Source organism: Equus quagga, chromosome 3 (assembly GCF_021613505.1).
Source record: "Equus quagga isolate Etosha38 chromosome 3, UCLA_HA_Equagga_1.0, whole genome shotgun sequence".
Taxonomy (NCBI): domain Eukaryota; kingdom Metazoa; phylum Chordata; class Mammalia; order Perissodactyla; family Equidae; genus Equus; species Equus quagga.
In genome coordinates this window covers 147188116-147260204 of record NC_060269.1, presented here as the reverse complement: position 1 = coordinate 147260204, position 72089 = coordinate 147188116, and the positions used below count along the sequence as shown (strand labels likewise).

At 43.7% G+C, this 72089-nt stretch overlaps 1 protein-coding gene across 4 annotated transcripts; it reads right to left on the bottom strand.

The window, feature by feature from the left end:
- Positions 1–31420: 31420 nt before the first annotated feature.
- Positions 31421–61107, bottom strand: HS3ST1 (heparan sulfate-glucosamine 3-sulfotransferase 1). 4 transcript variants are annotated; one of them, XM_046657444.1, is made up of 2 exons: positions 60679–61107; positions 31421–32779 (listed from the first exon to the last, which is right to left on the bottom strand). In XM_046657444.1, the coding sequence occupies exon 2, from the start codon at positions 32668–32670 to the stop codon at positions 31735–31737; it is 936 nt and encodes a 311-aa protein (XP_046513400.1). In that variant the 5' UTR covers positions 32671–32779; positions 60679–61107; the 3' UTR covers positions 31421–31734. The 4 variants fall into 4 exon arrangements, with proteins under 4 accessions (XP_046513400.1, XP_046513399.1, XP_046513402.1 ...); XM_046657443.1 differs by lacking the exon at positions 60679–61107 and adding an exon at positions 59941–60280; XM_046657446.1 differs by lacking the exon at positions 60679–61107 and adding an exon at positions 59828–59851.
- Between the last annotated feature and the right edge of the window lie 10982 nt (positions 61108–72089).

Genomic DNA, 72089 nt, shown 5'->3' with positions numbered 1-72089 from the left:
TTAGAGAAGGGAATCCAGGTCTTCCACCCGGAAGAACCGAGGTGTTCACTAACTCCTTCCTCCAAGGAGTTTCACTGTGAATCGGGCACTGCCGGCTGCTTGGATACTGAATGCAGCAGCTATCTTCCTTGCCTCACTCTGCTTAGAGTCCAACGAGGGGACAGAGGAGGAGACAAGCCCCAGGAGAGGCTATCATGGATGTCTATCAAATGGGGGGCTGTGATGGGTAATGTCAAAGACTGCTGGGACTTCCTGTAAAGTAGATGTCAAAATGGAGATAGCATTGGGGAGCTGGGGATAGGATCCACGTACCTTTGGATGGAGGAATGAGGGAGACTGAAGAAGTAGAGGCAGGCAGTCCAGGAAACCCTTTAGGAAAGGTTTAGTTGCAAAGAAGTGTAATAGGAGGGGGCAGGAGATCATGGGATCTTTTGTTAAAACAAGAGGAAATGAGCCTGTGTAAATGCTAAAGAGAAGGAGAAGGAGACTGGAGTCAGTGGTTGGCTAAGGTGATGGCTGGTAGAGCAGGGCCCATGCGCAGGAGCTTCCTTCTTGACCTCCTGCAACTCCCTGGGGAGGGGCTGTTAAGAGCATCTCCCCTCCCCTCGCGGTCCTGTGCTCCATCCTCAGCAGCCAACATCCTTTGGAACTAAAAGGCTTCTCAGTGTGTGTAAGGTGTGATACAGCAGTCTGGCCACCACACTTTCCTTCTCACCTCTAATCTGCCTGACAATGATGAATCGGCTCTTGAAACCATGAGCGGCTGTCAGCCGAGGTGACAACCGTGGCAGGGGAGACCTGTGTGCTGACCACGAACCCTGTGTGTGGCTCTGGCTGGAAACTGGGCTTCCCAGTTTTGGACCAATTCTCCTTTTATTCCCCGTCTTGCACCTGCCTTCTTTGTTCTCATGCATTTGCAGAACTCTATGTCTGAGAGCATTCTGCTGAAGCGAAAGCGGGGGATTCCAATGCAATTCTTGTTGCAACATCAGGCAAAGTAGGGCAGAGCTTTGGAGCCAAAAATAAACAGTTTGAATCTTGGTTGCCCTCATTTGAGACAGAGGGACCTGAGGTCCGTGTTTCCCAAAGTATATGCTTAATGCCTCTGTGGATACACATGGCAATTTTATGACACATGGATGATGACATTTTAATTGAGCTGAAATTCTCGTAACACACAGTTAATCATAATAAAGTGAACAATTCAGTAGAATTTAGTATATTCATAATGTTGCACAACCATCATCTGTCTCTAGTTTCAAAATTGCTTCATCATCCCATAAAAACACTTGTACCCATCAAATAATCATTCCTCATTCACCTCATCACCTGGTAAACTCTAATCTGTTTTCTGTCTTCACGGATTTGCCTATTCTGGATATTTCATATAAAGGGAATCATACACTAAATGACCTATTGTGTCGGCTTCTTTTCCTTAGAATAATGTTTCGAGGTCCACTCAAGTTGTAAGATCTATTAGTACTTCATTCCTTTTTAGGTTTAATAGCATTTCCTTTTATACATACACCACATTTTATTTATTCACTCATCCATCGATGGACATTGGAGTTGTTTCCATTTTGGGGCTACAATGAATAATGCTGCTCTGAACATTCATACCCAAGTTTCTGTATGGATACATGTTTTCTTTCTTTTGAGTATATACCTAAGTGTGGAATTGCTAGGCAATGATTTCAATTTTTAATAATTACATGTTTTACTTTGTTGTGTATTATACATACACATGCATACATATATAGTATATATACATATTATAGCAAGCCCTTGATTTCATATATGTTGTTTCTCAAGGCAACTCTAAGTAAAATGAAAATCAACTGAAAGAAAATATTGAGGACCTGGTACCTGGCTGAGTGGTTAAAGTTTTCCATACTCCACTTCAGCAGTCTGGGTTCACGGGTTTTGATCCCAGGCCCATACCAACTCCATTCACCAGCCATGCTGTGGCAGTGTCCCACATACAAAAAAATAGAGGAAGATTGGCACAGATGTTAGCTTGGGGCTAATCTTCCTCAAGGTAAAAAAGAGGAGGATTGGCAATGCATGTTAGCTCAGGGCAAATCTTCTTCAGCAAAAGAAAGAAAGAAAGAAAGAAAGAAAGAATTTTTAAAGAAAATAAAATATTGACTACAAAAGAAGTATAAATTGAGTACAAAAGAAGTGGTGGGTACATGTAGCCCAGACTGTGCAGGTGATACTGGAATGACTTGGGACACACTTATGCAGGCAAAAAGCTTAACTGAAGATACTCAGTCACTTCATTTGTAAAATAGAAAATGATAACCATCTCACAGATTTTTATAAGGTTGACGTTAGATGATAAATGGGAAACTTAGATGTTCTCCAGTCTTCTCAGCTTATGGACACAGATGGAATCCATAAGCATTGTCGACCTAACTTCCCAGCATAATCCTATGACCTCAGGCCCCTTCAAAGTGCACCCTGCATGCCAGAATTATTTCTGAGAATTTTGTGAGCAGCCTCCAAGGGGTTTAAAAATGAGCTGATGACATCCAGGATCAAGGTAGCCCATGCACACGCCTCTTAGTGTGTTGCTATGGCAACCATCCTTGCTGTTCTTTCAGGTTAGCACTGACCTGCTAGGGTGTCATCTTCAAGGGCGTCTCAAACCTACAAAATCCTTGGATGCCCCGACGGGTTGGTGCAGACTTCAGGACCCAGGATGCTTCCAAAGAAGAGCCCCTTTAACTCTTGCTTGAGATTCTTCCATTCCTAATTTCGACCCACAGGCTGTGACTATGGCTATGGCTACTACTCCCCCAGTGCACGTTTCTCCTGCTCATATTTCAGTCAAGAAAAGGAACATGCCCACTGTGAGCAAATAGATGCCTATAGCCCAACCAACTCAGCCCTTTTTAGACAGAGCCAGCCAAACCTGAGTTCCCCATAAGGTCAACTAGAGTCATACTGGCACATGGTAGGTGCTTATCAAAAATTGTTCACTTCCCTAATTAGGATTTGAAACACAGGTGCCCTGACAATGCCCCCATGCAACAACAGGCATGTTCTACTGTGGCATGGTGACATCTGCTTGGCCTAATAACCATACTTAGCAATTGGGTAGTCACAAAGCACTTTTTCATAGATCATCAGAAATTCTCACATACCTCCTGGGAGGTAAGTAGTATTTGCTTCCTCTCACAGATGAGTCAACTGAGACTAAAGAAAGGCCAAGGTCAAGTGACTTTCCCGGCGACAGAGCTAGTGACTGGTAATGACAAACGTTATAAGCTGAATTGTGTTCCTCTCCCCCCAAATTCTTATGTCGAAGTACTAACTCCTAGCACCTCAGAACGTGACTGTATTTGGAGATAGCGTCTTTACAAAGGTAATTACATTAAAGTTAGGCCATTAGAGGGGCTCTGTCCCAACGTGATTGGTGTCCTTACAAGAAAATAAAATTTGGAGACAGGTATGCACACAGGGATAGCACCATGTGAAGACGAAGGTGGAGATTAGATCTTCTATAAGCCAATGAACACCAAAGATTACCAGCAAAGCACCAGAAGCTGGGAGTGAGGCATAGAACGCATTCTTTCTCACAGTCCTCGGCAGGGAGCAATTCTGCTGACACCTTGATCTTGGACTTCTGATCTCCAGAACTGTGGACAATAAATTTCTGTTATTTAAGCCACGCCTTTTGTAGTACTCTGTTATGATGCCCTAGTGAACTAATACAGCAGGTTCAATGTCAGGTCTGTCTTGAAGCCCAGTCCTCACCATCCACCTACAAGAGGCTGAGAATCAAGATGGATACACACACACACATACAATCTTTAAATTACCAAGAAATTTCAGAATCTAAAGCTCATGTACAACTTTCAAAGGACTACTATTTAGGTCAGCATGTAGCATCTGCTAAGTTTTACTTTACTCACAGTTCTAACCAGGTTGATGATATATTTTCCAATCAGTTAGGGAAGAGATTAAAGGGAAGAGAAACTAATATGTTTATGATTTACGGTTACAAAAGTCCATTTCTATTTAACAAAACTGCTCTGATTTCTAATGTTTATTCCAACACGCACAGTCTCTCCACCAACATAATCTGCCTCTAAGAAGAAACTGGTGTTCCAAAAGTATAGTAGCCCATAGAAATCATGGGCAAGGTCTTGGGTACCTAAAGCCCTTAGGGTGCTGCTGAATTTCAATGCTGCATAATGCTACACATGAGGATCCCCCAAGATATCATGAACATGAAAGCAATTGTCCAAGTCTCCCGTGTTAGAACATTAGAAAATGTGCTTTATTGCTATGAAAAAACCCATCAAGAATATTATAATCCTGGGGCCAGCTTGGTGGCACAGTGGTTAAGTTCACATGTTCCGCTTCAGTGGCCCAGGGTTTGCCAGTTCAGATCCCAGGTGCAGACCTACACACTGCTTGTCAAGCCATGCTGTAGCAGGCGTCCCACATATAAAGTAGAGGAAGATGGGCACAGATGTTAGCTCAGGGCCAGTCTTCCTCAGAAAAAAAAGAGGAGGATTGGCAGCAGATGTTAGCTCAGGGCTGATCTTCCTCAAAAAAAAGAAATAGATAAAAAATTTAAAAAAAAAAGAATATTATAATCCTAAACATAAAAGCTTAAATGAGACAAGTTTTATCAATTCCAAAAATTTTAGTCACTCTAACAAATGTATTTTCCTGAGATTCAGGAAGGTAAGTGTTAACGTACCCTACCACATTCTCTCCTACAATGTTCCTTAGGCATAGCCACCTGGAGAACAAGGTCAGAGAGCATAAGTTGTGATTGAAACAGGGTTCCAGGAGAATCTCTTGTTCCAAGGTCTCCAAGGGTTGATTCCTTCTGTTGGCAAGGAGGAAAGTATCTGTCACAGGCCTGTCTCTTTGACTGGCAGATGACTGTTGTTTTGGGGTTAATTGTGTCCACCCCAAAATTCATATGTTGAAATTCTAACCCCTTATTACCTTATTACCCACTCAGAATGTGACCTAATTTGGAGATAAGGTCTTTACAGAGGTAGCTAAGTTAAAATGAGCATGGGCCCTAATCCAACATGGCTGAAAGAGCAGAAGAGGGCACAGACACAAACACAGGGAAGACCACGTGAAGACGCAGGGAAAACATGGCCTTCTACAAGTCAAGGAGAGAGGCCTCAAGAGAAATCAACCCTGCTGACATTCTGATCCCAGGCTTCCAGCCTCCAGAACTGTGAGAAATAAATTGCGGCTGTTTAAGCCACGCGGTCTGCGGTACTTCGTTACGGCGGCCCTAGCAAACGAGTTTGGCATCTTCTCCCTTTGCCTCCTCAGACGGTCTTCCCTTTATATCTGTCTGTCTCTGTGTCAAAAATTTCTCCTTGTAAGAGGACACCAGTCGTATTGTTTTGGAGCCACCCTAATGACTTCACTTTAATCTGGTTACCTCGGTAAACATCCTCTCTCTAAATAAGGTCATATTCTGAGGGACTGGGCATTAGAACTTTAACATGTGAATTTGGGGGGTTACACTTCAACCCATAACAGTTGTTATTTCAGCATCAAACACTGTTGAAGTATTCTTTTTTCCAAGCTACTCAAAGGGGCCAGTACAAATCATAAGAAATAGCGTTTCATTATCCTCATCTATGAGGAACTGAGGAGAGTGAGCGTGTGGTAGACATCTAGCCCTGAGTTTCAGTATCCACAAGCACCTTTACTTTCCTTAAATGCTTGAATTGTTTCCCTTCAAGAAAATGGCCCTGACTGATCCTAGGCAGTGTTAAGGAAGAAGGTTCTTAGGTTCCCCTTAGCTTTAACTTAGAGTGATTCCCCTGTGATAAAGCCGTGTTCATATGAACGCTTTGCTGAGGGGCTATTTCCAGTATTCTTGCTCTGGAGATGAGGACAGTAAAGTTGCTAAGAACAGGGTCACAGGCAGCAGGTTTGGGCAGCAAGTTTGTGAACTTAGTCACATGGCTGCTGGAAGGATTTGGTTTTCCAGTTTGGCTAACATCCTTCACTTGTGGCTCTTACCAGTGTTAACGAGGCTGCTCGGAGGAAGAGAAGGAAGCCCAGTCTGCAGAATCAGCCTTGGTTAGCTCCCTGCTCTGAGGTTTTGCGGCATGTAACCCAGCTGGAACCACTGAAGTGGGTGAACGAGTCTCACCCCACAAGGATTCCTATGAAAATTAAATAAGATATGTTCATAGGCATTTAGTAAATGTTAAAAGCAAGCAAAAAACAAAAAACGTTGTGCCCTTTCTCTTGTATAGTTTACATACGGGTCTTCACTGAAGATTCAGTACATCATTAGGGTAGTTAAAAAGGAAAGGAAAAGACACTAGCTACACTTCCCTTCCCTCCACATTCAGTGTTGCTGTATTAATAGTCTTTAGAGAGGAAAGATCAGTATATTAGGCCATTCATTCTTAATGTAGAGAAAGCCGATTAATCTGTTAACGGATGATTGTACTCAGTGGTTAATAAATTTTATAACTTGGTTAAATTCTGTACCTGTTCAATGAGGTTTTATTGTATGTGTATTCACTTAGCACAGATATTCATTTGGTGAATTGTGCCTTACAAATCTTTATTTAGCAAGATTTCACTGTCCACATTTCAACGTATTTAGCATCCCTCCATGAATTTTGACATCCTAGGGAAAGCATAAGAGCAGAAGGAGTGGTGCCTGCTCTGTGCCACGAGCCTCCAAAGAAAAGTGAGGGCTCGACTCAGAACAATGGCCTGAACAAAACAGAACAAAACAGTGCTGGTGAGTGACTTTGTAAGCTGACAGCCACAGGAGGGAAAGAGGGAGCAGCAGGCGGGCACAGGGGTGGGGTTCTTACAAGAGCAGACCCCAAATACTAACGTTTCAAAAGCTTTATCTATATGTACTCCGTTTTGCATGCATTTTGATAAAAATTATCAACACTGCACGGGGATTTTATTAAACACCTAACATGAATTAGCCCATGTAACTTTTATAACACCCTGAATGATTTTGTGATCCCCTTTTATATATGAGAAAAGTAAGTTACAGATAAAATAAATTTCCAAAGTCACTAAGAAGTGGAGAGGCCCAGCATGGCCCAGAGAAATCCAATCCAGTATGTTGGTCATAATGCTTTGTACAAGAATGAGGACAGCCTTGGAGCACAGTAGATAGACTTGAATTCAGTAACATGGAAGGAGATGAAAAATAATAATAGTGATAGGTTACATTTATCGAGGGCTTAGTATGTGTCAGGCACTTTACATGTAATATCTGGTTAGTCTTCCAAGTAAGCCACTGAAATAGGTATTATCATTCTCATTTTACAGACGAGGAAACTGAGGCATGGAGAAGTTAAGTAACTTTCCTAAGTTCAAAGAGCTAACAAGTGATGGAGCCAGAATTCCGAGATCACTACCACTCTGCTAGCCTCCACCGGAGTCAGGAACTAAGGCAGAAATAGCTCAGACACAGGGACAAGCCGTGTTCTGAAAGGACTTCCTGGGGTCCATTCAGGAGCTGAGATGTCAGAAAGACAAAGGGAGGAGCCTAAAATAAATATTTGATTTTCTTTTTAGTTTATTTTTAAGCGACACATGTGGAAAGGAAGTCTAAAATGGCATACTACAGTATGTAGAAAAGCCATTAGCACAAACTCATGGTTCATGAAAGCCACCAGTTATAACAAAAGAACAGAGCCTTGTACCCCAGCCATGAGCCCATCTCACTGTGACGCGCTCACCCACTCAGGGGCTAAAAAACCCCCTGGAGCTTAGTATTATGAAGGAATCATGGCGCATAACATGCATATACATATGCTTGTCAACATCAGGCTTCTCATCCAGAGAGACACATTACAAAGAGAGCTAGAAGACAAAAATTAAAATAAAGATTTTTAGAAATGATGACATACTCAATGAAACTCTTAAAAGATAATTCAATAAGGTACATTGTTCTTCAGAGAATAGTATAATTCTTCCAGAACTTAGAGTAACAGGAAACAGTACCTGCTGTATGTATTTCACAATGCAGGTAATAACTAAGGGACAATCCAGTGGGACTTTCCAGGTGTTCTAGTGTCTTCCAAAGGAGACCTTTAAAAACCAGATAAGCAAGGAAATACCGTAAAAAAAGTATTGCACGTGATACTAAGATTTGATTTCTCAACAAAATCTATATCTGATGGAGAGAATTAATAATTCTTTTTACTTAAAACAAACAAACAAAAAAACAAGCAAAAAGAATCAATACTTCTAACAGTGTCTACTAATGATGTCAATCATGAGTGGAACTTCCAAGTTCTAATGGGCCAGCCTAGACTTTCTCAGAAATAAAACAGCGGGAATTCTCTACTAGACGTTCCTGGAAACCCTGAAGAGATTTGAACATTCAATTTGGAAAAAGAAGATATGGTGTGGGTACCAAATTAATGAAAACATCAGGCTCGCACACACAGGATTTCAATGACCATTTGTTTAGCTGCTTCTGCATGTCAGCAAGGAGGCACTTTATGTTTGTAATTTCATTTAATCCTCACAAGAAGTCTCTGAAAGAGAACATCATTCTTCTTCTCCAGTTGCAGAAAACAAACACAGAGAAGTTAAGGAAACAGCCTAAGGTAACACAGTTCATTAGCAGCAGAGCCAAATTTCTTACCAGTGTTACTCTAAAGGGCATTCTATTCTAAAAGTCATTCATTCGTTCATTCTGTAGCACACTGCTTCTCATTTTCAATTTTTAAAATGGCTTAAAAATGTTTTTTTTAACATTTCAAGATGTATTCAAATAAAGAAAGATGAGGAATAGGGGGAAACAGAGTACACGTCATTGAAGATCAGACTGTTGTAAGAAAGAATGACCTTGTTGACTCATTTTTTTCCTCAGGAAAAAGAGCTTCCGACATAGATTGTGATAATAACTCAGGGACTAGTTAGGACTTGCTTAACAAGTTCATTAGAAATTCTGGGAATGAGATAATCAAGCTAGGAAATTAAAATGTCTCCTCTTGGTTCATGGGAACACATGGAGAAATCTCAAGTCTAGGCAGAGCTTCCGGATGGAATGTCCTGAGTCTGTCCATCGGAAATCTCATGACAGGGGAGGAATAGAAAAGGCTATGATCGCCAGTAAGAATATTTTGTACACTTTTGGGCTACAGATTTATGAGGAACTGATTCAAATAAATCAAAAAATGAGTCCAAAGAGAGGTGAGATGTATAATTTAAATATGACTTTATGTATTAAATGCCATCCGAGGCCCTTAAATGTCAACTATCTTAGTCCTCCAAGTGACCTATGAGTCAGGACTGGATATTCCTCTTTTCCCATCAGATTAAACAAAGCCTCATGGCAGTCAGTGTGTCTGAGTTTCCACAGCTGGGAGATGTTGGAACCTGTGTACACTCACATCTGTCTAACTTGCCTCAGGAGAGTGAGAGTGAGGGGCTTCTGAGCCTTAAGCCACCACCAGGAATGAAAAAAAGTAAGCAGAGATGTTTTACTGGAGTGAAGATGCCTCAGATAGGATGCAACAGAAATCTGACTTCAAGTCCGGCAAAATAGAGAAAAGCAGAAATGTATTGGTTCAATGAGAATAGAAGATGTTCCAAAGAAGTGTTCCTAGGCCAGTTAGGCTGATCAGTAACTCAAGAGGCTGTGTACATAAGGAGTAAGCAGGTAGAGCCTTGAGTCCGATGGCCCGAGTTGGAGCCCCAGCTTTGCTACATTTTACTCTGTGAACTTGGGCAAACACCGGAAATTCCCGATGGTACCTGCATTAGTCTGGGTCCACAGAATATCAGATGCTAAAATAGGATTAACCATGTTAGAAGAAATTCGTCGGGGGAGTGTGTTAATACCAGCTTGGGCTGCCCTAACAAAATACCATAGACTGGGCAGCTTCAAAAACAGAAATTTATTTTCTTACAGTTCTGGAGGCTGGGGAGTCTAAGATCAAGGTGCCAGGCAATTAGGTTCCTGGTGGGGGTCCGCTTCCTGGTTCTCAAATGGCCACCTTCTCACTGTGTCCTCACCTAGCAAAGAGAGAAAAAGAAAGAGAGAGATTGGCCTACAGTCCTATTGGATTGGGGATTCACACTATGACCTAATTAAATCTTAATTACCTCCTAAAGATCCTCTGTCTAGATACAGTCACATTGGGGCTAGTTAGAGCTTCAGTCTATGAATTTAACGGTGGCCAAATTCAGTCCATCACAGGGCGGGAGAAGGTATGGAGAGCCTTCAGAACTCTATGTGGATATGATGTCTGTGACAGAAGAAAAGGGAGGAAGAAGACTTGAATAAGAAGGATCTTTGACTGCAGCATGGTTTCAAGAAAGGTTTAGCCTGGGTAACAGAGGTTCTTGAGCCAGTCACCATTAGAAGAGTTCTGCATCTCAACGGAATGGGAGTGGAGTGCCCTGCCATTCTCAACTACTGGGCTGGGAGTCGCCCATGGGAAGTGTGGTTTTGGCCAACACGGTAATAGACACAAGGAGGCAGCAGTTAGAACAATTAGCAGATTGTGCTTGCTACAGCAAGAGATCTGAGCAGTACATTTCCCTGGCTGCTTCCGTGCAAAGACAAGACCAGGATACTAATAATAGTGCATAGTTCAAAAGGCTCTTGGCAGGATTAAATAAGTTAATATAAAGTGCATGGCTCAGTGCCTGGCACACAGTAAACATTAATATATGTTAGCCCTTGTTGAAATGTGCTTCTCATACACCCCGGCCTTTGGGTGACAAATGTAAATTGCTCTGATTACATATTCATCCCAGGTTGTGCTTGCTGATCTGCTGCACCCATCCTTCAATTAAATATACCATTGGTTTTACTGCTTTGTAAAAACCTTCCAAAGACAATCAGTGTGGATGCTAGAAAAGATTATTGCTCTATAAAAGGGATAAAGAGTTCAATTTTCCTGACTTGAGCCTGGCGACCATAATACGCAATTGCAGTTGTGTTGGTTATTTATGTATTTCTAGTTCAGTTGAGGTATCTTAGAATTAAAAATTCTCAGAATTAAATGGAAAATTTTAAGCCATCTGGTACAAACACCATGCTTTGCTTGGATTTTTCCAAAGAAATGATCCTTCAGCCTCTCTTTGCCAACAGCAACGATGAAAAACATACTGTTTTATAAGGTTGGCGCTTCCTTTTTTGGACTGTGCTCAGGTTGTCCTCTGTCTGACTCTAGATCTACTCTCCATAGATTGACTTATTTATTTTACTATTTCTTTGGGTTCTGCCCTAAGGGTCGTGTAGGACAAATGGGTCTCTAATTAAAGTCATTGCTCCTCTTAAGCCAGTGGATGCCAGTAACTGTCTTATCCTGTTCTTCTTATTAGTCCAGATTATCACCTTATCCTTTGTGGTACCCCTACAGGCCACCCATATCTTTGTAGTTATTTCCATTGATAAGCCCATCTCAAGTTATCCCAATTCGAGTTTGTCATCTGTCTCTCATCGGTACCCTGACTGCCACAGACGTTTCTAACTAACAGAAAGGTCTTCCTTATTAAGGTACTGGACCCCTTGATTCATCCCTTGGAGTCGGATAGAAAGGGTCCTACCTGTCTTTCCAATGGCTCTTCAAGTTCATAAGGCAGAACTTAATAGAAACCTAAAAATCTGGACACTGCCACTTTCAAGGCTGAGGCTATTCTGACAAAAATTGTGAGAAGTATTTTATGAAAAATCAAATTCAAAAGCTAAGTGTTTTCCCTAAACATCCTGCTGAGCTCAATAATCCTTTGTACACCTTCCATTCAAAAAACGTCCGTCTTTAAATAGTCTACTTAGATTTCCAGTCCTCACCACCTCCTAGGAAAACACACTCCCTATGTGCATTCCTTTGTGAGGCTGGATGCTCTCTTTGAATGTGTTGAATAAAGTATTATAGCCTTTAATTTGTCCTCGATTGGCTGTGCTCAAGCTTCCCCTGAAGACGAACTGTACGTCTTTAATGTTGTCATATTTTCATTGAAGAAACCAGTTAAAAATTCACAGGGGGGAGCAAGGGAGGAAACAGAAGAAAGACAGAAGTCTACAACCTCACCACACAAACCATTCAGTTAACAGTTTTCTGAGTAATTTGAAATAGTCTTAGTGTACAGAAAAGTATTTTTACATATTGTAATCATATAACATTTTTATCCAGCATTTTCCAATTAACATTATAAGCATTTTCCCATATTTTAGTGTAGCTTTCTGAAAAAAATCCTACATAAAGAGTGCGTAACACATCATCGCATGTCTGCTCCATAAGTCACTAAACCACATCCTGTCATCTGATATGCAGGTTGTTCCTATTTGATTTGTTTATAAGTTTTGACTGTTATGAATAATGTTGCAACGACTATCTGTGGAGGAGAGACTTTCCATTGCTGTCCTTTGCTTTTACTTTCCTCGCTTATGTTTCACTCTCAGAATGAACCCTAGGTACCAAAGCATTTAAACAATCATCCACCTCTAGTTCCACGAAATGTGTAAGAATTTCTGAATAACCATATCTTGGCTACCAAGATGTTGTCATCAATGCAAACCCTGTGAATGCTCCAATTCCACCACTTTCTGGCTTTGTCTGTGGTCTTGGCTTACACCAAATCGGTTACACAAGTGATTACTGACCAGAGGCTTTGAATATTCACAGTTAGAGAGTGTTTTCCCAAGACCAGGATTTGTTCCAGACCTTAGGCCAGATGGGCTGATGTTTGTAAAATATTGAAGCAAGATCTCTCATTTTATAGATTTTTATAATGAATAAATTTTTTATTTTATATATATAAAACATAGCATATATATATCTTGATAGGTTAGTTACTTTCAATATTACTTTAAAATATCATAATTACAATGTCATAAGTCTTGGCTTCATGTATTGTTATTTCCTTAAAAAAGATTTATTACAGCAGAATTAGTCAGCAAAAGACTCTACTCATGGTCAAGGACCTTGATGCATATTGTTCAATTGCTTTCTGGAATGTTTTTACCATTTGAACTTGAGATTGTGGGAGCATATCCTAATCTATCGATAGATCCTTATCGGTGTTAACCATTGCATGTATATGAATTATATGTATATTTAACTATTTAATAATTTGGTAGGTGAAATAGTCATTCACTTTTATTACAATTAATTTAAACTTGTTCCTAGAGTATCTGAGCAATCACCTATATTTTTGCTCAGTAATTATCTTGCCTTTTGGGAGTGTACATTTTCCCTCCTACACCTAGAGCTATGAGTCTTGATGAAAAGTCTCCTTACTCTACTCATACATTTCTTAAATTGGCCACACGGCCCCTCAGTTTCCCACTTTTCAAAATGAAGAGAACAAATAGCGTGGGAGCCACAGGAGAGCGTCCAGCTTGCAGCTGGTTGATGGTCATCAATGCAAGTCTGCTAATGCTCCAGCTCCACCCTGTCTGGCGTTGTCTGTGGTCTTGGCTAATGCTGAATCAGTCACACAAACGGCTACTGACCCAGAGGTTTGGGGTATCAAGTTTTGAAGTGCAGCCCACTGTGTCAGACATGTAGATGGGTCTGATCCTTGCAAAACATTCAAGCAAAATCTAACATATATCAATAAGGGTCCCCAAAAGTCCCTATGAAAAGTGGGCCTGTATGTTCTGAAAGGCATGTGCATCTAGAGACAGCATGAGATGCAGAAAGGAGAAAGATTTTCCTCTTAAAACCTCTGTTAAAAGTCATTTAGGACTGTTGAGAAAAGACAGTCAATGCAAAACGTCTTTCACACTATTCAGCATTTGCTCCGTGCTGAGGAAAGGGTAATGCATGTATTAGCTCAAGCATTGCCACTGAATAGCTGTATGACCACAAGTAAGTAACTCAACCTCTCTGAGCTTCGGTTGCTTTATCTATTGAATTAAGATGCTGGATGAGATGATGTCAGAGAGCTCTGTGATTCAATGAAGTCGAAATATCCGATCCACAACTCCAGGAATGCAATTTAGACTAGAGGGGTAGGGAGCTATCCAAGCTGCATGACTTGTTCATCTGGGCCACATGATGGAGAGCAAGAGATGATGCTGGAGAGGGAAGACACTGCACCTTCTGTCTGGGTTCATATGCCCAGTTCTGCCACCCACAAGAATTAGCCACAGAGAAATGGTACTGGGACAAAACCTATTCTCTTTCTTTGCCAGGCTTTTTGCTCTGTGCCAGATAAAAAAATCAGGAATGTGTGCAGAGCACAGCTGAGCAGAAGTGATAGGCCTGAGTGTGGCATTTAGAAGACAGCAGAAACATCAGACCCGTGGCCCTTGGCATGTATTGTCCTGTAACAGCTTTCTCCCACCTCAGGGCTTCGAACTGGCTCCTCTCCCTGCTAAGAACCCTCCTCGCCACCCTGCCTATCTCATGGCTCATACCTCAGCTCACCTCTTAGTCCACTCCAGATGTCATCACTGTCATTAAAAACCTTATCTGGAGGCGCCCCACCCCGTCATGATCACTTCATGCTGGGTTACTGTCCTCAAAGCAGTCATTACCCATGAACTGTGTGTGTGTGTGTGTGCTCATTTCATTTTCCATCTCCCCCAACTGAATTCAAGCTCCAAGACATCAGGAACACCTTTCTCATTCGTCATTGTGTGCCGATGTCTGCCATATAGGGGTAACTGTAGAAATACTTATCAAATGAATAAACGAATGAATTGATGAATGAGCCCTGCAGAAACAGGGCACAGGGCAGGAGGATTCCACATAGGGGAGGAAGCCATGAGTGACCCAGACAGTGGCCTATGAAGCGGGGGAGGTAAATAAGAGTGGTATGCGGGGAGGAATATTTTATCACTGACACTGTTCAGCATTACCAGTTCATGGTACTAATACAAAGCAGACCTACTTTTAATTGCTTCCATTACTGAAGTTAAATCCAAGAGGTGGTGTACCAGCTGGCCTCCGAAAGGCACGTAGACCACTGCTGGGAAGCAAGAGGTGGACAACGTTTTGAGCAAGGCATAGAGACATGAAAACGGATGGCCTGTTTGGGCACTGTTGTGTGGCACTGTTGTGGCTTGAAATGTGGCCAAATATGTAGAGGAGTAGAGAAAGAGGACAGGAAGGTAAAGTTGGACCAAACTTGCAGAAGGCCTTCAATTCCACATTCAAAAACAAAAAGCCAATATGCCGGCCTTCAGTGGGCAACCATCAGGGCATGTGAGTGGGGAGCGCCTCCCCTCTGACGATCACAGCCAACAGCCAACATAGATAAACTGAACTCTATGCAAATGTGCAAATGCCAGCCAGCTATGGAAGCAGTGCTCCCAACGTCTACCTGCTTCCTGCATTGATGTTCCCATCCCTTTGCTTGCTGCCATTTATCTAAACTCAAAAACCCATTCATGTTTATTAATGACTTTCTATAGTACATCGCAAGTGTGACATTTTAAAAACTTGACGTGATTTGAATTATGAGATTGCCAAGGAAACAAAAATTCCTCCATATTTGAAACTCTTTCAAGTCTACCAGCCCCCAGGGCTTCAGAACAAGATCTTGAGGGTTTTCAAACTCCAAGCATTTTTCATAGGAAGAAGAACCAGGCATGAAGTATTTCAAACATTACTTGTTGTTGCTTTGTACGCTATGAATATATCAAGGCCTTTGGCAGGAAGGCCTATTATCTCTAGTGTAGTGAGAGTAAAATACATATGTGATATGATTATGCATATATTAAAAGGATGCACATGCAGGCACAGGGACCAGGGCGGAGCAAAATGGAAGACAGACTCGGTGCTGTGTGATGGGGAGAGCAACAGCTGTAGCGCGGGACAGTCCTGGGCTGAACTCCAGCCTCAGTCTCCTCACCTCTAAGGAATCACTGTCAAGGTTCAAGGAGACAGAATACACCAAAAACGTTACCGCAGTGTCCAGGCAGGGTCACATTTACATTTAATCCAAAGCGATAGTGCATCAAATCCTCCTGGCTTCATTGCAAGGTCTCAGTTCCTCTCATCAGCGTCTTCCAATTCTTTCTTCAATTCCCAAAAGGAGTATATCATGTGCTCACAATTATCAACTCATTGTCTCTACCCTTGGGTTGTTTGTCTGCTTAAGCTTGGGTTTTGTCATACAACCTAAGGTTTCTGCAATAGCAACACCCCTAGACCCTAAAGGCTTTATACTCCAAAATTTGTCTCTAGCTAACACAAAATCCGCTGAGAATCCAGGTGACTTCAGCACACTTGTTCCCCATGCTACTTGCTCCTGCTGTCCCCATGGCTGGGATGTGAACACTGGCCCTTCTCCCATTTGGAGCTACTTTCTCACTGGACCCCAAAGGAGTCTTGCTCCACTCAGTGTTCCAGAAAATTGCTCATGAAATCAGCTCCTTCCATGTCTCCACTCCTGCATGCAAGTCTTCAAAAACAAACTGTCAAAACCATCTCTGAAGATAAAAACGACGACAAGCAAATATATAGCAACAGAGATTGGAGGGATTATTACAAGAGGGGAAGTGGAGTGGGAGGAGGAAGAAAGGGGTGATTAGGCACACATGTGTGGTGATGGATTATAAATAGTCTTTGGGTGGTGAACATGATGTAATCTACACAGAATGTGTAATATATCATGATGTACATCTGAAAGTTACATAATTTTATAATCCAATGTTACTACAATAAAAAGAAAAATCAAAATTAAAAAATAAATAAATAAAACGAAAAAAAATCTCTGTTTCTACAATGTTAAAGTGTCATGTGCAGAACATTCTAAATTGATTTCCTCTCGCCAGTCCCTTGCCACGCCCCAACTCTAGACCAAGACGACACTGACTTAGCTACTCCCATCACCCAAACAACAGACCACTGTAACACGTGAAACGGAAAATGCGTTTGCATTTCCAAATAACTGCTGAACCCCTGTTCCTAAACCATCAGGATGGAGACGGTGACTTTTCAAGAAATGAGATTTGTCAATAGATGGCTCTCAGTACAGAGGAAAAACGGCTGCAAAGGACTCCTCAAGTTTCTTTGTCTAAGAGCATAACAAAATAATTACAGCTTTTTTTTGTTGTTGAGGAAGATTCACCCTGAGCTAACATCTATTGCCAGTCTTCTTCTATTTTGTATGTCAGCCACTGACATAGTGTGGCCACTGACGAGTGGTATAGGTCTGCACCCGAGAACTGAACCTGGGCCGCCAAAGCAGAGTGCGCCAAAATTAACCACTAGGCCACAGGGCTGGCCCTGGTTATAGCTTTTAAGAGACTATTTTCCTGGATTCTACCCGGGACAATTTCAAAAATTTAAGGTACTAACTTCATCCAGAGCATGTTGTTACTTACTTAAAATCTTTGTAAATTTAAATAGAAAAGAAAAAAAATAAAGGAGGAAGATTTTTTTCTTTTGAGGAAGATTAGCCCTGAGCTAACATCTGCCACCAATCCTCCTCTTTTTTGCTGAGGAAGACTGGCCCTGAGCTAACATCCATGCCCATCCTCCTCTATTTTATATGTGGGATGCCTGCCACAGCATCGTTTGACAGGCAGAGGGTAGATCCACACCCAGGATTCAAACCGGCAAACTCCAGGCTGCCAAAGCAGAACATGCAAACTTAACTGTTGTGCCACGGGGCCTGCCCCGAGAGGAAGATCTTGATGGGGATTCTCTCTCCCAAATTTGAACTAGAGAATCCAGCCTCCCCTTTGTATCAAGGTTTTGTGGTGAGAGCACAGCGTTTGTTTGAGCTCCTGGCCACTGGCCGGAGAGCTGGCACTCTGGAAATGGTTCGGGGGAGAGCAGTGAATGGGAGGGAGGATCCCAGCTGGGAGGAGACTCTTGGCTCTCCACTGAGGACTGTGTAGAAATCCTTCACAAGAGGCTATTGATAAATCCCTCCAGGATGGTAAACAACTTCCAGGGTACAATTGCTGGCCAAGGATGAAATACCGATGTGAGCAAAACTTCAACTGAATGCCCTATTTTATTACTCTCTTTCTTCTTCCTCTCCCTCTCTCTCCCTCCTCCTCCTCCTCCTTCTCCTCCTTCTTTCTTGAACCCTCAGTTGATTTGTTTTTTCAGGTATCTAAACCCTGCATGTTTAGAAATCTCAGTATCTATTTACACGGAGTGTGTGGTGGTGCCCACACCGTAGAGAGAATGTGCATGTAACTGAAGGCTTTGCCAATCCTTCACTATTTCTTCCAGTCACTAATCAGTATGTTTGTGCTGTTCTCAACAGATACAGTGGAAGGGGATGGAGCTGGTGGTCAAATGGACCTGGATTAGAATTCTGACTCTGCTCCGGTCTGGCTGTGTGTCCTTGAAGAAGGTGTTTGATGTCTGCGAGTCTCACTTTCAACAGCTGATCAGAGGGACACAGCCCAGACCACAGGGAGTCCCGAGGGTGAAATATGAGATGCATTCCATCACCCAGTTCTCTCTCTCTTTCAGGGATCTTCAAAGTTTGCCCTCCTTTTCTCTCTAGTGTTGATTTCTATGTACCAGACAAAAAGATGATTCATTCATTCACTAAGGATTGACAGTGTGGGCCAGGCACTGTTCTAGGCTCTGAGGACTCAGGAATGAAGAGAAGACACAAAGCCCCTACCTTCATGGAGATGGAATTCTAGTGGCGAAGGTCGACAAGCCAACACCAGCAGAAGAGCTTCCTTATGGAAGAAACTTTGTCTTTTTATTCGCTGTTGCATCCCCAGTCGCATGAGCAGTGCCTGGCTGATGGTAGCTGCTTAGTTAATATCCATAGAATGATTCAAAGAATTACACTGGGCACAAACAAACTGAAATAAGTGAGGAAAATTTTAAAAAAGTATTTAACCCTCAAGTAAATATATACCTTCTCCAGTCATGATCAGTTCTGTGAAAAAAAAAAAAGGGTAAAAAAAATACTAAGTTACAGGTAGTTACAGCATAGGGGAAGCCTTTGTTAGGGAGGTGATGTTTGAGTGGAGCTCTGAGTTAAAATGAGGTAGCAAGCGTGGTGAATATTTATTAATCACATAATCATGCAAGCACAGTTCTTAGGGTCTTCCATGTGTTAAATTATTCAGCTATCACATAACCCAGTGGGGAGGTGCCATTATCATTGCCATCTTAGTGATGATGATATGAGGCTGGGAGTTAAGTAACTTGTCTGTAGTCACACAGAGAAAGAAGAGAGGTTGAGATTTGAGCCCCCAGCCTGACTCTGGGCCATGCATTCAATCATTGTGGACGCCACCTCAATTCCACCACGTGGGGATACATTCTCAAGCCTTGGACCTCTGAGATCCAAATTTCAGAATAAAAGTTCAATCATCCCGTGTGTTTCAGAATAACCTGTGACACTTAAAAAGAAATCCAGGTTCCCAAGGCCCAGCCCCACCCCTGTGAATCAAAATCTACCAAAAGTGGAGTCTAGTTAGTTATGCTTTTTAAAAAGCTACCCTAGTGACTTGTATATGTAACTATCATTAAGAACACTGATGGTGGGGATTGGAATCTGAGAAAACCTTATGTATGCAAGAATCTACTGAAGAATGGTGGCTGTGGCCAATGGTGGGATGGAGGCAAACTCAGGATCATCCTTCAAGATTCAGGTCAAATGTTCTCTATCCCATGATGCCTTCTCTAATCCAGGAGGCCACCATGCTCCCTTTGTACCTCCTTTCTCTGTTTACCACTCTGTCTGGGCTTGCGGGTTGAACTCAGTCTCCAGTCACATCTCTGTCTCCTCCAGTGGGCCATGGACTCCTCCAAGACAGGGACTGTGTCTGAGCCACTTGTCTCCATTTTGCATACATCAGAGGCCTTGTGCAATGTATTGAAAGAATGTGCCGGAGGATGTAAACTAGGATTTCGGGGTGCAGACTGAAAGACAAACTATGAGAAGGGAAGACAGGACAGGATGGTCTGGGGAGGAAAGAAACTGAGTAAAGACAAGCTTGCCTTTACTGGCCCCATCTCTCAAACTACCCCAGGGCTGAGGGTCATAAAGAAGCCCCCTGCTAGGAGAATTCTGAGTCCTTAAAACCATGAATTCCATCCTCACTACATGCATTTGTAAAACAGCTACACTCCCTTCTAGAGGTCCCTGGTGTGGCTACAGGGCTTCCTTGAAGGGACTCCATTGATCTTCCTTTTATCTTGTGTCCTAAACCCCAGGCTATTCTGGATCTTGGGGCATATCAGAGTTCTCAGTAGAGTCCTGTGGGAAGCTGAATAACCCCAAAGGTATCCATGCCCTAATCCTCAGAATCTGTGAATGTGTTGCCTTACATGGCAAAGGGACTTCGCTGATGTGATTAAGGTAAGAATCTTGAGATGGGGAGATTATTCTGGGTTATCTAGGTGGGCCCGACGTAATCACAAGGGCCCTTATAAGAGAGAAGCAGAGGTCAGAGTCTGAAAAAAGGTGAAATGATGTAGGACTGACTGCTCACCAAGGAATGAGAGTGGCCTCTAGAAGCTAGAAAAGACAATGAAAAGGACTCTCCTCTAGAAGCTCCAGAAGGAACAGGTCCTTGCCAACACTGATTTTAGCTCACTGAGACTGATTTTGGACTTTGGAGTTCCAGAACTGTAAGATAATAAATTCTGTTGTCTTAAGGCATTAAGTTTATGGAAATGTGTTCCAGTGGCACAGCGAACAAACACAAGGGCCTTGATGGAGCTTCGTGTTGACAGAAGCCCACGCACAGGTGAGAAACCCATTCAGATACAAGGCAGACACTCTGGGTCCTCATTATTATAAAAAGGAACCAAAGATGGCCTGTGTGTATTAGTGCTTAGGCTGTTTTCTTCTTCATGGCAGGTGAGATCCCTTAGCTCAAAGGCCGCTGGCCCCAAACTCAAATTTTTACACATAGTTATTTTAAACGTAGACAAACCAAGCAGGTGTTTAGCCATTTGGAGATTGGCTGCTCTGTGTACCCCAGTTAACCTCAGCCCTTTGGAGTTCTCTGACCCAGAGGCTCCCAGCCATGCTGCTGAGCGACATCTCTGAGATATGTAAGCTCCTTTTGGATCCCCCTGTCCCCAGGTGCTCCCCTGCCCACCTCCCCTTCTGGATGGTAGTCCCCTCACCCTAAGCCTCTGGATAGTCTCATGCTGTGTGGACCTCCCCTCCCATGCTACCCTGTCCAAGCGCCAGCCAGTAAAGCTCATTGTGTGTTTTTGTCTCTTGTAGTCATGTCTTTTTCCTTGATTAGCCCCAACTTCCTCCAACTCCCTAACTTACATGCCTGTTTTAGGAGAAATGCCCCCTTGTCAAGGACTTCTTTTAAACTACTGAACTATTGTAGGAATCAAACTAAACTCTAAGGTGTCCAGTTGTCCCTATATAAGACTACACATATTTGTAGGATTAACTCTATGTACGAAGTTGAACACAGAGTAGTTCTTATTTCAGTTATAGAAATTTTTTTCACTTGATGTCTAACAGGAAGTTGGTATATGAGACATAGCGACACCTACTCGATCAGTTAGCCTATATGCCTGATGTATACAGACAAAACAAAAATATGATATTTTAAGGTACCCCTCCATTAATTTATTCTTTGGGTTACTTTTCATAGAGACTAAGTATGTCATCTGATTTGCTTACTAAGGAGCTCATCTTTTTAGCATTTAATTCAAACAGTTTGGTTAGCTGAGCTCAATCTGTGATGGGGAATTTTTGTCAAACAGAACTGACCGGGCCATGGGTTGACTTCACCCTAGAAAGATCTGACTGCTGATGAGTTTACTCTGAGGTTGTGGTGCTGCACATTTCACAGGGGGATTGGGAATAAAATGATTTAGAGAGGCAATACTGTACTCCTCAGGGTGGGAGAAACTGAAAACTGTGTACAGTGGCTTACATTCTAACTGTAAACGATTGATTTGGTTTGAAATGAAGTCATAAGTTAGGCACATGAAAAGTGGGTGCAATTAGGTCTGCTTCACATTAAGTATCATGCTTATTTCCCATCCATAAACTGATAAATAATGCAGCAATTGAAAACTGCAGAAGTTACGCAATGACAACGCATAGAGTTAGCACTTTCATGGAAATCCTTCTGCATATACTGCAAATGAATCAAGAACATGGGTGACTTGCTTTCAATTAAATATTACGTTAAGATAGAACCTGTGGTTGGACTTTTGTCCTTTTTTGGGGTATATATATATATATGTAGAGAGAGAGAGGGTATATATATATTTTTTATGATAAAAATAGATAAAATTTGACATTTAACCATTTTTAACTGTATAATTAGGAACATTAATTACATTCAAAATGTTGTGTATCTGTCACCACTGTCTATTGCCAAAACTTTGTCAGTACTCAAGCAGAAACTTGTACTTATTAACAATAACTCTTCCTTGTCCCCTCCCCATGCAGCCTTAAAAACCTCTAATTTACTTTTTGTCTCTATGAATTGGCCCATTCTAGTTATTCCATAAAATTGGAGTCATATAGTATTTGTCCTTTTGTGTCTGGTTTATTTCAGTTAGCATAATGTTTCAAAGTGCATCCATGTTGTAGCATGTGCCAAAACTTTATTCCTTTTCATGGCTGGATACTGCTTCATTGTATGGATGGATCGCATTTGTTTATTAAGTCATCTTTGATGGATGCTTGAGTTGCTTCTACTTTCTGATGATCGTGAACAAGACTGGATTTTAATAAACAGATGGGCATGACTAAAACATCCCTTGAACTTTTAAACTCTTTTAAATTTCTTTAGCAAAGTTGCTATACCTCCCAAGAGAAAAAAATATTAAGTAGGACATTGTAGAGAGGAGAGAAACTGAGTTTTAAAGGCGTAATTTGGTAAAAATGAGAGAAATGGCAGCTAATCGAAAAATAGCCTATTTATGTCCTTGAAAAACAGTTAGGAGATCTTCTCTGTCAAAGGTAAATTTCCAAACTATTTAGTGGAAAAAATTTTCTTTTCAAATTACCTTTAGTCTGCATCTGTCACGTATGGAGAAGAAAGAAAGAGAAACCAATGAACATTTTCTTCTTCATTATTTGAACATTTTGGGAAAATGCAAAGACCTTTATTATCCAGATAATTATCTCAAAACTTGTGTTTGTTGATAGCTTGGATTTATATGGACGTATATGTTCAGAGGCATAAAAAACATCTCACTGACTTCGGATGTGTTGGCCTTGAAGTCCACAAGGGGCAGTGATCACTGAAGGCTATTCTCTTACCAATAGTGAGTCCTGTAATCACAGGATGGGTGGGTCCACAGAGTGTCTTCAAAGAACAGCCAATGCACATGTACTGAATGCCTACTATGTGCCTGGCTGTGCTCACAGCCTTTAGGATGCACAGCAATTCCTTAAATAAAATCTTACTCCCATTTAGCATACGAGCAAACTAACCCTCTGAAATGGTTAATCAAATTTGTCCAGTGTTACCCATGTTTTAAGCGGTAACGTCAAAATTTAAAACCCAGTTTTCTTACTGGGAAGCAGATAAACAGATAAATAGAGAAAAAATGTAAATCACAGCTGAATTGGATACTTGAAGTGCAAATCAGACCCAGGTACAGTCTTTAATTGTGTGGAAAATGTAAATTGCTACTAAAGATAGAAATTCCAAATTAAAGGAAGTGGAAATGGAATCTGCCATGCATTCTTTTTTGAATTCTGTACACAGCTTTCAATATGCAGTGTTAAATGTCTCAGCGACATTCTTTCACGTTTGACAAATTATCTAAGAGGTCCTGCAGGTCTGCCAGGGTTTGTGCCTACAAAATCAAAGTTTTCCCAACTGTCTCCAGTCCATAGTTTGTCCTAAGTGTATCTTTTTCTCATATAGTTTGGATGTGCTATAACAAAATACAGTGGAACAACATGGTGTACATGCCTGCATTCTACTTATGGGACAAGTGATTTATGCAAAATCACTTATTCGCCATCACAATTGATCAAAAGATTGGACTGAAAAATAGTCAAATGCCTTAGGTCAAAATAGTTGAAATTACATAGCAGGCTCAAGAACTTATAATTTACCTTACATTAGAATAATGGACTCTAAGGTTCATGAAAGCTTATACCTATATTAATCTCCCTTTTAAGTATGACCAAAGAGCCAACAGGTAGGTATTCTCTCCACTTTATTGTCAAAGAACAACCAAGTATGGTAGCTAGTCTCCAGAGAGGTCCCCCCGCAGTGAACTGTGCCTCCTTTTATTTAGCTCCTGTGTAGTCCTTTCCCACAGTGAATCTGGGCTGGCCCTGTTGAAACAATAGAACGTGGGAGTAGTTTCACTATGTAATGCTTGCAACTTATGCTTTCGTCTTTTGGAACACTTACTCTGGGGAGAGCTAGCTACCGTTTAAAAAGTCCCACCATGCTGGCTCAGTAGCGTTCTGGTTAAGTTCCCGTGCTCTGCTTCAGCCACCTGGGGTTCGCAGGTTTGGATCCTGGGCATGGACCTAGCACCTCTTGTCAAGTCACACTGTGGCGGCATGCCACACAAAACAGAGGAAGACTGGCTCAGATGTTAGCGCAGGTGCCAATCTTCTTTTTTTCTTCCTTCTTCTTCTTCTCCTGAAAGCCGCCCAGTACATAGTTGTACATTCTTATTCTAGTTGTAGGTCCTTCTAGTTCTGCTCTGTGGGACACCACCCCAGCATGGCCAGAGGAGTGGTGCTAGGCCCGCACCCAGGATCTGAACCAGTGAAACCCTGAGCTGCTGAAGCAGAGCACGTGAACTTAACCACTCGGTCATGGGGCTGGTCCTCATGTAATTTATTTTTAATACACACACACACAATCATGTAAATATCTCATCAAATTTACAAGTTCTGTCCACATTCAAAGGGAAGCGATTGCACAGGGTGTATACATCAAGGGCTGGGAATCTTGGGCGGTCATTTATGAGTTCTGCCTACCATGGTCTTCTTGCTCTTTGTCTTAAGTTTCTGATCTCTAGTTGTGACTTCTTTGTGCTCTAGGTCTTTCCATGGGCAGATATGTTGGAGAAGAGGTTCTCTTTTGCACTGAAAGGCAGTATAGCCCAGAGGTTAAGTATGCTAGTCATGAAGACAGACTGCCCAGGGAACAAATCTGGCTCTACCGTTTACTAGACATGTGACGTTGGGCAAATTACTTAATTTCTCTGTGCCTTGGATTCCCCATCCATACAATGAAGTTAATAGTCATACCTGTCTTACAGGTTGATGTGGAGATTAAATGAGATAATATACACCTTGCTTTTAGTAAATACTCAGCTATCATCCCATTGCCCTCTATAGAGCGTGACATTAGTTATGAGAGCTGAGTGACTTTTCAATATTAGAAGAGTATTTACAGAATTATAATCTCTTGTATTTGTACATTGTCCACTTGCCACGTATTACCCGTAGAATCTCTGTGAAGAAGGCATCATTTATCCTTTTTTACAGAAAGATGCCAGAAGTTCAGAGAAGTTAAGGAAACTGCCCAAGGTCACATAGCTATGAAAAAGGCTGAGCCAAACCTCTAAGTCCACGTCTTCAGAATCCAAGGCCAGTGCTCTTTCCAATGTGCCAACGTTAGAAGTTGGTATGAGACTTGCTCTCCATGACACCCTGCGGTAGGACTCATCCATGAGAGGAATCTAGGGGAATAGAGGTTAGGTACAGGAACTGTGAATTTTAATAGCCAGTTTGGAGATGTAATGGGCTGGCTTGGAGAATCCTGGATTCTCCATTGGTGCAATACTTGGGAAGAGGTTGAATAGTATGGCATAGTGAAAAGAGTTTGGGCATTAGAATGATTCATTTAGTTAATAAATATTTGTAACCCCCGTGTTAAGCATTGTTCTAGTTGCTGGGGATATGATGGTAAGCAAAAACATGGAGCTTGGATTGGTAATTTCTCCAGGGACTCGTAAGGATTAAGTAAGACAGGGCATTGTGAAGCACTAGCAATGCTTGGCCCAGAGGCGTTCCCAGGAGGCCAGCCAGATCACGAGGCTGGGATATGGTGGAGGGGGTCTTCACATCAGACTGACAACAGGACTAGAGTTATGATTCAATCCACAAACAAGTACTTTCTATCTACCATGTGCAGGCACTGTGCTAGGTGCCAGCGGTTGCAATCAAGAGGCAGAAACATTCACATACTAGCTCTAAATGAAATACTTGTCAAACAACAGAGATACAATACCCTAACTTAAGTAAGATGGAGTGATGCCTTCATGTTTGTGGGAACCACAAGAGTTTCATGAAGGTGGAGTTTAAGTTTGGTATTGATTCACTAATACTATTTTGATTGTCTGATAAGCCAAATAGGAGACTACTACTTGGTAACAATTGTATTTACTATTATATTCTGCACTTTTATGTATCAGCCAATAAAACAGACTCATTCCCTGCTGTCTCCTGTTTAATTAGAAGAATTATAATAACACTGTGGGTTGGTCATATTATCTACACGAACTACAGAGAGAATAAGGCATTTAATGCAGGTTTACTATCTTAGATTGGATGCTCTAGAAGCAAAGCCTGAGATGCAGCTTCCTGTATTCTTGTGCAAGTCATTTACTAAGAATGAGATTATGGAAGAAATGGGTAAGGCCATGAGGGACGGAGGATAAAATAGGGCAAGAAGCTAAGCAAAAGTGTTGTTTCAGGAGAAGTCTAAGCCTGAGCCTGACCCATAAGGAGCCCTGGCGCATGAGTCCTGGAGCATTACCACAGAGGGTGTCCTGCCCAGAGGCCAGGATGCAGGGCTGTATCCCCACAACCCCAAACTCCCACTTCCCCTCCCCACATCAGTCAATCATTAGTCACAGGGGACCCCAAGGAAAGTGGAGAAGCAGGGTGGGCATAACTTCCCAGGCCCCTCCAGGTAAGGCAGCTCCTGCCAACTAAGGGGAATAGTCCGGAAAACAGTATAGGGTGAGCCATTGGCAGCCAACTCTTCTGGCGGCTGGGGATAGGGTGCTTCCCTGGTAATTGGGATCTGGATGGGGCACTAACAGCCCTGTAGCTGGGAAGTGGATGGGGAAACAAAGGCAATGGGTGCCTGCTGACTGGTTCCAAACTCATTTTGGTCTGTTTCCCAAAGTATTAAATGCTCTTAAACACTAAGCTACATAGCCACCAAGTTTAAAGGTTTTACCTACTTTCTCTCATTGAATTTCCCCAAAAACAGAGTTAAGTAAACATCGGTTCATTTATATTGAGAAGGAAATTGAAGTTCTGGGAATTGCACTCAAGGGCACACATCCAATCATTGGTAGAGTTGGGATTCACACCCACGTCTGCTGGTTATAGTTGCCTTTTCTCTGCAGTTATCTAATTGGGAAATTTAGGGGAAATGGAATAAAGATTTTGCTATCAGGATGAACTGAAGAACCAAGGCCATTTCCTACATCACAATCCTTCAGTAGAGCTGTTCACTCAGAGTCTGTAGCTTTGACCCTCACTCCTGCTTTGCCATCTGGAAAGCTCCGTTGTGTTGCTTGGTCTTTAGCTGTAGCTCAGCCTTCCTAAATACATATCTGCTAGTAAGGAATGTGCTTTATCACGTGCCCATTGTATCAACTCCCAGCCATTCTTTTGCTCGAAGACCATTCAGTATGACCCTATCTGCATCCTTGCATCTTGGATGCCCATCATTTCCCTTACAGGCTCTGACTACTAGACAGACACTCATGCTTTATGTCTTTCTCCTCTTACTTATGACTGCATGGACTGAAAAGCAGCAGAGCAAGGACACTGGAGACCACATTCCAGTTGTAGCAATCAATGGGTTTGGCATCATGGGCAAGCCCTTTAATCTCTGGATTTGAGTTTCCACCTCTGTAAAATTAGTACTACGCCATTTACTGTTTCTCAGAATTTTTATGTGGATTAGAAGCAAGATATTTAAAATACCAAGCACATAGCAGGTACGCAGTAAACGATAGCTATTTTTATGTGACAGAAGCAACCTGCACAGGAGACAGACACAGGGGTGCCTGCTAAGTAAGCTTCCACCACTTGGAGAGCAGATGTCAAGGTCACAAGTGTCTGGCACATAGTGAGCTCTCAGTGTGTTTAACCCATTTGCTTCCCCAGTAGACAAGTCCCTAGCCTGCATCTCGCCTCCCTCCTTCCTCCTCCCCATCACCATTGTCTTGAGTTTTGAACTGCCATTGTCCAGAATGCCCTGCTCTGGTTACATTCATTGCCTTCCATGTTCCAGCTTCATGGCAATTCCTCCAAGACGCTTTCCCATGGAAAGAGCAGGGTCCCTGAGGTCCACAAGTTAAGTAACCCAGGTCATAGCTCTGCCATGCGACGTTTGGAAAGATTCTTCCTCTCTTACTGCTCTTGATTGATGGCATTATGAGAGACAACTCTGTCATTTCTCACCTTCTGATGGTGATCCTTATGCCATCACTCCCTATCTCCGGGACAACTGTCCCCCTGGAGTGAGCAGTTCCTCTCTTCCTTCAAAACAACGAGGACAGATCCACTTCTTACCCTCAGTTTCCTCCTCTCTAGAACGGGGCTAGTCGATTCCTCCCAGGGATGGTACTGAATGAAATGAGAAGGGACCGAACACATGCTGGTCCGCACACAGGTCAATGTCATTTCCCTTGCCTTCTTAGCTCGTGTTTTTTATTCAAACCCAGAACAGTTAATGACATTTCCTGTTGCGTTTTCTTTTATACTCCTGAGGGTTTCATACACTAAGCACATGGTAGGGGCTCAAAAGATAAACATGATTTTGAGAATACCTGAATTCTTGGTGGGGATCTGATTCCGCCTCTGTAAGTAGCAGGGCACCCTGGGCATTGGCTCTTCTGTCCTACATTTCCCTTCAGCTGAGTGACAGTCTCCCACGATAGAAAGAGCAAGGCACCCTGTGCTCAGAGGCACATCATCATTTTTGCTAAACTAGCAAATTTTCAGGCTGTGAGCTGATAACCAAATAGTGTTAAGAGGATTTGGGCACTATCTGATTCCTGCAGGAAGGGAGGGGGCAGAAGCTGTCCTGACTCAGCAACATCAAGCACAGGGAATATTCCAAATACAATAGCTAAGGTCTGCTCAGCTGCTCTCAGCTGCTTCTTTGGAAGGCCCCCAGCTAGAAGCCCCCAGGCTGCCACAGGGCCTGGACCAGTCTGACATCTCTATCTTTGTTACTAGAATCGGTATTAGGCACTTTTGGAGAGGGACCAGGTATCTGTCTGACTCCTGAGCCATTGCACTGGGGTCTCTATGAAGGCAGACCCAGGTCTACCTTAGGGCTTTCTCTGAATTTGGCAGTGCTCGGATGAGATCTAAGTGCATGTGCTAGGTCTGGAGTCATGGCTTCTTACTCCTTGTACCTTCCAAATTGCTGGCTGGGTTGTACCACAAATGGATGAAGAGACATAGCCACTAAGACCCCTGACCCTTTGCACATGCCAGACCTCCATGAACACATCCTTAGTCAAGACTCCATAATCTAAATCAACAATTATTCAATTTATACCCACAGATCATTTTACACTGGACCACTCCCTACCATCAATTGTGCCAGCCCCAGCAGCTAGATCATATTCTTACTGCTTGGTCCTTCCTTCCTCCATTCCTACCCATCACGTCTTGCCCCAGTAGTGGATGCTTCAAACATGCTGTCCACGTTAGGACAGGCATTCCTAGGTATTTTGCAAAGAGCATCTTCTTGGGAGTCAGAAAACTCACACTGGAGTCTCCACTCAGTCGCCAAATTCCCAGGCAACCTTGGAAACTCGACTTAACCTCTCTGGGCCTCTCATTTCTTCAGCTCTGAAGTGGGTGTGATAAAAGCAAGAGCCAATGATAAGCCGCAGAGGGAAGCACTCTGCAGATTGCAAAGTACAGTGTCAACTGGAAGCCTGTGATAACTAATTCTGCCACGCCTTCTGGGGAGTTGGTTGTTTAAAGACAACCTTAATGGATTCTGAAGAGGAAGGCCTTCTCTCTGCTGTCAGTGCACAGCCTGGGGTGGGGTGTGGGCCATGCAAAGGTCAGGCCAGGCTGCAGCTGCTGAAACTAACCAAGGTGACTCACTTCTCTGATAGCACTGCTGAGAAAAACGCAGGCTTGTTCCTGCCCCTTTCCTCTGGCTCAGACACACCTCTTGGGATGGAAGACATTTGGCACCAGGAAGGGAATAGGTCAGGTCAAGTCAGGAAGAACTCTCTGAGTCTGGGCCTTCCCGTTTGAGCTCAGAAAGAATTGGGTAGAATAAACAAAAAACCTATGTTTTGGCTCTAAGTGGACTCCAAACCCTGGCTTATACACAGTATGACCTCCGGCAAGCTCCTTATCTTCTTTGGGCCTATTTCTTCCTCTTTGAACTCACCAAAATAATTCCCACTTCCTGGGCGTGGGGAAATTTCAGTGAGTTCTTATATATAATGTCCATTTCGCTCCTCTGCTTTAAGTATACTTTTTTAAGTATAAACTATATCAGAAAATGTGTTTATTTTGCTTGTTTGTATTTTTTGTTTTACTGTAATTGAATATGTTTTGCTTTCATAATAAGAAAAAAATCCAATTTATTTAATTCTGTAAAAGGCTGGCTTAGTGAAGACTGCATGAGGAAGCAGGCTCAGAGGGCTGTGGCCACCTCCGACCACGCAGCTGCTCAGGGGCAGAAGTGAAAGTGGAAGAGGGCCTCTCCCCTCTAGGTGCCGTGCAAGGGGCTCCTTATGCGCTACCCTCCTTTTCGCGCTTTTCTTTTTTTAATTTTAACCCTCGAGAGTTTAAATTTTCTTTCACTTTCAGGACTCCAAATTCAGAGTTGATTTTTAAATACATAAATACACGTATTTATTTCTCAATGCATATGGAATGTATGTCTATAATGCATATTAATCTTCCAGGAAATAAATAGCCTGCCAATCTAAGCAAAGGGCTACCCCTTTAAGTCAGTTTTTTACAGAATCTACAAGAAAGGACACACAGATTTGACAATTCCTCTTTTCTATTTTAAGGGGCTTTCTAGAGACCCACTGCCACCTGGGGCAAAGTGCACAGCCCCAAGATCATTCTGAAGGCTAATGGTTTAATCCCCTTTATTGCCAATTTCACCCACCTTTATTGTGGGTTTTTCCCATTGCTGGGATCACAAACAGATGCAAGCAATCTTTGAAGCAAAGGTGTATGCCACGGGCCTCTTTCTAGTTATGAACTACTTCTCTAGTCTTAACGTTGCTTTGTCCACCCTGAGCTTACGTAGGGTTAAAATCCACACTCAGCTACCTGCAGAAGTCGGGAGTGGGTGGACCTGCCACCTCCAAGAAGAAGAGGGGATCTTAGCGAAGATAAAACTTATAACGCAAGTAAAAAATAAATCTGATGACCACAGCGAGACATTAAAAATTAAAACGAGCTCTGAAGAAAGGAGAGGAGGAGAGAGATGCATAATAGCCATGGAAAACATTTTTTTTTTTTTTTTTTTTTAGTAACAAAGGAATATAGATTCTTCAATAAATGCAACACAGGCAGCTATTTTGAGTTGGGGGCAAGTTAATTATATTCAAAAAAGACAGCGTCTCCAGAGTTTTTTTTTTTCTGCAGTGAAATATTTTAGTTCCTTCATATAGAGACATATTACACATGTTAACAACCATGAAAAACAATACAAAATGCCCTCAATTTAACAAGTAGAAAAATATAACTAGTATATATGGCAATTGTGAATCTAATACTGTACAGAAGTAATTTATGGATTTTACAAATAAATTATAGCTTAAATGCCCTTTTAAAATTCTTGTTTTTTCCCCTAGATGTACACCGTAACTTACAATACGAAAGGTTCCGAGACTAGCTCATTGCAAATCAGTGCCAGTCAAATGTTCTGCCAACAAGCTCGAAGAACTTCTTATTTGGCTCGTGAAAATATTCATGCAGTTTATTGAGGAGTTTGGGGTCCACTTGGGGGTGCGCCCGGCCTTTGGACTCGTGTAAGCAGCGGTCCCGGCCGCTGTCCCGCAGGCAGTAAAAGCCCTTGGTTTTGTTAAAGTAGAAGTTCGAGGCGTTGATCTGCGGCGCCAGCTTCAGGAACCTCTCGACCTTTTGGATCTCGGGGAAAGGGTCCCTGATGAGGCGGTCGCCGTCGACGATGTGGATGTGGCGCAGCGGGAAGAAGCGCAGCCAGTTCTGCATGTGCACGTGGTAGAGGCTGCGGTTGAGCGCCTTGTAGTCCACGTTGAGCCGGCCGTCGCGCACCAGGAACTCCTCGATGGAGGGGTAGGGCTTGTGCTTCTGCACGTGGTTGTAGAACACTTGGGTGTAGTCGGACAGCACGCGCTCCGACGGGTCCCGCAGGATGAGCAGCAGCCGGATGGACGGGTTCATGCTGTGGACCCGCTCAGGCACTTTGGGCGACGTGAAGTACGCGGGGGTCTTTTCCACCGTGAGCTGATGCGGGGCGGAGAAGGGCATCTGGCTGAGATACCAGCCCAGGCCTTGGCTGAAATGCTCCTCCCAGTCGAAGAAGTGGACCTCGTTCTCGGCAGCCGCCACTTCTGGGTGCAGGCTGAGCATCTCCAGCAGCGCACGGGTGCCACCTTTGCGCACGCCAATGATGATGGTCTGCGGCAGCTGCTGGGCAGAGCCGTTGGGGGCCGCGCCAGCTCGGACCTCGTTCTGCAGGGTGGCCGCTTTCCCCACCAGTTCCTGCTGGCCCGGCTCGGCCCCGGGCGCGGCGGGGCGGCAAGGCACTAGCTGGAACTGGGCCACCAGCAGCACCGCGCCCAGGAGCAACGCGGCCATGCTGGACACCACGGTGGCTTCAGTGGGCCGGGCGCCGCTGGGTCATGGAGCGCTGCCGCAGGGAATGCCTCCTGATCAGTGACACATTGGTGTCGCAGGCCGCCAATTACTAGGAAACAAAGAGGGAAAATATTAACCCTAGATAGAGGGCTTAATCCAGCTGACAACTCTGTAGTCTGGGCACAGCATTCACTTCCCTGGGGCGCTCTGAGGTTCTTTATCCTGCAAAGCAGGGAGTCGCAAACAGCTTCTGTACAGGGCCTGAGAGTAAATGTTTTGGGCTTTGCAGGACAGACTGTCTCTATGGCAACTCCAAGTAGGCTGTTTTGCTCTAGAGCAGCCACAGACAATACATAAAGGAAGGGGCGTGGCTGTGTTCCAATAAAACTTTATTTATGGACACAAATCGGAATTTCATACTTACTACATTTTATTATTCTTTTGATTTTTTTCCAACACTTTATGTTTAGCTCTCTGTGTAAAAACATGGCCAGAGTGGGCCTGTGGCCATAGTTTGCCAACCTCTGCTATAAAGAAAAGGGTTGGAATGGTCTTTTGGCTCTCAGCAAACATCAGTGAAATATCTGCTCCCTGCCAGCCTCGGGCAGGTGATATAGAAGCAGGCATTGTGTCTGCCCTCTCCCCCCTCAGAGGCTCCTGATCTAATAGGGCAGGTGAACCTGTGTGGAAGATTGATTTCTACTCTAATAGGGCAGGGGAAACCTTATGAAGGATTGAACGTTTAGTCCCAATTCTTCCCCTCTCCCTGAGTCCAGCCCTTCCCGTAACCTCATTGTGGGGGTAGTGTGCTTCCCAGAAATTTGGTTTGAGTTTGGCCAATGGCGTGTGAGCAGAAACAACAATGGGCCAGTCCCCAGCCTTAAGAGGCCTGTGTGCTTCACCTGGCCGGTGCACTTCTGCCATCAACACGAGGAGAGTGTGCCCTGGTCAGCCGCTGTTCCGGGGAGGAAGATGAGAGACACATGCAGCAGAGCCACCCCGCAAGTCCGTTGTGCAGAGCGCAGCTAACCCGGCTCATGAGTGAGAAAGCATTGTTGTGGTTTTAAGTCGTTGAGTTTTGCAGTGGTTTGCACTGCAGCACAATCTTGGTAAAAGTTAACTGATACAACCTGACTACAGGCATCAATCAGGACAATATATATTACAATCATCGTTTGGGCAGGGTACTGTGAGGCCATATGTTCATTCCTGTTGCCTGAAACAACTGGGGATGGCTTCATAGCAGAAGAAATGTCTGAGGTGGGCCCAGAGGGATAAACAGGTGAGGTCAATAGAACAAGCAAAAAACTTTCATGCATGCAAAGTTTTACTTTTTATAAAGTGGTCTCGTAGCCAGCTCCACTGACTGTCACTGCAACCTCACAGTGTAAGGTAAGAAGGCAGGACAATTACAGATGAGAGTCTTGCCCAAGGATACAAAAATTTAGTCTGGTACAAAATTCATAGCCCAAATTCAAACCTCTAAACGCAGGGCTCTCTTTCCACCAACTGCCTCCTTGAGGCTCTCTCCTCTTCACCTGTCTGAGATTTATCACATTTAGGCACTAAAGTCCCTCAAGGACACAGACACTACTGGGTGAGTTTGCATGGGGTTCCCAAAGACAGATGAGTCAGGGCTCATGTTTTTAGGGAGCTCATATGCAACAATCCGTGTTTGATCCTCTCCCAGAAAGGGGAGACTGGATGCTCTCTTTTAAGTAATCTATGTCTAAACTGTTAGGGAAGGTTAGAGACAGGCCCGGCTTGGGGACTGTGGGATTTACAGAGCCAGTAAAAATGTTATATATCAAGAGGGCCCATCATCTTCTTTATACCAAGTTTAAAATTCACTGTATTAATTTAAAACTTGTTCAAAACGAAGAACAATATTCAGGGCTTCCATTTTTATGATCAAACAAATTGATCTACCGCCCTCAGATATCAGCCGTATTAACTGTTTTGAAAAATTTATATTAAAGAGCAAGCATTCAATAGCTGGAAATCTTTCTAGAACCACAGAACACTGGGGAAGGGACTTGCAACATCAGCTGACGTAAATATTTAGAAAAAAAGAAATAAAAATGTTTAAGGAGGGATGAATAAGCAAGATGTGGTTCCAGGTTGGATCTACTGATTGTGATACTGACCCTGATATCAGTTTCCCCACATTAAACCCGGCATATATGGGGTTAAAACCAAAACACTCATTCCCTGCTTGCTCTCTGGCTTCCTGGCTCCAGAATCCACTATCCTCCATGGAGACAGACACCGGCCAAGGACAAGCAACTGGATTATCTCCTCCCCGCAAAGACATACAGGCTGGTGGGGAAGCTGCTGACCAGCAAGGTCACGGGCTCCCTCCTCTCTGCAAGTGTCTCAAGGCCAAAGACAGGCTGGTGGGAAAGCTCCGACCAGCAAGGCCATATGCTCCCCCTCCCCTACCTAAAACCCCAAATAAAAATCCTTCCTTTTAGCTTTTCGGGGAGTTTGGGATTTCAGCATTAGCTGCCCTCTCTCCTTGCTCAGCGCTGTGCAAAAATAAAATTCCTACTTTCTTCCACCACACCCGGTGTCAGAGATTGGCTTGCTGTGCAACGGGTGAGCGAACTCACTTCAGGTTGGGTATCAATTGGATGAGCGTAATTTAATGGGCCTTTTCCTTACTCATCTGAACCTTTCAGTACGTTTCAGTCAAATTCCATTTCCTTCTCAACTGCCCAGGTGGGTTGACCAAATGGACCAGTTATGTCTACCTTTTACATGTTTGGCTTGTGTGTGTGTATGTACACATGTGTGCTTGTATGTGTTTGTGTGTGTACATGTGTGAGTGTGTGTTTGCATGTGTTCGGGTGGGGGGGGTGGGTGAAGTGAGGGAGAAAGTAGCCACTCCACACTAGGCAGCGATACTCTTGGTGGTGGGTATTGCTCTCCCCATCTTACAGCTCTGTATTCAGACTCAGGAAACGGCTACAGATCCCAATCATTCAACACCTAAGGGACAGAGTCAGAAGCTGGATCTGAGATCGTCTGACTGCTCACGCTCTTTCCACTCTATTATGAGACATCCTGGTGAGCACAGTGCACATCTGAGATCTTTTTCCTAAAGGAGAATACCAGCAGACGGCAGGGGGAAGAAACTAAATATAGTTTGTCCTTTACAAAAAAAAAAGCAAAAAAAACCTGGGCAGTTAATAGCTTAAAAGCTCCTCGTTTCTACTTTAATACTTTCTAAAAATGTATTCATTTATTCTAAGCCTTCTACATTCCAAAAATATTTGAGGTATATGGAAAAAAAACTTAGCTAAAGTCTCATACACACACACTAAAATATATATATATATATTTGCTACGTGATGTATTTATATATAATTTTTATTTATATATAATTACATATTTGTTTACATATACTGTTGTATGACAGATATAGAGAAAGAAAGAGAGAAGCATGTGTATGTATGAGTTATATGGAGAAAGAGCTATATATATATGTATAGCATGTGCATGTATGAAACTTTAAGCTTTATATAAATATATAGTGTATGTATATATACACACATATATAGATCTAAATATATATAAAATATATTGGACACACAGTGGACATTAAGAGCCAACTTCCTCCTCTTGTAGTCTGATAATCTGAATTTTTCAGTGGCACAGCCAAAATTTCTGTGCCACTTAGTAACACTCAGAAAAGAAAAGATTCCCAAGCTCAGATGAACCTGTAAGCCAGGACATCCGGGTCACGCTGACCTTGACAATGGAATTATGGACATCAGAGCAGAAGAGAGTCATTAGGTTCCTGCCTTTCATTTTATGGTTGAGGAGGCTCTGAGATGACTCGCCCAGGGTCACATAGAAAATCTGGGCCTGGAACTTGTGGCTCCTGAATCCCAGTTCTGTACTCTATCTGCTGTGACTGCTGTCTCTCTGGCATGTGGTCTTCACATGAAATAATGACAATGTTTTTGGGATCCTGAAGAAGAAAATTCCAAAAAAATCTACCCAGCAGTGACAACCCCCTGGTCACCAACTCCAGAGTCAGCTGATAGTCAGGGTGCGTACAGCACAAGGTCAAACTCATTCATTTGTTTTTTTTCGGTAGAAGAGCCAAAAGGAATTACATAGGCTATGGAGTCAGGAATCCTGTCTCTAGTTTTTACTTTAGTCAAAGTGACTTAACCTCTCTTAGCCTCTGTTTCTTCATGTATAAAATGGTAATAACTCACCTACCTCAAATGGTTACTCTGAGACTAAAATGAGACGATGTCTGTCAGCACTGTCCAATAGAAATAGAAGGTGAGCCATACATGCACTTTTTCATTAATTGAACAAATATTTATTGAATTTTTGCTATGTGTCTAACATTTTAGCTAAGCAATGAGATGAATTCCCTATTTTTACCAATGCCTTCTCCTCTCCATAATGCTAACCACAGCACCTTCCCCATAGTAGTTATGTAGCAGACGAATTGTGTAAATAAAAGTGTAACACACAGCTTTACTACATTCTCAGAAACTCAAATCTTCATAGGCAATCAAGAGACGCTCATAAAGGTAACAGCAGCCCCTCCCAAAAGTGAGAGCAACCACGATTTATTTATGTCTCTGACACCTCGTCACATCTTGCCCCATGACAAATCCTGTGTTGTTATCACTTGTATTATAAATGTTAAAATGACCCACATATGCACTTTAAAATTTTCCAGGAACCACATTAAAAAAAGAAATATTTTATGTAACCCAATATATCAAAAATGTTATCACTCCAACAAAAAATCACTATGTAAAATTAAAGAGCTATTTTGCATTTTTTTGTATTAAGACTTCAAAATCCAGTGTGTATACATTTACTCTCACAGCACATCTCACGGCCACGTGTGGCTGGTGGCAACTGACGTGGACAGCAGAGAGATACAGAGCACTGAGTGAAGCTGTAATTCTTAATCTGAAAGCTCTTCTAGTGTGGAAAGCATTCTCTTAATCGGAAGATCCCCCGCCCCCCTCACAAATCGGGAGCTTCCCAAACAGGAAAATGGACAGGAAGGCAAGTTTGAACTTGTAGGCAGCACAAAGATAAGTTCATTATTCTCCCTCCAGAAGCAAACCAGGTAATACTGAACAAGTGGAACCTTCTGAAAGTTTGGAGCCGTGAGTGGGCCTGGGCATGGACAGAATGCTCGACAGCACCTAGAATCCAGGTCACATCCCTTGCCAAAAGCAATGATGGCAGCTGCCATCTGTGGCACTTGCTACTGAGCAGACACCAGGCTGGCAACTCAGTACGCAGGGCCCTCGTGATGCACACTGCAAGTCCTCAGGGGGAAATTATATCATTACAAGAAAGCGAGGCTCAAAGCAATGAAGTGTTCTCAAAGCAGAAAGTTAGAGGAAGAACTAGATTCAAACTCAGTGGGAGCAGGCAAAGGCTCGCTTCCCCTTTCCCTCCTCGGCAATGCCCAGAGTTAGTGGTCCAGTAGGCACTGGGCTCCTTGATGTGATTCTCAGTTCTGTTTGCCTTCATGCCTGGCACCGATTCTTTGGGGAGGGACCGGATTTCTTGGGAGGCCCCACGCTTGCTAGGATGAGCAAAGTGAACCTGTCCTTCTCTTGTAGATGGGCTAAAGGTCCCCCAAAGAGAGGCAGACCCCCTCTGTTTACTCCCCTTTATCAGGGAGGCTGTTTTCTTGGTCCTGCAGTGATAAACCAAGCCCTGAGATTCAATAATTCAAAAGATAAGAGTCTTTCCTATCAGCAACAGTAGGCTTCCTCGGGCCCCACTGTGAAGATGCTGACCACCTGCCAGGCATGGGCAACACAGGGAGAAGCCTCCAGCCAGGGGTTCCCTTGCACTTGGGATTAAATCCAAACTCCTTTGTAGGCCCTGGAAGCCCCTAGCATGGGACCCACCTGCCCCTCTGGCCTCAGTCTGCTCCTTCAAGCCAAGCTCCAGCCTCAGTGACCTTCTGTTCCTTTGAACACACTGAGTCCATGCCTGCTCTGGGCCTTGGCATTTGTTCTCCCTCTTTCCAGGATGCTGGGTCCCAGGCTTTCTGGGGCTGGCTCTATCTTGTCATTCAGATTTCATTTCAAATACTGGCTTTCCCAGATGCAAGAACCCACCTGCTCTCTTTTAATCACTTTTTTTCACATTGTCCCATTTTATATTCCTTATATACTATCCAAAATTATATTTGCTTGTTTACTGTCTGCCTCTCCACCCAGCAATGTCAAATCAGCGCCTCCTCATCAGTGTCCTGCCTCTCTCCATGGCATCACCCAAGGCCTGGCATACATTCTAGGACACAGTAGGTGCTAGAGATCCTATTTGCTGAGTGAATGTGTCAAATGTAGTAGAAAGTTAGGCAAATGGCCACACTGGGAAAGGCTTTTAATTCAGTAGAGAAAGAAATTTAGCAGTTGTCTGTCTGTGAAAAAGACTGTGTCAAAAGGCAGTGAGTTTTTCATCCCTAGAGAGTTAAGCAGAAACCACATGTTGAAAGGGGGTCTCAAAATGTCTAAGAGTGATTGGACAAGATCATCTGAAAGTCTAGAAAATATTTTAATTAAAAAAGGAGGGGAAGCAGTGAAATAACCCTTCAAAAATATTTTAATTTTCTCCCTAAGTCTTCTTATTACATAATTCACATCATGACCTAGATTTCGAATGTAATTAACTACAATATATTCTCGCAGTCCCATCACTGGAATATATTCACGGATAAAATGAAATAACTAGACTATTTCACAAGTGATAAATTTAGTGCCTCAGGAATGGCAATGCCTATGATCCCTTAGTCTGCAGGACACTTTCCCAGCCCCTCAACAAAAGACGGTGACACAGCTGGCACAGGCAAGAATCTCCTCTCAGATACAGAAGTGATCAAAATATTCGACCACAAGTCCTTTAAGGGATTTAACAAAAAAGTTGGAAAGGAAGAGGTTACTTACTGAGCACCCATGGTGTGTAGTCACTTGTGTATAAACTATCCCTTCTAATACTTGCAACAATACTAGGAGGTGCTTATTCTCATTGTATTTTATATTTTTTAAGCAATGAAAGTAGTATGTATTAGTGGCAAAGCAAAGAAGCTCTTGCAATTGGACAGTTCCAGGCTAGAATTCTTATAGCTAACTGACTTCAGATACGTTTCTTACCTCTCTGGGGCTCAATGTGCCGTTCTGCAAAATGGGCTAAAACCTACTTCATATGGATGCCATCAAGAATGAAATAAGATCACCCATGCCGAATATATGGTGCAGTGCCTGGCACACCACAGGCATTCCGCAAATGCTAGTGTCCTGCATTTTTCCCCATGACAGATGAGGAAACCTCTACTAAGGTTAAATGACCTTCTCAAGGTCACAGACCCAGGAAGTGTGAAAACTAAAATTCCGCAGGCCAACTCTAAAGCTCTGTGCTTTTTTTCCTTTGAACGGTGATGCCTCCCCGTGGGCAGTGGAGAGTGCATTCCAGGCAGAGGGGAGCGCTGACTCCAGAGCATGATAAGATAGCAAAAGGATGAGATCTCCTATACGACCATGCAAGAACTGCTTCTCTCCAGGGATCCCGAGGTGTTGAGTGATTTAATTTTCTGGAGTGTACTGAAACCTGAGTAAAGACAGTTTGACCAACACAACTGTCATTTCTGCATCCAACCAAACTTCTGAGCAATCAACAGCATAAGATGTTTTGTTGATCTTTGGGAGTCAAAAATGTCTTCACTCTCCCCTTTATACAACTACTTAAGAGCCTGCTGCAGTGGTGTCAAATTTCCATCCTTGGCAGGTCATCTTGGAAACCAAGAAAAAGGAAACAGATTTAGCTTGCTCCTGTCAGTCTGCGAAAGGACAGTGATATCTCCAGACTCACATAAATATTTATTTTCTTGAAATTGCCTACACATGACACTCTTCAACAAATGTTGACATTCACTTTTGTTTGGATTTACTTATGGTAACTGCTGTGAGGTAGGATGGGGTGAAACGAGTTCAGGGTAGAAGAGACCCAAGGTCAGTCCACGTAATGTCAGTAAGTTTCCCTGGGCCACGTTCACTGTCTGGGAAAAGGAAGTGCAATTGGCCCCATTTTCCCTTTGAAAAAGAAGAGGACTCTTTGAACAGTCCTTCTCCAGCCTTGCTGTGCTCCCTTCCATCCAAGGCAATGCTGGGAGATTCCGTATTTACAAAAAGTTACCTGGATAATGAACATCACTTTCCAGGATGGAGGGAAGGAGGGCAAGCCTGGGAGGGCAGCATAGTGTGGCAGGGATTTGGGGCCAGGAGATTTCAATCACAGTGTTGTTTCTGAGCCTCTGAGAACTCCATGTTATAACAAGGATAAATACAACCTGTCACATAGATAGTCTGAAGTCAACGCACACAACATTCTACTCCAAATTAGATGAGAGATTAGGGTTGAAGGATCTGGCTAAGGAGTTGCAAGTGGAAGGGGACGAAAGCTGCCCTCGGAGGAGCTAAGGCTGCCCCATTACAATCGCTGGGCACAGTGCTTTCTAAACTCAGATGTGCACACCCATCTATGGAAATCTAGTTCAAAAATGCAGATTCTGACCCAAGGTCTGAGGAGAGGTCTGAGAGTTGGTGTATCTAGCAAGCTCCCAGCGGAACCAGTCTCCCACCCACAACCCTTGGAATGACAAGGACGCCGTGAGCCTGGAATGTCTGTGCCTGTTCAGATTCGGCTTCTGATCCCCTTGGTCTTGGGCTGAGGTGGTTAATGTGCCCTTGGTTTTCATTTCTTAGTATTGTTGGGGCAGTTTGTTTTTAATCCCAGGATTGGAAACAACTGTGGTAGACAAAACAGAGAGGGATGGGTCTGGCCACAGAGGTGGTATTATCTGCAGAGGGGACTGGCGGGGAGATGCTGGAATTCGCAGAGATTTTAGAGCCAAAATCCCCAGCTCAAATGTCAGCTCTGTGACTTAAAATCCACCAGGCAGTACTGAAACTCAGAGCCTTGGATCTACTGCCCTGGCCCCACACACCGATTGTGAGGATTCCATAAAATAGTCTATGTGGATGCTTACAATGTTGCCATATTGCCTGGCCCATGGCAAGCCCTTAAATCACGGTAGCTATTTTCGTCCCTAAAAAAAGAAGGCTGTGTGGTATAAATGGGATCCAGGGATGATAATTATTCAAACACATTTGTTCATGATCCAAAGTACTGCAGTGACTCAACCAGGCAGAGGCTCAAGGAAGAAAGGACAGTGACACATAGAACAGTTCAGGCTGTCTGTTTGTGAAGGGGCACGCAGTGGGTCCTTCATAAATGCCCCTGCATGAATGATGAGCAGCCAGGTGTGTGTGGCCGTGGTGAGGGAGGAGGAGGAGGAGCCACTTCTCAACATGTTTAATCTGCAGTGCTGTGCACAGAGGCAGCGGTGACCTAACTGAATCCTTTGTTAGAAGCAGAAATGCACTGGCACAGGCAGTGCAGGGCAGAGCTCCGTGACAGGAGGGCGGACAGGGCCTCTCATTACTCAGTGCCGCTGAGTGGAAAAGGGAGCTGTGCTGGCAGATAGGAGACAGGAGCTGGGCTACCTCAGTGCCCTCGGCTGTGCGTGGCTTCAGTTCCTGCTCCAGGGGTGACCCACCCTCCCAACAGGTGCCATTTTGACTGTGTGGGCCTCCCTTGCTGAAATGGACAGCTATCATCACCGCACAGTTGGCAAGCACCCATGAATCCCGTGCATTTTCCCCCAAATTGCCAAGAACGACACACAGGGCATCAGAGGCCACAGGGCCACGTGCCATCATTTTGTCCTGTTGTTATCCCTGCAGAAGGGGAAACTGAGGTAGGCAGAGAACAGGAACCCCAAGGTCAAGCATGCAGGGGCTGAAATGAATCAGAAATCAACATCTGATTTCCACTGCAGTGAACCCCAAACACATGGAAATCTGCGCTTCCTTCGTGTTAGTGCAGGGAATGTTAGAATACTTTGTAGCTGAAAATAAATATGTACAAACTAAAGTAAATTCTTCCTCTGGGCGGGCAAAGGTAGAGGGAAGATTTGACTCATTTCTTGAGGCAGAGTGCATGGACTGAATGTGTGTGTCCCCCAGATTCATCCAACAAAGCCCTAATCTCCAGTGTGATGGCGTTTGGAGGTGGAGCCTTTGGGATGTGGTTAGATTTTGACTCAGTCATGGTCCTGAGGGTGGGATGCATGATGGGATTACTGTCCTCTTAAGTAGAGGAAGAGGGCCCAGGGATATAGAGACAGATCCGAGGCTGGAGGAACCAGCAGGGTCAGAACTTGAGAGGCTTCAGCCTCTGGCAATTAGAAATGTGGCAGAGGGAAAAGACCCTGACAATAGAATGAAGCATGAAGCCCTGAGCTTGGATCCCAGCAATGCCACTTACAGGCTCCAACTTGGGGCACGTTAATAGAAAATCTTGGAAACTTCTGCTCAGGTTTGGCCCAAAGCTTGTTTTTCTCCTTCCTTTTGGATCTGCATGTCCTTGGTTTAATACGATCATTTAAAAACAGACATTTAAGTGAGCATTTAGTATTGACACGCACCGTGAAAGGCACCGGGGTGGAGCAATGACTAAGACATCCCTGCCTGCAAGCAGCTGTGGGGGAAACAGGCACGGCAGCGATGAAAGCACAGCACCAGTGCTGGTTTTCATTTTATATTGCCCATATTTTTTCCTTTGCTGAATTAAATTGTTGCTGTTCATCTGATAGCACTGAATAAAGCAAGAGCGCCTGGTTCTTTCCTCCACCCCACACACATGAGCACAACTGTGATTTCTATTGGTCCCTCACCTGAAAAAATTTAAAAATGCTATTCAGGTTGAGTATCCTTTTATATTCTTAAGCTTCAAATTCTACAAAATGAATTAGCATTTCATTTGCCCCTGATTAATTTATCTATGATGAATTTACTTTCAACAGGGAATATCTGCCTATTATCTCATTCCTCTCGAAATCTTTAAATGCCATTTAATCTATCTAGAAGGACAACACCTACATCTTACGCTCAACACCACCTTCTCTGTGATCTCTTGTTATAATTTCAATATCTTCAGATTAAATATAATACTATATGATAAATTAAATCATCACCAGCCTGATCATTCTTTCTGAATGCTGATGCAAAATGATTTATATTTCATACTTTTGAAATATAATTTATGTATTATTTCTTAAAGAACATATTTGAAACAAGCTGGAATCAGTGAGAGACATTCAGGAATCCTCGAGATGAATTATAAGAGCTCAGAGAGGGGAGGCTGGTGGTTGAGAATGTGAGTTTGAATCCCGGCTCCACCCCTTACTTCCTCTGGGTGACCAAAAGCAAGTCACGTGAGCTCTGTGTGCCTGGTTTTCTCACCTGAAATGTAGGGATGGTAACAGTACCAGTTTCGTAGGATTGTCACAAGGATTAAAGAGATAGGACTACATGAAGTGCTAAGAAGAGGACCCGGCGTATAGAAAACCCTCACCAATGTCCTCATCGTCACTCCCAGATCTCCATCTTCCATCGTTGTAGCTGATAAAGGTCCTATTCAGGTAATCAATATCACTAACACAGACAATTTCAGGCACACACAATGCGTCTCCATAAAGTCGTCCTTGCTTTAAAGAGCAAAGCACAAGAGGTGCTGAGCTGTGAATCGGGAGCTGGGGTCTAGTCCAAGTCTGCCTTGACTTCTGCGTGACTTTCGCCAAGAAGCGGAAATACTCTAAGCCTTATTTACAAAAAGAACCAACTGGGTCATAAATTCTAAGATCATCTTCCCTTTACATCTATCTCAAATGTGAAGGCTTTAGAAAATTAAGAAACTGGTGTCAGTCGTAGCAAGATACTATTATCCAATATTTCCAACAAAATAATTACTGTCACAAGTAAATCATAAAGTTTTGCCACTTGTGCCAGCATCAGTCTAACGTTTCATGGGTTAAAGGTAGCGACATATATTGAATTTCGGCACGGCTGAGGTCTTTTGGATAAGGGGAAATAATACAGCTTCTAATAGGAGAGACTGCTCCCTGTGAGGGGCCTCCGCAGCTGCACTTGCTGTTCTGGTTCTATTCAGATCGTACTCAGCATTCATTCAATGAATATTAATCGAATTAGGACCTGATTAAGAGGTGGATCAGCTTGATCAGTGAACGATCTATAAAAGATGCTTAGCCATCACTGGAACAAAACAAGCTGAAGAAAATAGCATTATTTAAAAAGTTTCTCCTTGACAATAAAATACATGATTAGAAGGAGCCCTTCAGGCCGGGGTGGGAGGAGAGGGGGTGCATGTGGTGGGACAAGATTTCCCTTCAACCAATCCAAAGAGTCAGCTTACTGACCTTCTAGGCTGGATGGAAGCAGTTTACTCTAGGAGTTTTGCTTGCCTACATGAGGTATGTAGGTTGAGGAGTGAGTGGAATTGCTCAGAACAACAGAGGAGGGTTTCAAACTGTCACAGAGGACCAGCTTCTTGGTTCTTACTGCAGATAACACTCAGCCTCTCTAAAGAATGAAGAAGCAACCTTTGAAGAATATTAGATGTGAGAAAACCCAATTATCAGCCTGCCCCGTGCACCCACAATTCAGAGCCCAGACCTAAATAGACTTCCTGTGTACCAGGCCCTGGGGAACTGGAGACAAAGTTGGTATCGTGCCCCTTCCCTTAAAGACCTCAGGCACGTGAAGCGGGGTAGGGTATGCGGGGCAAATGGAGGGGAAGTGGCACAAAAAATGTGGTGATTGCACTGAGTTAGGGCTGTGAGGGGGCTAAGGACAGGCCGCAGGGCAGGAAGATGCCCAGACAAGGGAATGATGGAGACACATACATCACATGTAAAGCCATTTCGTCATATTAATGTGTGGTGACATAAGAATTATAACAGAGCTACATATAGAAATTGTTTTGTGTTTCAAAATCAAAGAAGAAAAATGGTACAGGAATGAGTTATCATGTTCTAATAACTATATTTCTTCCTCCAACTCTTAGTGAACAGGAAGGAAAAGGCAAAGGCATTGGGGGAGAGGGGAAGGACAAACAGGTCTGCATGTGACTCTCTACGTTGTTCCTTCTTCTGTGGAGTCAGCTGGGCTCGACGGGACCTTAGAAGGTTCACTTGTGTGACTCTATTCCAACTCCTCCCGAAAGGTACCTGTCACATCCGATGTGTGTTTGTGGGTACGTGCGTGTGTGCGCACAAGTGTGATGGCTCTGACGATGAACTAAGTTTTCAAGACTTCCTGCTACTCTCCCACCCTCTTAAGGTCATGAATGCATTCATGAAGCTAACACATGCCTTGAGGTCCGGAAATTTTCAGCCCATAAGCTGCTTCCGTGATGATGAGTTTCCAGAGGTGTCAAAAAATAAAACGTGACTGTGGCCCCACTGCTCTCCTCCTTTGACAGCCACCTTCACTTCCTGCCAGCTGGTACGAACATGCAGGCCGGGCTGTGTACTCCAGACTGGTACCAAACTGAAAGCTAACAGTACGTTTGGCCAAAGAAGGATGGTTCAAATTAAATGAGACTTTGAAGATTGTGCTGAGATTTCTGGTTTAGGTTTGCATAATTTTTCTTCAAATGCTTAGAGTCATAGGGAGAAAGATGTTCAATACTGTGAGTCACTAAATTGGATTTTAAGATTTCTTCTTACAATTACCCTCCTTCTCCCCTCAGACACTGCCCGGGAGAATGTGTCATTTGCTCAGGACACAGATAGCCGGCTTCCTGACTGCAGCCCTTCTCCCAGGCACTGTCCAGGGACACATTGTCCCGGTTCCCCGGTAACTCCCAAAGAGCCCACTGTGGAAGGAGAAAGGTGGATATAGAAACACATACTTCCAGCCCAATGAGATGAAGGAGGCTATGGGATAGACACTATCTTAGCAACTTAAAGGAGGCCAGGAAGAGGAAGTTTGGGACACATTTCATGGAAAAATACCTGAGTATCATTCACAGGTCTGGGGAGGACAAAAACCAAGTTCAATGCTTTTAACTCATGTCTGGGCTAAAGTATATAAGCAGGAGAATACAGAAATAAATGGAATGCTGTGGGAAGATCAAAGCAAGTGAGTTCGGATGGACCAGGGTTTAAATCCTGGCTTAGTATTTTGCCCATGGAAAAGCACCTTCCCCTCTGGGCCTCAGTTTCCCCAACTGAAGAAAGGGACTGCTTCCCACGGTGTTGAGTAGCTATAAAAATTAGATGAGATATGACAGAAAAAAGCCCTCGCCCACCTGACACAGGGTAGACCCTCAATAAAGCTCAATAATATTCGCTCATCAATAGTAGCTTGATAATACTAGCTCGAAGAAAAGAAGAAAGGAAGAATAATAGCAATGATTTAGATTTTCTAACAACTAGTCTGCTTAAATAACTGTCATATATAAAGAAAGAAATCACAACATTCCAAAGATTGACAAGTAAGAAAAAAGCACTCTGCAGAAAATTTCAAGCACTGAGAGCTATGCAGAGAGAGACAGATGACAAAGAAAAAAGCAGAATGAAAAGCATACTGTGGCTCTTAATCTAATGTTTTTAAAGGACAACTATTGAGATAATTAGCCTTTGTGCCATCCTTAGCAGAGGACCATAAAGAACCACTCAAGCAAGAAAAGGCAGCAGGTGAAGCAATTCTCAACACATGGGATTGTTTAAGGCAGCAGGGCCGGTGGCCTATGTCACTAGAATCCTAACAAATGGCCCGATGCCACCCAGAGCCCTTCTGCTGCTTCTGCTGGAATGTGTGCAGTGAAGGGACAGTGGTGGGGGATCAGAAGCAGGAAAAGGCAGGCACCACCGTCAAGACTAAGAGTGTAAAGATGGCCCTGGAACAGGGGCCCACATGGCCGGGGAAAGGCCGATGTGCATATGGCTGCGATGAGAGAGTTCGGGAAAGGACAGAGCTCCAGGTGGCACTGATTCTACCCAGGAACATTTTCTCAGGTCTTCACTCCTTTTCGGGGTGACAAAGGACAGCTGCCCATCTGAGCTCAAGCAATCTGAGCTACGACATCCTCCTTCTCTCAAAGACTGATATTTCTTTTTATAATAATGGCACTTTCACTTCCCATATCTCATGACCTGAGGGCCTTCCCCCGCTTCTCACCACACAAATCCACGTTTCATTCGGCAATTGTGCATTACATCCCAGACCGGACACGAGGGGCTGAGAAGCTTGAGGAGCAGCGGTTTGTCCTGCTCTCCCGGGAGCTGCTTCCTGAGGGATGCAGCCAAGCCAACACGCAATTCTAACAATATCACCTGAACGAGAAGGAGCTCCAGGAGAAATGAACAAGCCTGCCTCACTCAGGCCACGCTAGGGCAAGCTGAGATAAACACAGTCATCTCAGTGGCCCCTCCCTTTGGCTGCTTGTCCCACATGGGTGGGTGGCAGGACCCCGCTCCCTCAAGTCCCTCAGAGTCCCAGAAAAACAGAATCCCTGCTGACTTGAATAGTGCAGGTCATGATGCCAGCGGGGAAGAGAAGACTCATAAGGCATGAGCTGGCTCTTGAGGCTCGAGGCCAGATGTGACACATGTCACTTCCCCCACTTTCACTGCCCATAGAGAGTCACAGGGCCACGCCGTGGATCTTCAAACAGGAAGGAAAGTACAGCTCTGTTATGTGTCCAGAAGAGACAGATCCACAGTGCTACCACCCATATAATGATTTATTATGGAATGGGGAGGAGGTGGACCCGGAGAGCATCCAAAACAGACCCAAAAGGATAATACAGTCTGAACCTGGTAAGAAAGCAGAGAGGGTGGCAGGGATTCAAGGTAGAGGGAACAGCACGTGCAAAGGGTGGAAACATCCACATTCCTGGTTTATCTGGGGGAACCAGGGGCGGCAGTCCTGTGGTTGGAGTATGAAGCTTGTGTATAGAATAGAGAATGGGGAGGAATGAGGCTTGAAAGATTAGGATGTGAATGCCATGCTGTAGGACTCGAATCTCATCAAGATTTTTATTATAAAAAACAAAATAGCAAAAGAGCTAGCTTTGGAGCACCCACTCTGTGCATTAAGTGCTTTACATGCATCACCGCATTTAATCCTGACAACTCTATGAAACAGAGGTATTGGGGTCCTTAGTTTTTTCATTCAATTATTTCTTGGGAGCCAACTATCTGCCAGGCACCGGTTCAGGTTCGATCCAGGTTGGGTGCTCTAGACAACATCCTCATCTTCCTACAATTTCATCTACTGGAACAGATTAAACATTAAATAAATAAGTGTATGAAAAAAATATGTAACTAGAAATCATGAATAATACCTGAGGTTTAGAGAAATTACTAACTTGCCCAAGAGAATACTGCGATGGAGCGCTGTGGCTGGGCCCAGATCTCTTCTTGAGCTAAAAACTCCTGCACTTAACAGTGTTTGGAGTCCCAAACGTTAACGCTGTAAACAATGGGGATCCATGGGACATTCTGCATCAGGGGACAGGGCAGGGACCTGATTATATCTCTGTTTTGCAAAGATTGCTCAGGTCAGGGCTGGAGAGATCAACACAGAGAAATATAGCAGATTGCAAATGGTCGTAAAATTTGGGGAGCTGGGAGTTAAAAAAAAAAAAAGTGAAACCAGAAGACTACAAGATTTGTATTTCAGCTGAAGACAGCACTGAAAGAGATGTTATGAAGCTGAGCAGGATCAATTGCCAATTACAATATACAAACACGAGTGTAATAGTTGCTCAAAGGCAAGAGGGATCAATTCAAGGTTACTGTAGTCGATTAATTGTCCTCTTCCACTGTTTCAAATGTCTGTGTGCCTCAGTTTCCTCTTCTGTAATTTTGGGCTGTGGGCAGGTGACCAACTTTTTGGCTAATGGGACCTATGGGGGACTCTCCTGTAGGCTTTTGAGAGGGATTTCCTCCCCTGATTAAAAGAGAGCTCCTCAACCTTGCTGTCTTCCTATGACAGAGCAGAGTGATGAGAGAGGTTGCCCGGGGACACCACGGCCCTCTCACCACCTGGAGTGGGATAGGCCAGAAGGAGGAGGCAGATTGGAAGGTGATACACAGCTAATCCTCAGTGACATTCTTGATCTACTTTCCAAACAAAACCAGGCTTACCAGCGAGAAAAGCAAATGATTAGTACTAAGTGCAGCATTATAAACACTTAGTACCAGGCTCTCGAATGGGTGTTTTATGTACGTTATGAAATGTTATTCTCACAGCAAATGTCCATGAGGAAATATAATTCTATTTAACAGATAAGGTAACCAAGGTTTGGGAAAATAAAATCATTTCCCCAATGTCAAATATCTCAAATAATACACTCCCTTCTGGAGCAGGGGGCATTCTCTTGTGCCCAGAGTCACCGTGAACTCCAAAATGCTCTGGCCTCAAGGATGCTTCCACCTTGCAGAAAGATTGAGGAGGAGGGACCCATCCCCTGGGAATGCTCAGTTCCTGTGACATGTGTGTAGTCAGGGCTCAGAGAGACAGGAGCGCGGTGCCCACCTCACAGGGAGGCATCTGGGCAGAAGGCATCGAGCCAGCTGAAACTCTCTTTTATAACAGCCGACGCTTAATGAATGGGAATTTAAAACCAAACCAAAAGAAACAAACCCCTCACAGGAAGAGGAGGAGCAGGAGGGGCACTGTGGCCGGTCCCTCCACAAGATGGCACTCAGTTCCCTTGTCTTCAGTTTTTATGTGATTTCATGCTGTCATAGAACAGGGAGAAAGCCCAAGCTTCACTGGTTATATCTCGTTCCATGCTCTTTCCAGTTTCACCATTACAGTTTTGGTGTCCTTCCCTCAAGGTCATGGGCATTAAGCTGGGGTCCTGAGGAGCCTTGGGAATGGGAATAGGGGTGGCATTTACTCAAATGTCTGCATCGGGATTTAATCAAGGACTCCTGAGCACTGTCCCGTACACAGCGTCAGTGGACTTTCATGTTCTTGGAGTCCTTCTACCTGCATTTAACAGTTGTCCTGTCCTGTATTCTTCGTTCTCGTCGCTTCTCCTGCTCCCTCCTTCCCTTTCTCTTTCTGTACTTTGTGTCTTCCCCGAACAGCTCCTTCCATTACTTTTCTACACTGCTGCTTCTTATCTGTTGGCGCAGAAAATGAAATGATAAAGTTTGTTTGAATTATATAAATTAAGACTAAAGAAACAAACGGCAAAAGACTCAGACACTCCCCTATGAATACGATGCATGAGATTCAGTCCATGGCCTCTGACACGACACTGAGCTTGCAATCTAGAGGCCTACAGTGCTTTCCTTTGACATCTTATTAACAGCAACTTTTTTTTTTTTCATGCTGACTATGAGCCACGCACTGTGTAAATGCTGAACATAACTTACTTGGTTTAATGTGCACTAAGCAATCCTCTGCTAGAATTTTAATTATGCCCATTTAACAGAGGCAGAGACTGAGGCTTAGAGACACGCAGTAACTCAACTCCTACCTCATGGCTGAGAAGTAGCAAAGTGGATTCTAACTAGATCCCTCTGGCTGGGTAAGACCAGGGGCTAACCATTATGTCGTTTCCCTTCTTTCTGGTCCATATTCCATATAAACACGCTACTAGTAAGCAGATCAGGTTAAAGGAGGAGTTAGTAGCATGACATGCAACAGAAACTGATTATTTCAGCATGAGCAAAATGTCATCATTGAAAAAAGCATAAAACTACTCTGCTTTGGAAAGTCCACACCCAAGAAAGTCTTGTTAATTTAGCTCCCCATCAGGTTATTACCTGAAATGGAAACACAACACTTTCACAGCCATCCTCAGAACAACATACTCCAGCGTCTTAGTGGGGATCTCGGGTGCTCAATTTATAACCTGAGGTCATCTCCTCGGGAGGCGCGATTGTGAAAGGGCCTCTCACCGGTTTATTAGCTTTGGATTCAGCCGATGAGGAAGCAATTGCAGGTGTGAGTTTTCAAAGCACAAAGTATTCCTTCAGTGCACTCAGTGGAGCCCTTGTGTGTGCCTCGTCTTTCTAATTCCGGCCCTACGGTAACGAGCTCAGAGCAATATTTGTGTTGAATAAGGTGCTGCGTCAGTGGACTGAACCCTACCCTGGGGGCCTCAAGGGGATTGAAGCACCTTCTTCGCAAAGGGTGTTGGGAATAATCTGGTGCATGGATTCACGACACGGGAGGGAATCTGGCTCACTTGTAAACACACTGAGAGATCTGGTCGGGGCCGTAATTCTTTTGCTTCTTTTAGCAAACAAATGAGCTTGCCTTGGTTTGATCTGTTGCTTAGCTCGCCAGGGAATATAATCCTTCCTTTTCTCCTTGGACCATATCCTGGCTAAGTCATCTCACCTTCAGGATGGCTAGACTCTCCCCTTTACTTTCTAAGGTTCTAGAGTTCTAGAACGTTCACCAAAGTAATCGCTCAGAACCGTCACTGCAAGAATAGGGATGTTTAATAAAATGTACGACTTCCAGTTAAATTTAAATTTTAGAAAAACAATGAATAACTTCTTAATGTTTAGTATCTCTGGTATACTTATACTAAAACATTACATGTGGTTTATCTGAAATTCAAATTTAACTGAGTGTACTGTATTTTTATTTGTTAAATCTGGCAACTCTACACAAGAAGAATAGAAGGTTTCCTGAGCATTATGCTGGGAATTTTATATTGGCAAGCTCCTTTAATCCTCATTAGAATGTTGAAAAAACTGAGGCCCAGAAAAACTGTCTATTTCTCGGGATGATACCATCAGTAAGGAAGAGATCAGAAATTCAAACAGATGTGACTTCAAAAGCCATGCTCTTTCCAGTACAAGAATAACTCCAAACTCTCATTCCAGAAATCTGTAACTGACATCCTCTCCCTCCTTCCCACCCAGGAAGCTGGGAAAAATCTGGTTTAAGAGGTAATTTAAATAAAGTGCAAGCAAGTTTTCCACAGGAGGCGCCCAGCCGGCTCACTCCTTGCCACTCAAGCGTTTATTTTTCTGAGCACAGCCAGGCGAGCAGGCGAGCAGGCCTTGTCATTTCGGCTGCATCTGAAATCACCTTTCTCCCACTGTATTTTAACTGCTGATACAGGACTCTGATTTACTCTCCTAAACGAAAAAGTGAAGACATTTACATAAAACAACCTACCGCAGGGCGTACAAGTACCTAATCTGCAGGAATTCTAGAGGAAATTCAACAAGACACGAAATGCATCTTGGAAAGTGCTGAAATGGAAGTTCTCGATGAATAAAAAGAGACATGAATGTTTTAAATCTAAATATATTTCTTCGCCTATAGAAGATGTGGGTCACTCGGTCCTCCAGGGATTTAGCAAGTCTCCACCTTGAGCCGTCTGCGCACTGCAGGTGGGGAACTGTGGCCATGGACCCAGGGTCTGCAGCCTTCTTTCCGAGGCTCTAAAAAAAATTGCTTCACTTCCAGACCTCAATTTCCTTAAGAATAGAATGAAGATGCTAAGAGCTCCCTCTCTCCCTTGAAGGACTGGGTACAGGAGAAAAAGGAGACAGTGGGTACTATCATGCTACATGAAATTAAGAAATTATAATTTTCATTCTTTTCTCTTTTTTTTCATTCTTTTTTAATCATTTTCATTCTTTTCATGCCAGAGGGCTTTTCCACGACCAGGATGTATTCAGAGAAGCATCTGTGTTAACATGCCAGTTACTCACCTGGGCTCACCACACTGGGAATCTCTAAAATGGACAAATGAGTTCTCCAGGAGGGCCCGGGGGCTGTACAAATGTTGACTCTGTCTTACTGTTCTTCTTTGGCTTTTCTCTCCATGTCTCTCTCTTTCCTTAAATATTTCTTCCCCCATGAAGCCCTCTCTAATACCCCCAGACAGAAATGTTGCCTCTTGTTTCTTTTCTCAGCAACTGCTTGGAACCACACATACCGTTCTAGAAACTGGTGGGAAAAACACACATCCACCTCCAGATGCCAGCTCTCAGGAAGCACATATTCTCATGGGCAAGAGAACTAGTCAGCAAGTAAGCCAATGAAGTAACAAGATGACTGCAGATAAACATCATTGCTATGAAATCACGCTATGGAAGAGAATATCGCAATGAAAGAAAGAAACAGGGTGGTGGCAGAAGTGTTCCCAGGAAAGGCATGTCTAATGAAACAGGCAGAGGCCTCAACACTACGTATCATCACCTTTTATGCAAAAACTCACTAATGTATCTGCCTGCCATACTAAGCTATAACTTTGTCAAGAATAGGAACTATCCATAACACAACTAGAAGGACCCACAACTAAAATATACAACTATGTACTGGGGGGACCTAGGGAGAAAAAGCAGAAAAAAAAAAAAGAACAGGAACTATCTTGTATCTTCTCCACAACTATCCCAGCAACAGCAGTCAATCAATATCAAAGCCTGGGGCAGATTCGGGAGAGGGTGCATCAGAGTTTCAAAGGGCACGAGGACATCTCACACTGAGAACAGATTTTTAACATACTTCATTTTTGTGATACAAAATGAAATTTTGTAATAATACAAAATGCCATTGCCAGAGAAAAGAATTAAAGCTTCAAAAAATCTTCACTGATGCTGGGGTTCAGGCTTCAGCTAGGGTGAGAAGCACATACCAAAACTGTTCTTGGCACACACCAGAGACTTGATTAAAAAGGTGGCGAATGTCAGTTCTGAGCATCAAAACTCACTAGCAAAGACACCCTTCCCATACTCCTCACTCAGCTCGGTTATCTATTCTCTTGCGATCATTTATTAATGTCTTCCACGCTGGTCTACAATTTCCTTGAGGATACTGGCCCTGGATTGGTGTTGTTCATTCATGTAGTCTAGCACCTAATCCAGTGCCTGGCACATGGTGGATGCCCAATAAATATGCTCAATAGTGGATTTCATTAAAACAAAGAGTATAGTCTGTTACCAGGGTTTTACCCACATACCAAGTCCCAGAATAAAATCCATGGTCCAAACTCCCACACCCCAAAATCTTTTACATCAGACAGTAGAACTTGGGTTATGTTGAAGCAAAGACTGAACTTCAAGCTTCCTGGCCCCCCTGACATTTCCTATGGCCTTCCTTTGACTTATTTTTATCCTTAGCACATCACCGTCTCACATAAGAGAGATCTTACTTATTTCTCTTGCCTTTATCCATGTCCTCCACCAGAAGAAGTGCAAGAACAAGGGTTTCCATCTGTTTTATTCTCGACTGTGTCACCAGTAAGTAGAGCAACGCTCCATACGTGGTCGGAACTCAATAAACGTGTTGAAGGAATAAATGTGATCATTCTGCCTGCGCACTAGGACAGGGAGAAGGAATACCACAACAAACTTCCATAAATGTGAAGGTTAACTCACTGGAATTCTGTCTACACTACACTCCTGATACAGCCTGGTCTCCATATGCTGGGTAACTGATTCCACTGAATCCCACATTCCAATCAATTTCTTTTCTATCCCCAGAAGCTGGATGGAGGCCATGAATCAGAGGCCTATGGGAACGCTATGATGAGGCCTATGTACAGAGCTGTTTTGCTGGGCCCACATGGTGTTATTCAAAAATATTGAATTAGCTGCTGGTACTTAAATGTCAGCAGATTCTACATAAATTTGCGAACTTACAGCCTATCTTTAAACACACACACACAGACACACACAGATGTGGCAAGACTGGCCCTGTGTCCCACTGTCAACTCCTGTGTTGGGGCTGAGCTATAGGGCCCCCCCTTACCCAGGCCCAGAGGCCTGCTTCACTCAGGCTGTTACTTGCCTGGCCTCCGAAGGCATTTGAGTGTGCGACCCCTGCTGGAAAGCTACCAAAAAGCACACAATATGAAGGAAAAAAAAAGTTAAAGGAAAGATGCCCACTGGGATCTATTTCCGTTATGTTCGGGCGATTCCTTGGAAGAATAATGTATTCATTTTTCCAGAACTCTCATGCTTCCACATAACTATTGACAAACTATGGCCCAGTAAATATTATTCTAATGGGCTGAAAAACCTATGAGCTTAATTCCCTGTGGGCAGTAGAAGCTGAGAATGCTTCCTGCCGGGGGACGGGCCTGAAGACAAATCATGAGAGGCTGTGCATCAGCTGCTTACAGTTATAGCTAACTCAGAGAGAAAGGGAATTCTCTTGAAGACTATGGGTTACCTCTAGGAATTGATGAGAAGCTGAAAAGCCAGCCTTGGAAAATGAGAAAGAACGAAGTGACCCTGGGCACCAGGAAACACGTCAGGATCATGCCACGGGACCGGCACCCCTGGGACATCCTGGGATATGGATGCTGCTGCTGACGCTACTTGATTCACGATCCATGGTGGCAAATAAACACTCAACTGTCTTCGAGTACTTTAGTTAGTCCCTCAAGATTCCAGGTCCCAGATGGGATCAGGCAACTCAGCCCTATTTCAGGGCCTGGAGATATGGACCAGGGAGAAAGAGCCGCAGCTCCCACTGAAAAGTCCCTCCATGAAGGGAGAGTTGTGACCCTGGAGTAAGAAGGCTGTTCGGTTGCTGGGCACCTCCAAAATGCAAAAGGGCACTATGGGTTAGGAGGATTTTAAGTGGCGATGGAAGGGAGGTGGCAACATAAGTAGTGCAGTGGAGTGGAATGAGAACAGACAGACCTGAACTCCAATCTGGAATCCTTTGTACCTTCAGAAAATTAATTAACTTTTCTGATCTGCAGATTCCAAATTTCTAAAATAGAAATGATGCCATCTGCCTGTGCACAGCAGAGAGTTGCTGTGAAGATTCAGTTCAATCATTCATTCACTTATTTCAAAAATACTTATCGAGCATCTACTAAGTGCCAAGCACCTAGCTAGGTCCTGGGGACAAATTTTAAACACCAAAAATGCAATAGAGAGCCAGTGCTTTATGCTAATGACAGATTTAGACAAGGCAGACCCAGGTCATCTCCGGAAACTGATCGTGTATCACTTTTTCCCAACTGATACACTCTTCTGCAACTTTCCTCCTTTTTTTGATTAGTCAGTCTCAGGGCTGTTCCTCCAAACATATATTTTCCTAAGACATATGAAATACATTAAGCTAAAAAGAAAGAAAAAAAAAAACTCTAAAAAAATTTAACTCTGATCCTGAAAACAAGAAAGGATTGGTTTTGAGAAGCAGTGAGGCCCTGGTGATGGTGGATTTCAGGTGTGGTGAGCACAAAGAGACACTGGCCCATTATACAAAATCCTCTCCCTCATTTAATGTTTAGCATTTGTAATTCACACAGACATACACAAACTGAAATAATGCTAACATTAAAATAGACCAAACAAAATCTGCTGGAAAAGCGAGTTAAGTAATCCTGTACATTTTTCACTAGTGTTTCAGAATTGCCAAAATGCTCTGCACATACATTTTCTCACTTTCTTAGAATAATCTTTCAATCTCTATTTTGCCGAGGAAGAATCTGAGGCTCAGAGAGGGAAACATAACTTGCTTAGGGTCCTGGGACAAGAAGCTGGCTCCAAATCCAGCTAGCACCCTTGCCGTTACCCTCATTGGAAAAGGGCGGCCCTGCTAGCAAGCACTGGATCATTAGTGGAACTGAAGGAAGATACTTATACCAAAGTGACAGGGAACAATCCAGTTCTTTTCCAATATCAGCTGGAAAGTTACTGCTTTGTGCAATAGCTGGAAAGTTACTGCATTTCCTGCAAAGCAGCTAGAAAGTTGCTACTCTCCAGCGTTGCCTTCACTCCTCCAAGACTCTCTCTCACACAAGAATCCTGGCTTAGAGGCAGGCCCTGGCCTTGGATACAGGCTCAGCTCCATCAGGACATCAATACATTTTACTGGCCCTCTCTCTAAACTCTAGCCTTAAGAGCGCTAATATGACTCAGTACTCACGCTTGGTATGTGCCACTCTGAGTAGATTTCCTGGTCTGGGAAAGGCAGTATGCGCCAATCAAGCAATTTTATACCAGCCAGTCCATATGCCTGGTCCCTTTCCGGTCACTATCAAATTTTAATTCAAGATAAAAGCTTCTGCTTTGCTTTTCCCTTCAAAGAGCTCTCAGGGCTTTTCCAGTAGGGAAATTTCTTCTTTTGACAACAAAAGCACAAGCCCCAACTGTATTGTGGAGTCCAAGAAAAGGGTTCCCGCACATCTACTGGGTGGAGGACTTGAGGCTTCACAGGAGGCACACCAGCAAGTAAGCTAAGAGCCCTGGACTTTACTTGATCCCATCTGCAAGTTCAGGGTACCGCTTTCTCACCCTATTCCCAAGCTAAAAATCTCCCATCATAAAGCTACAGTGCATTGTACACCAGGCGGTTTCAGCCTGGATCTGCAGCCCAAAAACACCGCTCTAGTGGAGTCACTAAGGGATCCACAATTGATCTGACTGTCGCCATCAACTGCTTTGACTTAAGAATGCTTAGTCACGAAGTTGTCGATCCCCAGCAAACTCAGCTGAGTTAGAGGGACCCACTGGAGCCCTGAAAGGCTCCTTTGGAAGCTGATCTTTTTCTGCTCAGCTCTGGAGAAAACCTTATGTAACACAATAGTCCATTTCAATGTTATTTCTGCAATCCTATGAGAGGAAAAAAAAATCTAAGCGCTGGAAATACAAAGAGGAACATGGGCATTTGCAGCTGAAGTGTTTATCTCCTGGAATTTCACTGGGTCAGGCTTATTCTAATTGCACCCAATTCCAATCCTTCCTGAGAAAGCAGAAAGAAAGAATAATAATTCCGAAAGCCAAAGGATGGGCTTTAGAAATGCAAGGAGGCAGAAGTTGGGTTATCTCCTCTTCCTTTTTTTTTTTTTTTTTTTTTTAAAGATGGAATTCCTGGAATTAACCCTTGAGTGTAAGTTGTAATTTCATCTCAAAAAAATAAGGTGAGACCTGGCCGCAAAGCAAGAACGCACGAATGGGACCTAAAAGATGCTTAGTGCGCACCGGCTGCAGCCACAGAAGCCTGCCAAGCACCGGCGCCTGCGAGCGGCGGGTGGCACAGCCGAACCAATGATGCCTTAGTTTTGAGAGCTCTGGCAGCAAGAGGAGGAGCGGGCGCACTCCCTCCAGGATCCCTTGGCCTTTCCTTGTGGCTGCTCCCTACTAGCAGGGCACCGCGTCTGGAAGTGCAGCGCAAAGACTGTGGATTTGGAGTCACCTCCCCAGAATACCCCCCAAAATATCTCGGTACAATTAATGGATAAAAATAGCCGGCGGATAACGCAGGGGGAGGAGCGAGACTCGTGCAAGGCAAGGCAAGGATACGACTGGTCCAGTAAAGCGGAGGGCGCAGGAGGAGGGAAGCAACCCCCCTCGTGAGAGAGGGGCCTGGGTGTCCGAGGAAGCGCGGACGCCCGCCCGGCCGAGGGGGTGAAGTGGAAGATGCCCAGCGCGGGCAAAGAGCCGCGACGCCGAGCACACCCCACACCGCGCGCGCTGCATCCCAGCTCCTGTGCCTGCCCCATTCTCCATTCCATCTCTGGCTCTCGAAGCCGGTCCTCTGGCTCCCGGGACAGGCTGGGGCCAGAAGGCGGAGCAGCGCGCGGTGCGCCCCCTGGTTCGGAGAGCGCACCTGAAGACTTCAGGCTCGGAGAGTGTGCCCCTGGTTCTGAGCCGGGGGCTACGCTCTCCTACCGCGGGTTGGCGCCCCGCCTCCCCTCACCCTCATCCGCCACCACCACCCACGGTGCTCGAAATAGAAACAGGCAGAAAAAAAATAGGTAAAAAGTAACGTGAAGCATCAGGACCGTGTATAATTGGCATTCGGAGAAAGAGGCTGCTTACTGTCTGTCGCTTCAATCTCTCTCCTCCCGAGCATCCCCGCCCCTCGGGAGATGCCCCATCTCTTCTTCACTCCAAGCGAATGCAAAGGCAAACCAGATGAAGGTTTCCCCACTCTGGACGCTCTCTCGGTCGACTGACTTTTTGCTGACTGTATCCCCGCCCCAGTTCCCAGCCCCAGGGGTACCCGGGCTCCGCTGCGCTCTGCTCTCCCACTGCCCCGCACAATCCTAGGGAGAAGCGGGGGACAGGAGTGAACCTCCCGACTCTGCTAGGGAAAGGAAAAAAATACAATCCACTAAGTGTCAGAAACCCAGACACCTGCCCGGAAAAAAACCAGTCCCTCGGGACTTGCAGAGCTGAGGGGTCAAGGCAGGAGGTTAAGAGGATGGGAAAATTCCGGGACTCCTCTTCCTTGTTCCTCCTACATCTACTCCACTTGCTGCAGCCTCGACTCACCTTGGGCTCTGAGCTTGTCCTAAGTCCGGGACGCCAGGTCAGGGCACCTCAAAGGCCCCTCGAATTGCCACTCTCCAGCCTGGCGGCCCCTGCCCCACGCGCATCGCACTCACCTGAGCCGCGCCGCGGTCCAGCCGGTCCGGCGCCTGAAGTCTGCTCTCGGGCTTGGCCATGGGCTGCGCCGCCGAGCACCGGCGGCCGGCGGAGCGAGCTTCGGGACGCCCCGGGGCAGGCGGGCGAGGCAGGGCGCGGGCACCCACGGAGACCCGGCAGTGGCAGCGGCTCGTGGCTACCCGCGCGCCGGGGACTTTGCAGGCGGGAGGCTCAGCGATCAATCCCGCGGAGGGGAGGAGCAGGAGGAGGAGTAGGAGCAGGAGGAGGGGACAGAGAAGGCCGGGCCCTGAGGGAGACCGCGTAGGGCAGAGGAGGATCGCGAGCGCCCACTGCTGCCCGGCCCGCTCTGGTGCTGCCCCAACTCGGGCCCGCTCGGTGCCTGGCTCGCCACTCTGCGCTCAGTGTGGCGGGGCCGGCTCTCGGCTCTCATCGACAGGTATTGGACGAGTTGGTCCCGCCTACCTGGCACCGCGAGTCCTTGGGTTTCAGTCCAGGGGGAGGAGACCAGGGCGACCAGGAGGGTGGGGCTGATTGTGGGTTGGATGACTCTGCCGTCGCTGCAAACCTGGAAAGTCCTGCCTATTCCCTCACCCCTGCTAGGGAACGGTAGGACCGAATCCGGAGCCCACCTCTTCCTCAACTCTCCAGCCCCGCAAAGTCCCCGGGACGTGCGCCCCTCCCACGGGCGCCCTCCCCCATTCGCCCCCCGCGTGTTCCTTTCCCGGCAGATGACCCACCTTAGGCGTCCGTGCTCCCTGCGCCGCCCAGGAAGCAGGGGGAGCCATCCTCTCGAGCTCGCACCGCAGCTAGGCTGGGACGCCGGCGGCAAGGTAGCCTGAGCCGGGATCCGCGCGAGGAGCCGGCTCCCAGGCGCTCCGTGTCGCCATTGAACACGCCCTCTCTCTTCGGTTTCTCGTCCGGGAGTGGATGCAGATTTACCGGGAGAGCGCGGAGAATTCAGCTGTGCTTTTGCTGGTGCACCAGAATTGCAAACGTCAGCTCTGAAATTAAGCAGGGTCTCCCTGCCTCCTCTCCCGATTCCAGTCGCTGGGAGGTTTTCTGTGAGAACTCGAACAGCATCCTCCAGTAGTTCAACTTAAGATTTAAGATTTCGAAGGGAGTGGGGTTAGAATCTTCTTGGAGAAGCTTGGCTGCCTACGTACCCGCTTTTCGGAGCCAAAACAAGTCGCTCTCAAAGGCAGGTCAGTAAGTGTGTTAGGAAAAAAGAGAAAAAGAAAGGAAAAGAAAAGAAAAAGAAAAATGCTAAATGAACATCACAATAATTTAGTTTAGCTGAAATTTCAGTAGAGCTTCCATACCTTAATACTGGAAGGTAAATATTTGGGAGAATTCCAATTTGTCGTTTTAAGCTTAAAAAATCCTCCATTAACTTTGCTTAGTTTAAAAATACTCTCCCATCTAAGGAATGGTTCCTATAGGAAATTGAGCCCTTTACTCCCGTAATGTCACCGGCTTCCCTTTTAGAAAGTAAAGCAGTGGTCAGCATTTCCTGGTTATCCGATAAAGACAGTGACATCTGGGAGGCCAAGACCAAGACTTATATTGGAAAATAAGCTTTTAGGTATTTTAATGACACTGGCTATTCCTTTGAGCCAGACTAATGTTGACATGCCCATTTTAGGCAAAAAAAAAAAAAAAAAAAAAATATATATATATATACACACACACACATATATATACATATACATTTTAAAAAGTCACTTTAAAGCCCTACTTTGAAAAACCTTAGCATTTAAATTTACATTAGCTTTAAAAGAAGTGCTTTTTTCCCCCATTCTATGAACCTGTGTAAAATCATATATGAGGTTGTGTGGGTCAAATGGAAGCCTAAGATAAACCCTTGTCAATTACTGGTGTCCTTAAGCTCCTACCAGCAGCTAAGCCCTGTGCAGATGGTGAGTTCTTCAAAATAGGAAGTGGCTTTGATGTTCTGAGTTGGTATGATTACTTTTCTTTAAGAGTTCAAAGTGGTCTTGTGCCTGGAGTTTGAATCTCACAACTCATTTGTGAGATGCAAAGGCTGGCAGTGACTCCATTTGCACCCAGGGAGCCAAAGGCAGGTTAACTAATGTGCTTAGTTCGCCACTACAGATCCTAAGAAGGAGCTAGAACCCCAGGCCCCAGCCGGAGTCTCTGTTAGAGGCTTCATTGCAGATCTGGCAAACGATGAGAATTTGAGGACTGAAAGTTTAGCTTCCCTCATTTTTAAATTTCAGCCAATATTCATTGTTCCCTGATCAATGTTTTTATGTTTAGATAAATAAGAATGCATTCATTGGCTCTTTTGTTCTTATTTAGCTTTATGTCTCTGCCAAGACATTTGCCATTTCTCCCAAGCAGCCTTCCCTGAGCTCTTCTAGGCCTGTGTTAGCTTTCCTAACCGGTATTTACATATCACCAGACCCAGCTCTGACGCAAACATTGTATTGAAAATAACTGCTTAGAGATCCATCTTCCCCATTAGATTATGCTTTAAGCATGAGGACCATCGTGGGGACCATGATTTAATTATCTCTCCCAGAACCTTGCATGGTGTCTGAAACAGCATATACTCTCAAAAAAAAAAAAAAAAACAAATTTGTAAACTGCACTTCCCTCAGAGTCATGGTTTGGGTCAGACATGTTTCCATTTCAAAGCTCCTGGAGACACAGTAGTAGTCAACTGGAAAAGTGGCTGTCGTTCTTAGATGTGTGGCCTAAGACCCTCTTACTTAGTGTCATCAACTGGAAAATGAGAGAGTTTTAGTAGATGATCTCTAAGCTGCTAATATTCTGAGATAGCAAAGTGTTTATTGAGCATCTAGCGTGTGTTCACCAGGATGCCAGGTACTGAGGAAGAGATGGAAAGTGAAGACATGGCCACTGCCCCCTGGGAGCAGAAAATCTTATCTCAAGGAGAAACAAGGCTAACACCACAACACATCTTTACCCAAACTCACTGACATCAGTTAAGTTATAAACTGCGTTCTGCAGAAGATAAAGGCTGAAGAAGTGTCCCGAAACAAAGCAACTGACCTAAGAGTTCGGTCAACAACCAGTAACAACCAGCTGAGACGTATTCCAGGTTTTTGTTCCAGGTGCTGCACACGAGTTGCACGTTTTGTTCTTGCACCGACCTTCTTAGAAACTGTGATTTCCTCATTTTACAAGAACAGAGGCACAGAAGTTTAAAGCCATGATGTGAGTGAGCGGGGAGAATCAGGCACCAGAGGTGAAGATGATTTATTCAAGGCAGCTACCCTTCCAGTAAAAACTAGACTCCTAGTCCAGTGCTCTCTGTAATTGAATGGTTTGCTTTTGTTTGCCTTTCTTATTTTTGTTTGTTTTCTTTCCTCCAAATATGCAATGGAAGAGAGAGATCAGGAGAAGGGGAAATGGAAAGAGAGAGAAAAAGAGAGAGCTTGTTTCTGAAGCTGTTCAGGATCCACAGTTTCTCTTCACGCCTGGGCTCAATGTGATGGTATCTGTAACTCCTGTCTGTGGGGCTACCCTGCCTAGCCTTTCCTCTCATAATGGCTGTTTGAATCTTTCAGGTTAATAGCATGAATATTAAGGAGTCCAGTGGGATTCTTTATAAGCAGAGGAAATTGGGATCAGGTTAAAAATCCAATTTTAATAAACTTTCCAAGTCCTGATTTAGATGGTGTGCTGAATCACCTTAAAAGTCAAATGTATTTTTAAAAGGTCCTTGTTGTATGGGAAGCTTGATGAGTATTGTTTAATTGTACATTGTGCATTCCTGTCTTCATAGAAAAGATCGTGTATAAAACTGATGAGAGCAGATAGGAGAGGCCACTATCCACAGAGCTGCTTGGCTAGAGGGGAGGGCATTGGGTTTGAAAGATAATTTTTACTCCTTTGACTAAAACAAAGAAAGCGTGATTACACTGTGTAAAAGTGGTATCCTCAAATAACTCCACTAATTTGATTGTGCTGAGGTCTAGGATTGTTTCTATTTCTTTTGATTTGCTAATTAGCTAGAGCGGTCTGCTTGTGAGAGAGAAAATGAGGGTCATTTCCAGAAAACATGTAGGATTGTGGTTCCTTCTGACTCCGCTCACCCATCCCATGCTTCCCTGACCGGGCTAACTCCCAACGTTGTCTATATGTCCTTGAAAACAATCCACCCATCTACAATTAGTAGATTATTTGATGTTTTTTTGAAAACAGGATTTTTATCCCCTTCATGACACCAGATTTATTCTTGTCACGTGTGGTGACAAGATTGAGTTTATAACTTTTGCTTTGGTGGGACATATCTTTCACCAAAATTAATTAATTAATTAAAAATTATATTTCATGAATGCATTGGTTTAAAAATGAATATATTATTCTGATCTATGTCAGTATTTTCTTAGACCTAAAAGCTCATTTTTTCTTCGGATTTTTAAGGAAATTAGGACATTTTTGAGAGTCCCTGAAAGTACCTTGCACTCTTATGACTTCTAAAGGAGCAGTTGGCCCCGTGTAGCTGATGATATTGCAGAAGATGGACGCTTGATTGGTTTAGGTGAATTAGGGATGATAAATGCAATGTCCTACACATATCTTCCAGTCCATTTGTTGTGTTGGATAAACAACTCTATACAACATATTGCTTTTATTTCTGATCCTGTGTCAAACTTTGCCCCAAATTACACACATCAGTGCTGCAAAAATTGCAATATTGCAGGCCTGAAGTGGTCCCCTTGTTCAAATTATTAGACCCTGCTGAGCGCTTCAGGAATGCCTTCAGACAGTGGGAAATTGTGGCACTCTCTTTGATTTTCAGTTTGCTAGGACCAAAGCTGGCTGATGCTTTGATGAGCAGGTCTTGCTGATTTTCTCTTTTAGGCCTTATTCAAGGATACTGGGAGGTTCAAACTCTTCAAGAAAAAAAGATTTTTTCCTCTTTCTCCTGCCCCACCAGTTCAGTTGAGACATTTGCTAGGTACTTCCTATATAGCAGCCCTGTGGTAGGTATATGGGCCAAGATTTACGGAGAAGAATAAAATTTAATCTCTTACCTGAAGGAGCTCACAGACATGCATAAACAGAAAAATTACAATTCACTCTGATAATTCCCATGAGCTCCCAGTTCTCCATGCGTTAGGAAGGTCGAAGGGGCATTTGGGCTGTGAATCTCGCACCCTGAACTCTCAGCTTCAAGCAGAATGGAATATTTCTTGCAGCTCTCTCAGAGGCCCCATTGAAGTTCTCTAGAGTGTGGCCCTATTGTCCCTGAAAACTGGCAGCGCCATCGTCTCCCTTCTAAGCCTTGTTTTGATTCCAGATTTAAAATAGAGCCAAAGCTATGAGAAGTCTCTTGAAAGACGCTAGAGTTCTCTTTCCCCAGACTTCTGGTATACTTTTCTCATGAAAGGGTTTACAACAACACTCATAAGAGCTAGCTATATATATATTTGTCTCCTTTATGGTAGTAGTAAGTATTTCATAGAATGCTTTGAAGCTCTGAATACTTAGCTCTTAAATGGGAAAAAAAAGTAGCATTTTATATTTAAAATGATCAAATTAGCATATCTCAAAGTATTTGTAACAATATTTTTTGTAAACTAATGTAAAAATGGCTAACTTGTACAAAGTCGGGAAAATCCATTAAACCATATGGGAAACAAGAAGGAGGTGTGGCGAGGTAAATAAAATCCATGGCATTTCTCGATTAGCTTTATGCTAGGAGATTTGAATACATTCTCCTTATATCCCCGTTGTACATGTGAATAGAGAAAAGTGAAGTCACTCTGTGAAGGTCAGACAACTAGCAATGTTGGTTTAGAACCGGGTGGACATCAAGTCCTTCTGTGCTTTCTCCCTGTCTCATGATGTAATTCTCTCCTTCCTCTCTTAACTGTGTGTATTCACTGTGTAAAACTAGCCAGAAGACTCCAGGGGGTTGTATGTTATCTCTCTAAATAAAGGAGAAGAGATGGGGGTTGTTCTTCATGCCTTGAAAATGTCCTTACGTTCTAGGAATTTAACCATCCATATGGTATTTAAATCCAATATTCACGATACTGTTATAATTGCATTTAGTAAACTAATTGACAAAATAAAATTCTGGGCTTAAAAGTTCAGTTCTCGGTGTAATTGTTTTTCTCTGCCCACATGTGATCGGCCCTTAAATTTAAAAGCTGTAATGGAGATGTAATTCCCTGCAAACTTTATCTCACAGTGGGGCCCCTGATTTCCTTTGGTGCTTCAGGTCTCAGCTCTGGTGTCGATGGTCATTCATTCATTCCAGTAAGACTGGTTCTCCAGCTTTTTCTCTCTGTGGGGTCGTGGGGTGGGCCCTGGAGATACAGAAGTGAGCTGGAGACAGCGTTTCCTGTCTTCTTGGAGCTGAAAGTCAGGAAGGTGTTGGTGTATCCATCAGTGGATGTAATGCCCTTCCCAGCTCTTGCCCCTTATCTAGAGTCAGCCTGCCTTTATAGATTCACCTCTTCCTGGAGCTGTTCTGGTTGGCAGAGCACTCTGCCTGCCTAGGCAGACAATGGACTTATTGATTGGCCAACTGGGGAAGAATAATGATGGATGCTCTATCAGCTCTGCCCCTCTTCCTCTTAGGAGCAAGCAGCCTGCAGGGAGCATCTAACCTGCTCAGCTTCTCCGCTCCTTCTCTGGGTCCGCCCTGTGGGGAGAGGGCTGCTCTGGCCCAGCTTGTCTCTTCCTCCCTGGGTACATGTGCCTGGTTCTGGAGCTCAGCTAGCAGGCCTCTTGACTCTCACATAGTTACATCTCTGACCTAGCTTTTCTGAGTAATGAAGGGCATAGCTAGTTTTCATCTGTCTTAGTCTTTATTGCATGGATGGGAAGAGGGGTGCCATTTATTGAGGTTGAATTAAAACTCCAAAACTGATTGACTCCCCTGATGTCTTTCTTTCCTGGCTCTTAATTCATTTATCTCCTGCCCACAGTTAGCACTCATTATGTGCTGTCCTGTTGTCTAATTTTTACCATGGCCATGGGCTTCTCCTGGGTTTATTATAAGTCTATTGTGTTCATAGTCTGTCTTTTGGGCCCTACTCATACTTAAAAAGAGATCATGAAGTGAACTCCCCCAAAATAGACATTCAGTAGGTATCACAAACCCCAGAGGACAGGTTCCAGAACCATGTTGCAGGGGTTCAGATCGCAGCTCTGCAGTATGAGCTCTGGGACTTTTCCCAAGTTACTTAGCCTCAGTTTCTTCTGTAAAACAGGGAAAATAATAATGGCACCCTCTTTTTGTCACTCCATGTGAGGCACCTGGCACAGGGTACACACCGAATGCCCATGTGCATTGTTATTGTAAAAGGAAATTAAATGAAACGGCGCCTCCTTTCTTAGAAAAAAAAAGAACCCATGGACTTTCTGAAGGGCCTGAATGACCTCTGGATTACAGACCCTTTAAGGGAATGGTTCCTCTTGTGAACTGACAACATCTGCCTGGGAGGTCGTTGCTTGAAAATCACAGTGGTGAGGAGGAGGAGAGTTCTCACAGAGCGAAGCTTTGGGGTCAAACTGAAGTACACGTTTCTGCCCTTCCAGTCCATTCACCTCTCCTCTCTGAACCTCATTTCTTACTTTATAAACTAAATACAATGGTACTCACGTAGAAGGCAATATTTTGAGGTTTAGGTAAGATGAGGAAGCTAAAAGCCACTAACCATGCGTGGCACATAGGTCAGTATATTTTGATTGACTGAATACAAGGAATATTCCTTCTGATGCTGATTTCAAATAGTCCATAAGCCAGAGCTGTTGGTGTTGCCTGAGTTGACTTGCAGTCACTTGAAAAGCAAGTGACACTGAAGGGGCAGAGCAGGAGGAAGAGCTCCAGCCCCACGGAAAATCAAACCACTGACCCATTTGCTTCCAAATAATTGAGAATGGGAGGTGCTTCTTGTGCAGAGCACATCATTCTCTAAGTTTGCCAGCGCTATTCCACTCACGGGTGTGACATGCCATTTGTGCTGGAGCATGAAGGAAATTCTCTGTGCTTCCTCTTTCATCATCCACCCTTGATGTAAGCAGAATAATGGCCCCCAAAGATGTCCACATCCTAACACTCAGAACGTGTGAATATGTTACCTTATGTTGTGAGTTGAATTGTGTGCCCCTCCAAATTTGTATGTTGAAATCCTAACTCCCAATAACTCAAAATGTGACTGTATTTCAAGATCAGGTCTTTATAGAGGGAATTAAGTGGAAATGAGTTCATTGGGATGGGCCCTAGTCCAATATGACTGGTGTCTTTGTAAGAAGAGGAGGCTAGGACACAGATCCACACAGAAGGAAGACCACGTGAAGACACAGGGAGAAGGCAGTCATCTACGAGCCAGGGAGAGAGGCCTCAGGAGAAACCAACCCTGCCCACATCTTGATCTTAGGCTTCTATGTTCCAAAACCATGAGGAAATACATTTCTGTTGTTTAAGCCATCCAGTCTGTGGTACTGTGTTATGGCAGCCCTAAAAAATGAGTCAAGTCCCATCAGCACTTGGTTGTTGCTTTGCAAGAGAAATATAGAATCCCTGGTCATTCCTACAAATAAGAACATTGACCTCATAAAGTCATATTTATACCCCGGTGCTCTGTTTCTATTCTTTTTGCATACATGCTCTCTTTTCATTCCAATGTAAATTCTTAGTGTATTTTTTCAACACATTTTAAAACAATTATATTCACCACATATACTTCAAATAATGCTAATATCTCAGTTGAAGTGATGCCAGTTGGATGTGTTAGTTATACATTGCTGCATAACAAATTATCCCCAAAGTTAGTGCTTTAGAACAACACACATTTATTGTTTCACTTCCTGTGGGTCAAGAAGCCAGGCACGGCTTAAAGGCTGGGTCCACTGGCTCAGAACATCTCAAGTTCTAATCAAGGTGTTTGCCATGGCTGCAGTCGCGTCAAGGCTCAGGGGAGGAGGATCTGCTCCCAAGCTCACTTACTCTACTGTCAGTAGGATTTACTTTCTTGCAGGTTGCCAGACTGAGGGCCTTGTTCCTTGCTGACTATTCTGGAGGCCTCCCGCAGTTCCTTGCCTCATGGCCTCTCCATAAGGTAGTTCATCAGATGCTAGTTGGCTTCATCAGAATGAACAGGCAAGACAGCAAAAGAGGGAAGACAGCCAGTTGGAAAGCAAAATGTTTTATGACCTAATCTCAGAAGTGACATCCTGTCATATTTGCCATATTCTCTTTGTTAGAAGCAAGTCCCTAGGTCCAGCCACACTTAATGGGACAAGGTCACTCAAAAGCATAAACTCAAGGAGGCATGGATCATGGAGGCCAGTGGAGAGGCTGGCTACCCCAACCAGTAAGTCCGTCAGTGAGCAGACGATGACATCAGCGTCATGACAACAGTTTGGCCAACCGTGTTAAAAGGTCATCAATTGTGAGATAATCCTAATTTCATAAATAAAAAATGTAAAAACACAAAACATCTTCCAGTCAATGAAATACAATATGTTATTGCTTAAAATCTTTGAAACAGCACCTGAGTCATGTTTTATAACATTTTTTCATGTAAGTTTCACATTACCTTTGTAATTATATGTTATAATAAAGAATAAAGAAAGTAAAAAACACTAGAATCAAATTTTGAGGCACTTATCAATTAGTAAATCATTCAGTGAGTCAAGAGATGGGTACTACTGTGTTCTAGGAATGTGTCCCAACCCTCAAAATGTTTGACGTATTCAGAGAAATCAGATATTTGAACTCACGGTGAAGGGGGTTTTGGTTCCAACTGGCTGTCAAGGAAGCGAGGCTTCACAAAGAGGTGAGATCTGGGCCTGAGTCCAGGAAGTACGGGCTTGGTTTCAATAGAGGAGTTTCAAATGGCAAAATTCTCTACTGAATTTACTGAAAACTTGAAGAGAGAAAGAAACATTGGCAGGCACAGAGTGATACACCAGAGGGGACTGTGTGTTACTTTTAAATCTCCACAACTCACAAGTCAAGGGTTAAGCCAAATTTTAAAGTTTACTTTTGCATTTGTTTTACTAAAAGTAATACTTGTTCATTATAGCTAATTTGGAAAATCACAGAAAATTAGAAAGAAAAAGAAAAAAAAATCCTAATAATTCCACTACCCAAAGGCAATTCCTGGATTAAGACTGAGTAAATAATAGGTGAAATAAAAAAAATGAAATTGAAATTGCCAATTTGTTGCATTAGAGTGTTTCTAAGTATTTAAAGTTGTTTATATTTAACTTTATTAAACACAACATTTATTGCACCTTTGGGTTCCTAATTTCTGAGGAACAAGTACAAGCAGGGGCTGGGTCTTTGATTTAAAAAAAATCAATACGTGTGTAATACTTCCATCTTTACTATTTAAAGAAAACAAACCAATTTTTGTCTGGTGGTGCATGGAATCCTGAAGAAGAGCAGTAGCAGAGCGACTCTTGCTTGTACCCATTTCTCGAACCATGAACAAAGACGTGGGTTCAAGATGGACAGATAGTTTCTTGTTTACCACCCAGGGCAGGGTGAAGAAGATTGAGGTGACTCCACGAGGGCCCCTTGCCTCTTCCTCATCACCACACCCTCCGTCCTTCCCCAAAGTCTCCATTCTCCTGACTTTGAACACTAGAGTTTAATTTTTCAAACTTTGGAACTTGATTTAAATGCAATCATTCAGTATTCTTCTGTGTCTGTGTCTTTTCTTTCAACCCTGTTTGTGAAATTCATCCGTCCTATTGCATGGAGCAGAAGTTTCTTGCTTTTGTGGAGCAGTACTGTGTTGTATGAATATAGTGAATGTTCTGAGTCATCCTACTGTTGATACTGTTGAGTCATCCTACTGTTGATTGTTTCCAGTTTAGGACTTTCCAAAATCATGCTCTGTGAACACTCTTGTGGCTGCTTTTTGTGCACAGGTGAAATATGTGTGTCTGCTGGACACTTGGGAGTGCGATTGCTGCATTGTGGGCCTTGCAAATGCCCAGCTTGAGTGGTTAATGCCAAACTGTTTTCCAAAGAGGTTGGGCCAACTCGTTCCCACCAGTAGCCTGTGAGTTTCCATTGCTCTGCTTCTTCTCCAGCACTTGGTACTGTCAGACTGTTTAATCTAAGGCATTATATTGATTATGTAGTGGTGTGTCATTTTGGTTTTGTTTTGGACTTTCATGATGACAAATGAGATGGAATACATTTTCCTATATTTGATGACTATTTGGATATTCTCTTTTATGAAGTGCCTATTCATGTCTTTGGCTCATTTTTCTATTGTTTTTCTCCTGTTGTTATTGATTTATAGAAGATCTTTACATATTTGGGGCAAAATACTATGCCTCAGTTTTCTTGTCTATAAAATGGGAATAATAATAATACCTACCTTCCATCATGTTGTTACAAAGATTATATGAGCTAATACATGTAAAAGCTTAGAACCATATGTGGCAAATAATAAGTGCTCAATGAAGGTTTACTATTGCAATTAGCCAAGATCCCGCTGCTAGCAGGTTGTGGACGCAGAACTCCAAACAGGCCTTCTAAGTTTCATTCACCAGACTTTGTCTTGCACACCAGCGACTTTACACATCCAGAAAGACTGGAACTCACCATATTCACCTCTAATGATGCCCACTCAGGGCCCCAATGGTAGCTTTAAAGGGAAATGCTGTTGTAATTTTATTACCATCACCATACTATTTTTAAAATATTAAAATTGTGTTTTTCCTCTGAGGAGAACAAGGTAGTTTTCAAATGGAAGTTACCTTCCTTCTCCCAGTCCCTGCCTGGCACAATTGGAGTTTGGTATTTAATCCCAAAAGTATTCAGAGAATGATTTTATACCAGGAGGTTAAAGAAAACAAAACCTCCCTGAACACAGAAATAAAATGTATTAAAAATTAAAGGACATGAAATGTGAACAGTGAAGCATTTTAGGCTAAGTGCCTGTTCCTGCCTCATTCAACTTCCCTTAGTCCACCAGCAACACTTAGGAAAAAAGGGACAATTTTTCTCTTCTACCCTGTTGGAAATTACTTTCTCCCAGTGGCCAAGGGAATAAGAATTTCTTATAAGCAAACTGTAATCAGTCTGCTTTGGCTCCCTCCATCTGTGAAAATTTCACCGATAGATTAAATATATTCTTTTCTGAAGAGGGAGGCGTGAGGAGGATGGTAATTTAGG

Excerpts from the sequence above, each read along its gene's own strand:
- HS3ST1 (XM_046657444.1), bottom strand. The coding sequence starts at position 32,670 with ATGGCCGCGTTGCTCCTGGGCGCGGTGCTGCTGGTGGCCCAGTTCCAG.